Source organism: Hevea brasiliensis, chromosome 4, assembly GCF_030052815.1.
Source record: "Hevea brasiliensis isolate MT/VB/25A 57/8 chromosome 4, ASM3005281v1, whole genome shotgun sequence".
Classification (NCBI taxonomy): Eukaryota; Viridiplantae; Streptophyta; class Magnoliopsida; order Malpighiales; family Euphorbiaceae; genus Hevea; species Hevea brasiliensis.
The window spans coordinates 1-72,089 of NC_079496.1; the positions used below are offsets into that span (position 1 = coordinate 1).

The 72,089-nt window shown below is 32.3% G+C and overlaps 5 protein-coding genes across 5 annotated transcripts; 1 reads left to right on the forward strand and 4 right to left on the reverse strand.

The window, feature by feature from the left end:
- Positions 1–1,164: 1,164 nt before the first annotated feature.
- Positions 1,165–3,669, reverse strand: LOC131179088 (uncharacterized). Its single transcript, XM_058144793.1, has 6 exons — positions 3,417–3,669; positions 3,171–3,303; positions 2,352–2,455; positions 1,605–1,776; positions 1,383–1,523; positions 1,165–1,257 (listed from the first exon to the last, which is right to left on the reverse strand). The coding sequence occupies exons 1-6, from the start codon at positions 3,446–3,448 to the stop codon at positions 1,165–1,167; spliced, it is 675 nt and encodes a 224-aa protein (XP_058000776.1). The 5' UTR covers positions 3,449–3,669.
- A 6,935-nt stretch (positions 3,670–10,604) lies between these two features.
- Positions 10,605–14,307, reverse strand: LOC110633704 (probable phospholipase A2 homolog 1). Its single transcript, XM_021782427.2, has 4 exons — positions 13,327–14,307; positions 13,158–13,197; positions 12,929–13,048; positions 10,605–10,939 (listed from the first exon to the last, which is right to left on the reverse strand). Exons 1-4 carry the CDS (start codon positions 13,438–13,440, stop codon positions 10,761–10,763), a joined length of 453 nt encoding a protein of 150 aa, XP_021638119.2. The 5' UTR covers positions 13,441–14,307; the 3' UTR covers positions 10,605–10,760.
- A 315-nt stretch (positions 14,308–14,622) lies between these two features.
- On the reverse strand, positions 14,623–17,660 carry LOC131179107 (uncharacterized). The gene is made up of 2 exons (XM_058144824.1): positions 16,995–17,660; positions 14,623–15,067 (listed from the first exon to the last, which is right to left on the reverse strand). Exons 1-2 carry the CDS (start codon positions 17,174–17,176, stop codon positions 14,881–14,883), a joined length of 369 nt encoding a protein of 122 aa, XP_058000807.1. The 5' UTR covers positions 17,177–17,660; the 3' UTR covers positions 14,623–14,880.
- Positions 17,661–20,486: 2,826 nt separating this feature from the next.
- On the forward strand, positions 20,487–27,261 carry LOC131179089 (uncharacterized). Its single transcript, XM_058144794.1, has 4 exons — positions 20,487–20,756; positions 24,713–24,898; positions 25,004–25,191; positions 27,050–27,261. The coding sequence occupies exons 1-4, from the start codon at positions 20,487–20,489 to the stop codon at positions 27,066–27,068; spliced, it is 663 nt and encodes a 220-aa protein (XP_058000777.1). The 3' UTR covers positions 27,069–27,261.
- Positions 27,262–34,684: 7,423 nt separating this feature from the next.
- On the reverse strand, positions 34,685–36,531 carry LOC110672268 (1-aminocyclopropane-1-carboxylate synthase 7). The gene is made up of 4 exons (XM_021834998.2): positions 36,300–36,531; positions 36,072–36,200; positions 35,816–35,976; positions 34,685–35,702 (listed from the first exon to the last, which is right to left on the reverse strand). Exons 1-4 carry the CDS (start codon positions 36,468–36,470, stop codon positions 34,841–34,843), a joined length of 1,323 nt encoding a protein of 440 aa, XP_021690690.2. The 5' UTR covers positions 36,471–36,531; the 3' UTR covers positions 34,685–34,840.
- Positions 36,532–72,089: the final 35,558 nt, after the last annotated feature.

Here is a 72,089-nt window from a genome sequence, read left to right on the forward strand (position 1 = left end):
CTCATCAAGATTAAATTCATCATCATCTGAACCAGAATCATCAAAAACCACAGAACCATTGTCCAATGGGTTTGTTTCTTTGCTATTTCTTTGGAAGTTTCCTTCATCAAAAATAGAAGGCTCCCTTACAGCTTCCTCACTAAATTTCTGGTCACTAAAACTGGATAAGTGATCATCATTAGGAATTTGAGTGTGTGAGGAAACACTGCTAGACTGTCTTCTGATGCTTGCTTCTCCAAAATAACCAAAATTTTCAGATCTCATTCCATCATGCAATTCACTCACAAGTTCTACCTCAGAGTCACTAGACTCTCCCTTTATATTTGCTTCACCCTTAAGGTCACTCCTCTCTAATTCAGATGAATTCTTCCTAAAATGCCTATCTGCCATTTGAAAATCACTCCCCTGTGTGTAATCATCCACACAACAACTGCTGGATTTAGAGGATTCCAGCTGACTAGGTTTATTAGTGCTCTTAAGATTGTTAAACCTTTCAGCCAATCCCGCCAGGTCATCTTGTTCATTTTCAAAACTCTGTTCATGATTCATGCCAGAATTATTTCTATGAGGGGTATTAGTTACAGGATCTTTGGCAAGATATTCACCTTGCACTCTGGAGCTGCCATATGTTTGAAACCCTTCATCTCTTGATCTGGAAACTGAGGCCTTCCTTGATTCTGTTGGGTGCTGCCTGGTTATCCTTTCTTGGCTTGAAAGTTCTGCAGCAGCCCTGGCAGCCATGCTTGCCCGTTCTGCAGATTCAGCAGCTGCCTGTGCAGCTGCTGTCGCATCCTTGAATTCCATATTCCAACTCTGCATACCCACAGAAAAACCACTTTGTTCTGCAGCAAACGAATGCCTAAATTCTATCTCTTCAGATCCAGTTCCTGTTAGAACCATGAATCCAAGGATTAATTGATGAAGAACAAGACAAAGAACAAGTTTACGTAAGTGTTAAAAAGTAAATCAGTCACAATGTTCATATAAATGGTTGACATACCAATAGATCTTGGATCAAGATTGGATGTCCCTGATGGCATTGCCTGACTAGCACCCACAGCTGGAAAAGGAACATTTTGGGAATGTGGTGATGATTTTGAATTGGATGCATATGAGTTGACAGCGTTTTCATGTTTTTCATAGTAATTGGAAGGAGCTTTGAAATTAGGGTGCCTTTGTCAAAACTATTTGTCGCTCTTGGACATTAGCAGCCTCTACATGCATTTTACTGGCCTGCTCAAATGTATTTGGTCCATTCTGCTCAAACAAATGCAAACATTAAGCAAATTCAGCTCCTTTCAAATTTTATGAGCTATTCTGTGCCAGAGCCATAAAAGCAACATCAAGTGAAAAATGAATGACCATTACTCATTTGATCTTACCAGCAAGTCCTCGTGAGGCTTCATATCTTTCTCTCCAAATGATGTAGGATCCCATTTAACATTATGTTCCTCAGCGATGGCACTCAGAATTTTTATTTTGGTGGGACCATCAGGTGATTTGGCTGACAGTTTTTCCACCAGCTGCAAGAAGACAACCAAAATGATTACCAGCAACAATAAATTATAGAGTCCCACAAATTAACTAATACTGCACAAACTTACCAGGCGGCTGACACCACAATCTGGACGTAGTTCAACAGATGCAGAGACAAATTCTTTCCCATATTTTGCCGTAAAATGCTTCCGGACATCCATCAATTCAGGTATATCCGCACATCTTGGAGATGCAAAAATTACACTTGCGATTGCTTCCTTCAAGTCAATGGGACAATTTCTGAAATTTCCAAACAGATCAGTATGCAGAACCATTTATCATAAACCAACAAAATTTAAAAGGAAAAACATTTTTTATCTGGCGCAAGTATAGAATATTCACAAAATATCCTCTTCATAAGATAATTCAAGGATGGATAGATTATGTCAATAATATAGGCCAAAGCAATGTTGATCATATAAAAGCTTTCTCCTCACTCCACAAATGCGTTCCTTAGGGCAAATTTTCAGTTCTTTGGACACCTTTATGAGATACCCATACACCCAAACTAGAAATTCTTGCTGAAATAGAGCAGCCATACACTTAACTAAATTTCATGACTCAGTCCGCAAGAGCAAAGCCAGATAAATTTGATGCCAATAGATCAGGTTGTTAAACCACATGATCACTCAGAAATCCTTCATTGACAAGCACACACTAATACCAGTGAACTGAAGTGATTACTTACTGCTTGACTCATAAAAATACATGTGCACCTATGCATTGAATGACTGATTCTCTAAAATGGACACACCTTATATGGATACAACTTAAAGGATACTAAATTTGTTCAAGATCAAACAAAATTTACATACTTTTGCGACTCAATGATTGGCAAGCGCGCTACAATAAGTTCACAGTATATCTCAATAAGATCATATGCAGCCATTGTCTTCTCTTCCCGAACCACATGCTCAACCTGGAAAGCAAAAAAGAAACTTACATTAACCTAACCAGATGTCATTATCAATGTCTCCAACAGGGGCACCAGCCAATCGCAAATAGAATCATGTATCAGCAAAGAACAAACACCACACATACTTCTCTAGTAAGCAAGCATTTGATTACAAATACTGCAGCAACAAATATTAAGAAAGAGCATTAATATGAACCGTAGCACTGCAGCAACTCTCTAGATCCACTGCAGCAACACTAGACTAATTATCTAATGAGCTCCAAAAACAATATCCTAATCAAACTACTAGTCAAAATGATACAATGCTTGCATAGAATATAATAATACAAGATAAATAAATTTTCATCAAAACTAAAAGCTACGATTTTCTTGCTTGCTTCTTTTGCATCAGGACGCAGAATTGCAAAGTGTTCCGAGCATCTCATTCTACCTGTAATTACTGCCATCCCTAATACAAAATTCATTTTTGGGCCTAAATTTCATTCTAACTTTAAGCACAAAGTCTTGAAAGTAGACAAAATACTTCAAGTCTGGCCTCAAAAGAGCATAACGAACATAGCATGTAGAACAGCACAATACTGTGGAAAACCTCAATTCCTCATTACAAAACGTGGGAGGATCAAGAATCAATATCACTTGTGAACAATATCTATAAAAAAAAGGGAAAAAATAATTAAAAAAAAGCATTAATAGTACTAATACAAATCTTTCCGCGTACCCGAATTCTGGCAGTCTGGTCCTGGCCAGTCTCCAGCAATTGAGCCAATTCCCTCTTCAGCTGTTTCACCTGTGCATCTCTCTTATTCTTCAATAACTTTATGCGCGAAGCCGCTAGCTTCAAAGCCGTTTTGCTGCACGAAATAAATCAATTCAATACACTACCCAAAAACCCACGTAAAATCAAACTGAATAAAGCAGAAAAATTAAAAAAAAAATCGATTCTCTCAAATAAAGAAGAATTTACCATTTCGCCGGCTTGAAGCTCTTGTGAAGCATAGCTCTTCAATAGGCTCTGTTTTTTTCTTTTTTTTTGGACGAATGATAGATTGGAAAAGAGGGAATTTTGATTTGTATATGAGAAGAAGAGATTCTGATCTGCGTGAAATAATTATCAGAGATCTTAAATTGGAAAATAAACAGAGAATTTGAAGCGCAAGGAATCGAAATTTCGCGGAATCTCTTTTGCCATCGATTTTTCGCAATGAAAGAGTCGTCTGCTCGTCTTATTTCCGTTATTAAAGAAACCGCGTTGGTCAAAATCTGGTGTGGTAAGGAACAGCGAAATCAAATCATAGTTCTGACTTTTTACGTTGACCACTTACGGCTGCTGTGCTACCTTTTTCCCCTTTCACTTAAAAATCACCGCGGATCAAATTTTTATGAGTAGTTCATTCGATCGAATTTTAACATAATAGAATTAAATAGTATATAATTAAATTTAAAATAAATTTAAATTAAATTTAAATTTTATATTTTTATATAAATATTTAATTAAATATAAAATATATATATATATTTATAATAATATTTATAAATTTTTATATTTTTTATTTTATATAAAATAAAATTAAATATTTTATTAAATTATCAAATTTTTTAAAATATAAATTACTAATAAAAATAATTTTTTATATAACTTATTAATTAAAATATATAAAATTAAATAAATTTTAATATTTTTTAAGTAATAATGATTAGATTTAAAATAAATTTAAATAATTAAAAATAAAATTTAATTAAATTTATGATAAATTTAAATTTTAAGAGCATTAATTATATTAGAAATTGAACATGACATTTTCAGAATCACCCTGTCCGTTGCCATTTACGCTTTTGCTTTAAGGTCTGTTAAAGAGGGTTCCACTTCTTCTAGTCTGTTCATCCTGCGGCTGAAAATAATGATATCACGATTAACAATTCTATGTTGTGAAAGTATGATAGTAGAGCCCTGTAAAAAATGGACCTTGACCTTTCTTGTGAAAATTAAAAATTGACGATTTCTAGGCAGAAATGATTATTTTGGAAAATTTTAAAATAAATTTGAATTTGTTAAATAAAAGTTAAATTTAATTAACAAAAGGTGAAATTTTCATACTTTTTAATCTAAATTAATCTCGTTAAATTTAATCACTATTTACTATCTTTTTCCTTTTTTTTCACACAGTAATTTACCTGTTAATTATGATGACATTTGAACAGCATTATTGTAATCGTAAATATAAAAAAATTAAGTGCTAGCTTTATTATGGCCCTATTTAATAATAATTTTTAAAATAATATTAATATTAATTAAAATATTATCTCTTTTATTTATAATATTTAATAATATAATATTTAAATATTAAAAAATAATTTATAAAAAATTAACATATTTAATTTTTAGATATTAAAAAAATATTTTAATTAAAATTAATAAAATATCTCATTATTTTAATATTTAATATCTAATTTAATTTTTATTTTTATTAAATATTTTTACTTTAAATTATTATATATATAATTAATTTAATATTTTTATTTGATAATTATTAAAATAATTAATAATTATTAAAATCGCGAATATGTATAATCTAATAGTTAAAAGTTATTAAATGGTTAAACCTAGTTGGGCGTCAGACATAAAAGGACGTCGACCCATCAAAGCCACAGGGCAACGTCGACTTCTGAAATCAAATCATCAACGGCACTGCATTTATCACGGATTACACGCGTTCATCTGTTTCATTTTTGAATGATTTTGTGGCCAATCGTTAAACCCACTTGGGCCCACCGTTGTGCCTCTCGAAAGCAAAACCACGTCGTCTCGTGTCCATCTTCAACGTCAAGGTTTTATTATTGAAAATTAAACAGAAAAAAAAAATATATCATCGACTATTTAAGAGATTAATCCAACAAGGCAACAACCACCAACCCCTATTTGAAAATAGTTTTTAAAATGGTATTTAATATTTTATTAAAATAAAAATATTATTTTTTTATTTATATTATTTAATAATATAATATTTATATTAATATTTAAAAATTAAAAAAAAATGATTTATCAAAAATTATTCTTTCTAAATTTTAGAAATTAAAAAAATATTTTAATTATAATTAATAATATTATATTATTATTTTTTTAATAATAATTACTCATTAATAATTACTTAAAATAGCTAATATTGAAAAATAAAATTTTAATATTTAATAATTCACAATAAATAAAATAACTTTCAACTACTAAAATAGTTAACATCATTAGAGCAGTTAATACTAAATTAATTTATGTACTATACAACAAAAACAATTTAGAATAAAATTAAATTCCTCCGTTTTATAACATTAGTTTTTTTTATTCTGCCTCGTATTGAGCTAATATTAATTTAAAAATGAAATTAAATTGATTTAATTTTAAATTCAAATTAAATAAAAATTAATTAAAATCAATATTAAATCAGATCATTCAAATCTAATGCATTGTTATTATTAGTATATAGAGTTATTCAAATTTAATTCATGATACAACCAAAAACTATTTTGTAACTCACAAATTTTGGCTGCAATTCACATCTATTTATATGATTATATAAAAGCAAAGGAAAATAGTATTTTTCTCTCTTATACTTATATTTTCTATGAGTTTTAAATATATTTTTTAATTTTCACAAAAGTGTAAAAAAAAAGACAATTTTCTCACTCATATTTGACAACCTTTAATTAAGAGAAATAAATAAATTTTAATTTAAATTGACTTATTTATTATTTGATAACTCCTACTTTTTAATTAATTTTCTTTATTCTATTTGGACTTTACACTTTTTTTTTTCTTCATAATTCTTCAAATTATGTTTATGGAATTTTTTTTTTCTTTGTTAGATTATTTTTCTGTAATTTTTCTCTTAATTATATTATAAATTATTTTATGTATAATGTGAATCATTAGAGAAAAATATATTTTAAAAATTATAAATAATGCATAATACAAAACATGTACATTATATTGGAAAATTAAAAAGATAGACAACACTATAATAACCGATTTAATCTCAATTTAATTTTCCTTTCATATCTTACCTTTTTTCCATTTTTTGTTTTTCTGTTTATTTTTTAGTTTTTTATTTTCTATTTTTATATATTTTAATTATATCAATTAACATATTATTCAGATTTTAAAAGTGACAAAAATCACAATAGACGATTTGCATTGCCATTTTGGGTTATTTTATAGGATGTTGAGGTGCATGCTGCTTTATTTATGCATACGGTAACTGGACTGTCAAAAAGATTGTATTTTTCAATAATAAATGAATATCATTTCAATAGACTTAAAAAAGCTACAAGGGTTGCACTTAAACGGGGGAAACCAAAGGGGTACTTGAACGATCTATCTGCCTTTGTATGAACTTGCTAAAGATAATTGTCTAACAGATTTTTAAATAACTCTCATGCTAATAAGTATGTCAACTCTTATTTAAATTTCTGCATTATGACATCTCATTTTCTTTTTTTCTTATATTTTCTAATACTATTTAGAATTTCTTAGGATTTTAATTTTAAATGTAAAATTGATATTTGACAACAATTCTAAACTCTTAGAATTCCAATTTATGAAAATTGAAGTTTGAAATAGTTGTTGTATAAGCAATGAATATTTTAAATAGAGATAAAATTAAATTTGTCTAATAGTCTTTCAGTTAATGAAAGTTTATAGTATAAGATTTTACTTAATAAATTACAGTATATAATTTTTCAATATTTCTAATGAAAGACAATAAATTTTATTCTTAAAGTGCATAATTTATCACTGTTTTCATATATTTAAAATCAATTAAACACTTTAATGGTAAAAAAATTATTGCAATAACTTTTTATCATCAAAATTGTGGTGAACAATGTTGTATTATTATTAATGTAAATAATTTTTATATTATTTATCACTTCTATTATCAGAAAAAGTTGTTTTTTATTCATATGGAAATATTTCGGATGGCTAAGTTTTTCTTACTCATGAATTTATGAATTTTAAACCTACTTTTCTATTTTAAGTATCCTTGAGTTCTTTTTTTTTTTTTTTATGTTATGATGGATTTATTAATATATTTCTTTTAAATTTAAAAATTAATATTTATTTATAATTAATTATAACTTTGAAAATCTAATAATATTATTAAATATTAGAAATTTATTATATATTACTAATTTTCTATTTTGAATGTTTAATATTTAAAATTTTAAATATATAAAATATACTCAACAAATATACACTTAAACCAATTTATTAAATTATTTTAACAATATCTAAACTTTTAATGATCAAAATAATATTTAATGTAAATAAAAAATATCTTTATCAATATAATTACTTTTTTATATAAAAAATTAAATTAAATTATTAATAATGTCCCGTTGCGCGGACATAGTACTAGTTGAACAATCTAGAACAAGGAACAAACTAGAAACTTTTATTCAAAAAAGTATGCAAAAGCCATTACGTGCGCGCTCATTTATTGAATTTTATTTATTTCCTTCGGTATGAAGATTTCATTTGATTATCCAAGAAGAATACCTGACAGGTGCAATTACTTGTCCACAAGTAACAATAGATGCTGTTTGGAATGTGATTGTAAATAATATTATAATAGGACAAGCTAATACAGGAGAATTATTGACCTTCATGTCTGTGTTACCAGTTGCAAGGAAAAATAACAAACAGAGATCTCCACTACCAGGGAATTAGAAGACGTTCAAATACAAGAAGGGAAAACTTTCCCACACAAAGGAAATCATAGAAAACTCTTGTCATGTGCAAAAGCTAGCCTAAGATCACAGTACCCCAGCTAAAAAAAAAAAAAAATCCTATGTATATATAAATTTATCTATACACAAAGCAGACAGTTATCCTCGTGGTGCTACTATATATATATATTTTATGTTTTATTTTACTTTTTATTTATATATTTTTTTCAATTATTTAGATATTAATGTAAATACATGCTAATAATTATTTCTTTTAACATTATACATATTCATGAAAATATATTAATATTGTTTAAATACTTAAAAAATTGCGTTAACTTTTCAATTCATTAATATTTATGTCCTTTTAAGTAGTTAAATGTTAATATTAAGGAATTAAGTTAATAATTATTCTATTTAAATGTTAAAATTTATAAGAATAATATTTAACTCTTAATTTTTTAATATTCTATTAAATACACTCTAATTATAAATATAAATATTTTAATAATTTAAATAATAAAAATTAAAAACTAATAAATTAACGTGGAAAAGCACTATTTAGCTAGTCCTCTGATAAAATAGGGAAAATGACTCTTGTGAACTGGATAAAGTGTGCCCATCAAAGAACTATGAGGATAAAAATTAAACACAGATCCTTAACGTGAAAAGAAATGCAGCAGGACAAGCTTGGTGTATCGTTGTCAAAACAATTCCCTATGGTAAAGTTTTCTTACACTAACCAAGGGGAGTAAGTTCACATCCTTGCATAGAATCATCATTCCAGATTTCAATATGAGAGATTTATAATTTACCTCTGCATATTGTCATTCATTTTTTATAAGTCAATTCCTACATTTTGAAAAACTCATTAAAACGTTAACGTCTTTTGGCACCGTTAAACTAAAAGGTTATTCCATCCAATTTCAATCAATTTTGCCATTAAATCAGATGAGAGATAAATTCTTAAAATCCATAGCTACCCAACACCCAATTAACATTTTTGTTTTTTTTCCTTTTGTTCACTGTTTCTCTTTCTTCCATTCCAATTCACAAATATCCAATATTCATAGATACCCATTAGAGACACCATCGCAGCTCTCCTCCACTCAAGCCACAACGCTACCACAAATCCAACAAAACCCGAGACCCATCCCCACTATCCAAAATAACACTGAACGGCTGCTATCAACCCTTACTGGACTCAGAACAACAACTCATGAGATTGCAGTCACCAAAGCTATTTTGGAGTGAAATCGTTGAGTTAGAATGAGACACAATTGATTTCATGGTGGAAAACTAGTTAGTCGATGCCGCACAAGCCCATTACATGGTTAGGTTTCCAATCCCAAACTACTACTGCCATTTTCCCTTAAAAACCATAAACGCCCATTCATGCATATTTCCTCTCTACAAACTAACAATGCTTCTCTCCTTAAAGCATAAACCTAGCATCGCTTGTATTTATCTGACCTCTCAATTCCCTCAAAACCTTTTAACATGGTGAGCGAGGTGAGACTGAGTCAATGGAGTTGAAACGAGTGAGTTGGGTTTGTTGGTATGTGTGGTTGTTATATAGGAGTGTTTTGAGAGAAATGGTAAGAGAGAAGAGAATCTGTGGGTTTGTTGGCATGCATTGGTAAGCAAGGTTTGGATTGTTTGATTATGCTAAGGAGATTGTTTAGCATATGAGTACATGAAATGCTATCTCTATGAATGCATTGATGGTCATATGGGCAAGGAAGAGATGAGGAGAAGCTGCTTCATTCATAGAGGGAAGAAAATGCGGGAAGGTTTACTGATATGGGGAAAGAGATTTTAGTGATTTTAGTCTTTTTGCAGTACTTCAGCAGCAAAATAATAGAAAATGGATGGAAAGACCATTTAGTTAATGGTGGCAAAGGACAATGACGTTCTAGTGAGTTTTTCAAAATACAGAGACTGACTTGTAAGTAATGGCAATATATAGATATTAAATTATAAATCTCCCTTTCAATATTCCTTTTTGTCATCATATCCTCATAGTTTCAATATCTGCTCCAGAGCAAAAATAAAGTGCATGTGCTGATTTTATATACCATATGCATTCAACATCCCAAGGAAAAAGGCTTCACCATGTAAACAGATTATTTTCAAGTACTATTTTCAGGATCACTTAAAGCATTAAAGCTAATATAGGATTGCTATTTAAAATGGTTGTTCACTTTCCTAGTAAGACTACTTGTGTCCTTCAGCCATTGATGGCTACCCCTTTGTGATGAACCTAATAAGTGGGCTAGTTGTTGGTGATACCAAAACCAGAAGACTATACCATGAAAAATTAATGATTAAAGTTGTAAGAATTTTGAAAGATGAGAAGCTAAACGGTCAAACATGATCTAGATAATAGATTTAGGCAAGAAAAATTTAAATTTGTGATTTTGGAAATGAGAATCCATTGAAAAAAATTAGAGTATAATTTCTGTATTCAGAACTGGTAGGCTAACAAAAAATCATGGAGAAAGAAAACCAATGTCCATAATTCTTGAAAGAAGTCATTTTGCTTAGTGAAAAAATGAGTAAAATAGCACAGCTAATGCTCTTCACAGAGAAATCAGAGTTCAATCTTTGGACTACCTAACTGGCTCAGCAAAATTGCCATATCCATACCCTGTACCATAGTAGGTACAGCTGTCTCATAAGGGCAATCCCGAGAAAAACCAACCTTTCCAGATTTCTTCACTTTCTTTATGCAGCTCTTGAACTTTTCATGGCACTTGATACTCATTAAACCTGAAAAAAAGTATTACTACTCGTTAAATTAAACTAGTAAGAGAAACTACACATTTGATATAAACATTCCCAGTACAATGTTAATTATTAGCTACCTAGACAAAACAGACACAATAACATATAAAAGAACAGGCAAGTAACAGTTGTTCTGTGCTCTGACAAACTATTGGACTACATAACAGACATTATCACATTTCTACTTTCTTCATGTTACTACCAAGTTTAGATCACATAACAAGACTAAGATCATGAAACCTATGTGAGTAGATAGATATGGTACAGCATAATTGTTAAAATTATGACTTAAAATCCTAATGGGATTTGAAGAGAGATTTAAAATCCTAATGGGATTTGGAGAGAGATCTTTTCCTAATTTGAGTGAGAGAAATATTTCTCAATAGGATCTAGCAATATTTCCTATAATGAGTAAAACTCTTATTTTAGTGTTATTTCTAAATTGAGTAGGACTCCTAATCAGATAAGATTGAGGGAATTAACACTATAAATAGGAGAATGATAGAAAAAGTTATTTGGCTTTTGCCCATTGAAGAGAGTGGTTTTTGCTCATTAAAGAAAATGGTTTTCAGCTCATGAAGTGAAGCTGTCGCCCATTGTAGAGAGGGGCCTTGCCAATTGCTGCGGTTTTAACTCTGCCCATTGATGAGGGGCTTTTGCTCATTGCAGTGAAGAGAGCTTTCACCTTAAGGTGGAGTAAGTACATAGAATTACAGAGGAAGGGATTCTTGTCCATTGATGAGAGGGCTCTTGCCCATATAATCGAAGACACCCTTTGTGGTGTAGTATTATAATAGTAAATATATTAGGTTATGTATAGAGGAAACTAAGAGAGACTAACTCATATATTTACTATAAGCAGTTTAATGTTGTATGGGTTCTCTTGGGTTTAATTGGGCTTCTGAGTAGTATAATTTTAAACTTATAATAATGATTTATTTATTGATGATAGTGAAAGATGGCATGCCCGTGGATGTAGCCCTATGTTAAGAGGTTAAACCACGTAAATATTAGTGTTTTGTGTGTTTGCTTTGTTTTTTTGCAATTTACACGTTTCTGCAGTGCACAACAATAATCATATGGAGTTAGAATTCATTTTCTTATTACTTAGAATAAATCAGAAGCAAACAATATTGATAATTTTGGTGAAGTTCAAAAAGGTGCCAGGTAAATGTAAAGGGTTCATTTGGACAGAAGCAAACAGTATTATTATTATATTTGAAATTATAATTTTTACAATTGAAATGAAAAAATCCTTCCATATTCATTTCAAATGCACACCCATCCAAATGGACCCTAAAAAATTGACAACAGCAAATTGAAAGATAAATTTAAGTGAACCAGAAACGTAGAATTCATTTCTAGTGGATTATTGTATTTAGTATGATACAACTTAAAATGTGAAATTTAATTAAATTTCATATAATTTATGTTTAGAATAATTTTATAGTTGAAATTCATTTATCTTTAATATAATTTATTATAACCAAAAAAAAAAAAAATCCCCACTTCCTAAAGCCTATCCTTATTATATAATTTAGAATTGTTATTTTTATTATTAAAATACCCTCAACATTTTTTTTTGTAATGAATAAGTTTATTTAAATATGTTCAAATTAAGTTTAGTATTTAATTTCAAAATATTTATTTCAAATATTGTGTGTGTGAGAAAGAAAGTGTACGAGAAAGACATAATATGATATGATATGATTGTGTTAATCCTACGGAATTCATTTGAAATTCTACCTATTTTAATAAAATTTATGTTCAATTTTATAGAATTAAATTGAGGAATTGAAATCAATACTTTTCTTTTCAAATCAAACATGTAAAACTTGTAATTCAATTAAATTTCATAAAATTTTGTGAAATTCATTTGAATTCAAACCAAACGGGAATTCATTGGAATCAAATTTTCTAGAATCCATTCAAGGGCAATATCCTCAAATATGTAACTGGCAGGATATCTCATACCTTTCTTTTCAACGCACTCGTCATGAATCTTGCAACAGGCGTCCAGGTCGTCACATGGTTTCTCCCCAGGACAGCCAGTCCACCCTACTCCACAGTACTTTCCGTATCTAATCCCGATCGCTAAATTTCCAGCATTGGCCAACAAATAAAAGAAAATATCAATTACATGAATAGGCACAAAGAGAGATGAATTTTTACACTGAATGAGATAACAATTTCCAAGGCTTACAATTACAGTTCTCCGCAACGCAAGTTCTACTGCATTTCACCTGTAATTAATAGAAAATCGTGAGATCCAAGCAACAAATATTATTATTATTATTATTATTTTAGATTTCATGCATTCACCAGGTAAGGAAACGGATATTGAGGATAGGAAGTTAGGAACGAGAACTGACCTGAGAATCGTTTTTAGCGGAGTCGGCGAAAAAGGAGAGAAAGATGAAAACGATGGCGAATGTTACTACTGCCGCGGCGCGAGTTCTAACAGGAACAAACGAATCGAGCAGCATTCTTTTCCACTGCTGTATCGATTTTGGCTCCTGAAAGTTGCTTCTTCTTGTCCGCGTGTAGGTTTCTTACTCGATCGAAATTCGTTGATCAGCAATGGGATGACGCTCTTTCGTCGAATCAGCAAATGCCTTGTCAGCACATGCGGGTGTACAGTGCAGCCAATGCCAAATCGCCCTGCGGACCTGGACCTTGAGCAGTTATTGGCCGCGCTCAGAGAAAAACCCGAAATCATTGGACTAAAGGCCCAGAGAGTTGAAGCTCAAAAGGCCATTTATATTATCTCAGAGAACGACGCATTAGGATTAATCGATTTATATCAGCTCAGTCAATTGAAGCTCAAAAGCCAACATAGGCATCGGTAGTCCTATATAATCCAGGGAAATTTTTGAGATCCACGGTTATCATGAATGCAATTCCTAGATGTTGTCAAATTCATTCTAATTTCAGCGCCATGGCTCATTATCATGCCATGAGAACACAATCTCAGCAGATCCACGCACCGAATAAGATTTGAGCATCTACCAGTCCTTGACAACCAGCAAGCTTACTTCTAAAGTTGCAATTCAGTACCAAGCTAAATTATGCAGGGAGAATTGGCTAAAACTGCATTCACTTCTATGGATGTTTTAGTACCAGTAGCAAAGCCGATGAAAGACTAACTGTCAGGTTGATTGTTTATTAAAGATGTCAGCATCAGATAAATTTCAACACTGAAAAAATAAAGAAAAAACAACAAAAGCAACTTGATTCACAAACACATCATACATAATAACATATGCTCAGCTAGTCTACACAAAATATATAGCCAATTAGCATTTCTCCACCTCGTAAGTTAGAACCCTGCTTGAGGGGATTCAATACCAAATAGGCATTCCCAATTAAGCTAGTTCACCTCATTAATAGATAATTCATCTCACCCAGTATAATAATTCATCGCCATGATTGACAGTAAAGGAAATAATGCATTAAAGCCATTTCCATTATAGAATGGAGGTTACACTTGGCGAAAGTGGAAGTTTGACTACAGTAAAAAAGCATCAATGCAGCCAACCGCAGCACTGCTACTGCAATAACATGATTGAATGGTTACAATCCACTGTTCCTATTACTTGGCCTTTTTTTTGACAGGACCATCATGTAAATGTTTAAACATTGAGCATGATCAAGTAGAAGGCAAGCCATAGAAAAACTTGTAGCATTATCATCATTCATGAGTAACGATGAACTTTAACAAAGTTAATCGATCGTCAGTAACATCCTAAGCAGCTTCAAATGTAAAATTATTGAGGCAATCACAGTAACCCACTGATTTCTCAGCTTCAAAAATTTTGCAGAAAAACAAAAATTTGCAAGTAAAGTGCTTGCGATTCAATCGCTCAAAGGACAACAGAAGCTCACATATTCAATCCCGCGAAACACATTATATGAAGCTCTTCTTCTCAAGGATAGTAACCAGTGAAAGTAAATCCCCTTCCCACAATCTCACCAGCACAATACCAAGCAAAGCACTCCAGCCCAAACAAAGCAGCAATGCCAGCATCTTCGACTTTCAGCGCCTGTCTATTCTTCCATAAATTCTTCACATAGTCAAGTTCCTTCCAAAATGATTCACAACGATTGGGAATACTGTACCAAAGAAAAATAAAAGAAATGTCAAGAAAGAAATTAATATAAAAATTTTAAGTCGTCCACTTTGATATTTTCCACTAGCACATTAGTAAATAAATAAATGCGAGTGACACTCAGCGCTCAGGCTTAATCACCAATCATTTCAATAAAAGGCAACTGATGAGTCTTTATAAAAGGCAAAACTTAACTCAATTAGCAATGGAAATGCAACTTGAAAAGGGTACAGTTGGTAAAAACACATCAATATCAACAGAAATGCTCTAAGGTTGAAAAAAAAAATAATATTAATCTCCTTGGATAATTCTCAAAAAATGCAAGAAACAATCATTCTATTTGATCCTAACACAAATTTTCAAAAGTTGATTACCAAGGCAGCAGAGTTTGACTCTATTCACTATTTTTCTTTTCCCATATAAATCAAAATCCAGCCTTCTCCAAGACATCAGCATCATCCAATATGAATCACTGTGGCTATAAGGTCTTAGAGCCAAGTATGAAATGCCATCAAAACTGAACTTCTTTCTCCTTTTCTGAACAGCAGTAAAAGGAACTCCACTAGATCAGAAGCCACTTAAACAATGAGATGCTAACCTAGTCCAACACACACTAAGGGACATTTATATAATGCTGAACTTCAAAAATTATGAAAATGCAATCCATGGAAAACTTGATTTAACATGTGATGAAAAATAATAACCAAATTATCAATTATAAATACAATTGCACTACAAAATTAAACTAGGACTTCTAAGTCTTAGACACTATTCAAGTCCTACTGAGATTGTGAGAGCCTGATACTAGAAAAGAAGATAAGAGTTTCCATTTGGTTTGTAACTATTCCAACCCAAAAAAATATACAAAATCTTTCTTTGGCTTCAACACTTGTGACAATGTCAATTATGAGAATGTCAATGCAATATATGATTGTGATTGAGGTGCCAACACGGGTGGGTTCATATCTATAGGGACATTTTCAGTTGTTTGCAGATGTAACTATAGCACCGATAAGAGGCCCACCCTCGACGAAGATGGCAAATTAATGATGATGGAAACTAAAAAGAAATAATGTTATAGATAAATTTATACATCCAATTTGAAAAATACCATAACCCTACTTGATTGATAAAATTTAAAAAACAGAGAACGATTTTGTACTGCCAAATATTTTCTAAAAATACCCTCATATGAAACACTAGATGTAAAACAACTATCGGATTGATTGAAAATCTGCTCATAAAGAATCTGGATGATGTTAAGGCGATTGAGCTTGCAATGAAAAAGTCAATGCACACTCTTCATCCAAAAAGATAACAGAATGACACTTAGCAGAGAAGGCACTTTTTCTTTATGCAGTAATATCTTTCAACCAAACTTTTCAATAACTAGTTTTCTACAACTCAAATACAGAAATACTATGAATGGCCAATGAAATCTGATCAAACCCAACCATAAATTCATAACCGAAAAGAATTCCATGTGCTCAGGAATTTCATTTTCACCAAACAGCTTAAATCACAAACCATATGCTTCACTCTTTGTTTATCAATGAGCTTCTGGCTAAAGACATAGAAAACATTTCAAAATTTACAGAACAATAGTTGCATATATTAATCTAACAAAAAAATGATACATCTATTCTTCAGCAAGAAGTGTCATACTTGGCTGGCACATCCAGCCAACGATAATGCAAATCTTCACTTTAAGGTGGGAAAAAACATAAAATCCATACATCAAGTCCTCCAATGCGAGTAACTCTCCATTCATATCACAGTTAAATTTTTTTAAGGAGTAAGAAGAGAAAACCATTCATCAGCAATATTGAATTCCATGATAACAAGGGTACAAGAAGTAAAAACCAAGCAAGACGAAACCATTCATCAGCAACATTGAATTCCAAGATAACAAGGGTACAAGAAGTAAAAACCTAGCAAGTCGAGTGTAGAACAACCGCTTTGACAACAAGTTGCACTTCTCAACAGTGGGAGGTTCCTGAATATATTGCTTATTCTGCTCCAACAACTGCTTGTAGTAGGCAGTTCCATGCTTAGACACAAACTTAGAAGCTTCACATGCCTTGGACTGCAACTGCTGCAACTTGGACGCCATCAATTCCAAAAACTAAGCCCAAAACCGTTCAAAAAAAAATCCAATTCAGTAACCATAAATTCAGATTAAATAAAAAAACTACTCAAAACCAAAAACCCGTAAGTAACCCATAAAACAGGAATTCTAGAAAATTCAACTAAGCATATGATAATGCAACACAAGCAGTAACGGGATTCCTCCATCAGAAAACAGCCAATTAGGCAGACCCAATTAACTAATCACAAGAAAATGACGCATCCATATAACTTCGCAAACTATTTGCATCAAAAGAAGCTCCAAATCAAACTTAAACCTTAATTGCAATCATTACCGAGGATAAGCAACAAGCACGGGATAAAAGCACAAACGCCAACAGATCAAAACCCTAGCTACAATATACAAGACCATGCATATAAGCATCTAACACAATAGAAACAAGTAAATAGAGCAACCAAACAAAATCTGATGGGGAAAAAAAGGCTGATTTTGAGTACAACCGAGTAATCTCAGAAATCGAAGCAAAGAAAGTGAATAGAAAAAGGATTTACCTAAGAAGGAAAACGAAGAAAGCGTCAATGAAGGCGGCAAAGAGACTTAACAGCACGGCCTTTGCTTCCCTCGCCGCTTACCTTTACTGCGGAATGCGAGGGAGAGAGAGTGAGACAGACGGACGTGTTGGATTCAGTTGTTTTACCTTTCTTGGGTACCGTCACGGTCCAATTTCAAATCTGATTTCTGATTTTAGTCCGATTAATTCCCTATAATTTTGATTTGGTAAAAATGTCAAAGAAGCCCCTATAGTTTCAATCGAGCGCGGAATAAGTCCAAAATCAAGTATTTAATCATATAAGGACAGAATTTTTTAATTAAAGCCAAAAAAACCAATTGTTTGAAAGAAAAAATAAAATACTATTTTCTCAAATTTTTTAATAATAAAATGTTAAAAATAATAATTTTAATATTAAATGGTTTTTGTTGATACATTTTTTAATTTTATTTTCATTAAAAATAATAAATAATTTTAATATTTAAAATTAAGAAATAATACTTTATTATTAAAAAGATTATTCGGTAATCATTTATTTAGCCTTAATTAGAAAGTATAATGATTTATTTACTCAAAAATTTAATTTTAAACTTATTTGATCATCGACTAAAAACATATGAGCTTAATTTTTTTCATTTAATTTTGATGACAGTAGTTTTAGTTTGAGTTATACATACATATATCTATTGGCAAAAGTAAAAGAAAAGCATCAAATTTTGAGTGATTCGATGCCGGAGACGACCAAATCGATGCTCAAAGTTCACAAGTTGCAAGTCGGCTTGCTGTTGAGTTTCTCAAAGAAAAATAGCTTGTTGTCATCATTCACAGGGTTTACAGTGATCGCAAGTTTTGATACAAACATGAATTGAAGAAGTTCGAGATGCTGGGTGTGAGATTAATTAGTAAAAAGCAGAGCAGTGATAGCAATAATAAGACAATGTCATATCATTAAGTAAAAGAAATAGCGAGAGAAGGATTGCATGAAGGATGGGAGCTGTTGGAACGGAATGCATGAGCTGTCATTCTGTTGTGGGTTTGTTGCATTGTTGTAACTGTTCTTGGGTCTTGTTAAATAGGCTTATGTAATTGTAGAGAAGTCATGTATGAGTATTCATGAAGTTATTCTTTCTGTCTGTTTATTCTTTCTGTCTGTAATCTTTCTTGATTTCTTCTTCTTCCTTATGTACTTCTCTTTCTAGTTCAATAAAACCTCAGTTTGCATCATTTGATATTAGAGCTCACAATTCTCAGCTATGGCAGAAGGGACTCGATCACAAGAATGGCATAGAGAAATGGCAGCAATGATTACAGAATCTGGGCAGAGACAGGAGGCGACGTTATGGGCTAATATGGAAACTATGCTTAGAACTAACATGGAGGAATTGAAGACTCTGGGAGGCAATGAATCTCTAAAACTAGGAGATGGCGGTGCGCGGAGTTACGAAAACAGCAAGTTTGAGTTCGTGGGGAGAATTTCCCCATTTCAATGGTGAAAGGTTGGATGGTTGGTTATTGTAAGCAAAGTATTTCTTTGGTTGGTAATGTGGCGGTCAAAAATAGAGTAAAAGTAGCAGCTCTTCACTTGGAAGGGAAAGCTATTCAGTGGCATCAGGCTTTCATTAAGTCTCATGGTTTGGAAGCCTATCAAGATTGGAATGCTTATGTGTGCGCCTTGAATGCTAGTTTTGGAAGTCATGCTTAGGATGATCCTTTATCTGAATTGCGGAATCTCAAACAAACGGGGACATTACAAGATTATTTTGATGAGTTCGATGAATTGTATCTAAAGGTGGATGTAGCAAAGGAACAGGCATTGAGTTTCTTTCTCTCCAGATTGGTAGATGAGCTTCAAATGCCAGTGCGTATGTTTAAGCCAGGCACATTAGCAAAGGTTTACTCATTGACCCATTTACAGGAGATAACAGTGGCTCTCTCAAAAGCAAACCTAAGCCTCAAATTTGACCTCTTGATATATGGAAATCAGGTACTTCTTCTGTTAAAAATACTGCAATTGTTTCTACTTTTCCAAAGCCTATTACACCTAAGGAAGATGGAAAAATTTTACTTGCCCCTTCCACTCCAAGATTGCCAACACCTATTCCACGTAATAATAATCTTTGATAAGCAATGAGTTAGAAGAGAAAAGAGCGAAAGGGCTTCATTTTTTGGTGTGATAAGAGGTAAAGTCCAGGGCATAGATGCAAAAAGAAATAGGTTTTTACTATGGATTTGAGAGTTAAAGTCGGCAGAGAAGAGTTAGAGGAAGGAGGAGAGACATTTTAGGAGATAGTTAGGGAAGAAATGCAGTTATCTCTCAATGCTATAGGGAGAACAAAGGGTTTGCAGACTATGAGATTAAGTGGGAATTGTGGTAGGAGAATTGTACGAGTTCTTATAGACACAGGCAATAGTCACAATTTCATTAGCTCGCAATTGGCCAAGAAATTAGGATGTGAATCAAAAGAAGTTATGGGGGCTATGGTGGAAGTAGCTAATGGGCAGAGTTTGCCATGTCTAGCAGTGTGTAAAGCATTTTCATGGAAAATGCAAGGACATGTATTTATGGCTGAGATCTTTGTACTTCCATTGGAAATCTATGACCTCATTCTTGGGGCACAATGGCTTGCAATGTTAGGGGGAATACGCTGGAATTTTAAGACTTTAAAGATGGAAATTAAATGGGGTGGTGCAACTTGTATTTTACATAGCGATGATAGTAGTCATTTAGAAATGGTTGGGGCTAGGAAAATGGAGAAGATTTTGTAAAAATGACCTCAGTTAGTAATGCAGTTAATTGTTCCTAATAATCCGAGGGCTATGGAATATTATACTCTAGATGGTTTAGATGTGCAAAAATGGCTTGAATTAGAATCATTGTTGCTGCAATATGATAATATTTTCTTGGATCCTGTAAGGCTGCCTCTAAGAAGTAGCCATGATCATAAAATAATTTTGCAAGAGGTGGCACAACCAGTTAACGTCAGACCGTATAAATATGCTTCATTTGAAAATGATGTTATTGAGAAGTTGATTAAAGAAATGTTAGAGGCTAGGGTTATTCAAAATAGCACTAGTTCTTATTGTAGCCCTGTGATTTTAGTTATATATATATATAAAAAAAAAAAAAGATAATTCTTGGTGGATGTGTATTGATTATCAAGCATTGAATAATCTTGCAGTTAAGGACAAGTTTCCGATACTAGTAATTGAGGAGTTGTTGGATGAATTGTACCATGCTACTATATTTTCAAAGTTAGATTTCAAGTCTGGTTATTAACAAATATGCATGCACCCTCTGGATGTACCTAAAATGGCTTTTAACACCCATGAAGGCCATTACGAATTTCTTATAATGCCTTTCGGCTTAATAAACCACCTGCAACATTTCAGAGTCTCATGAACTCTATTTTCAAGCTATACTTGCACCACTTTGTATCTTTTTTTTTTTATGATATTCTTGTGTACAGTGACAATAGGGAGTAGCATGTGCAGCATTTGCAGCTAGTGCTTCAACTTTTACGGGATAATAAGCTAGTAGCCAAGTGTTCTAAGTGCTCATTTGGATGCACTCATATTGAATATCTTGGGTACATTATTTTGGCAGAGGGAGTGAGCACCGATCTTGCTAAAATTGCTGCAGTCCGTGATTGGCCAATTCTAGCTAATGTTAAGATATTACCGTAGACTTCCTCATGGCTATGGTAAGATCGTGAAACCATTTATGGAGTTACTTATAAAGGATAATTTTGTTGTGTGAATTAGTTGAAATGGCATTCGAAAGATTGAAAGAAGCAATGGTTACTGCCTCGGTGCTTGCATTACCTAATCTAGAAAAATTATTTGAAGTGGAGACTGACGTGTCTGGGGTTGGGATAGGCACTGTGTTGATGTAATGCGGTCAACCAATTGCGTATCTAAGTAAGGCATTATCTCCATGAAATCTGGCTTTTTCTATTTACGAAAAGGAAATGCTGGCTATTTTGTTAGCAATCAAGAAATGGGAACATTATCTTCTGCCCGAACACTTTGTGATCAAAACTGATCATCAAAGTTTGAAGTATTTGTTAGAGCAGAAGTTAACAACGCCAGCACAGCAAGCTTGGATGACAAAATTATTTTAGTTTGACTATGAGATTTGTTATCGCAAGGGCAAGGAAAAATACGTTGCTGATGGTCTTTCTCGAATACCTTCTCTAAGTTCTTATGCCATTACAATTTCTATTTTAACATTTGAGTTGTTATCTCAAGTTCAGTCATCATGAGATTCAGATCCTGTACTTCAAGCTATTATAGCTGATAAGCAAAATGATCCTGCTTCGCATTCCAAATATACTTGGCATTTGAATCAGATGAGAAGGAATGGCAAGTGAGTTGTAAGCAGTGATGTTAATTTATGGAATGCTTTGATTAAGGAATTTCATGAGTCTTCGATGGGTGGTCATTTAGGTGCTATAGTCATAGCCAAACGACATTCAGTGGTGGAATTTTGGTTTGGGCAATGGAAGGATGTTCAGAATTATATACGCTGTTGTGTGACTTGTCAGCATTATAAACCAGAGAATATAGCTCCACCGGGCTTGTTATATCCCTTACCAATTCCAGAAGTTGATTTTCAGAACATTTCTATAGACTTATTTCTATAGACTTATTGAGGCTCCACTAAAATCTCAATCTAAGACAGTTATCTTGGTTATTATGGATTGCTTGACTAAATATGCCCATTTTGTGGTATTATCTCATCCATGTACTTCAAAAGAGGTGTCACAAGTGTTCCTTGATACTATTCACAAGCTTCATAACATGCCTCACTCAATAACAAGTGATAGAGACCCTATCTTTATGAGCAACTTCTGGAAAGAATTCTTTTTACTGCAAGGAGTGAACCTTAATGTGTTTACAGCCAATCATTCGCAGACAGATGGCCAAATGGAAGTTGTTAATCGATGCTTGGAAAGTTACTTGCGTTGCATGGCAGGAGATATGCCACATTTATGGATAAATAGCTCTCTTTAGCAGAGTACTGGTATAATACATCCTACCATTCCATCATTCACACTACACCATTCAAGGATTTGTACGGGCAGCCACTTCTAATTAATTCGCCATGCTTCCCTCATGACTCAAGGGTAGCAGCAGTAGATGCTTGCTTGCAGGATAGAGAGGCTGCTATTTCAATTTTAAAAGACTATTTGCAAAAAGCTCAAAATCGTATGAAGTTATTGGCTAATAAGCATCATACAGATCGAGAGTTTAGGGTAGGTGACTAGGTTTGGGTGAAATTACAAGATTATAAACAAATCTCTACTACAGTTATAAGGTCTAAGTTGTGTCCTAAGTACTATGGACTTTTCCATGTTATTGACTGAATTAGTTCTATGGCTTATCGTCTTGATTTACCAGCTGAGGTTTTGATTCACAATGTATTCCATGTATCTTTACTTTGCCCTGCTCAAAATGCTAACCCAACTCAGCTAATTTTACCAACATTGGTCCCTACTCCTTTGGTGGTTTCATAATCTATTACAGACCGTCAAATGGTTCTTTGTCATAATCAAGTTGCCACACAACTTCTGATTCATTAGAAAGAACTTTCACCAGCTGAAGCAACTTGGGAGTATGCCTTTTATATGCGTCTGCTTTTTCCAGAGTTTCTTGGGGACAAGGAACCTTTCAACCTAGGGGTATTGATACAAATGTGAATCGAAGAACTTAGAGATGAGGGGTGTGAGATTAATTAGTAAAATGCAGTGCAGTGGTAGCAATAATAAGATGATGTAATATCAATAAGTAAAAGAAATAGCGGGAGAAGGATTGGCGTGAAGGATGGGAGCTATTGTAATGGAATGCATGAGCTGTCATTTTGTTATATTATAACTAAATGCATGAGCTGTCATTCTGCTGTGGGTTTGTTGCGTCGTTTTAACTATTGTTGGGTCTTGTTAAATAGGCTTATGTAATTGTAGAGAAGTCATGTATGAGTATTCATGAACTTGTTCTTTCTTTTTGTAATCTTTCTTGATTTCTTCTTCTTCCTTACGTACTTCTCTTTCTAGTTCAAACTAAATTTATCAGTTGGTATTGCCAATTGTAGGTGTTGTGGGTATTCGCTTAAGGGGTGAATGGGGTTATGGGGATTAATAATATTATAATATAATAAATTTTATATTATAATATTATATAACAAATAATATTCAAATATAATATATAAAAATAAATATAACTAAAATATATAAAATATATTTATTTTAAATTCAATACTTTAATAAAATATTTAATTTTAATAACATTAAATTATATTATTGTATTTAAAATGTTTATTATAAAATATATTAAATATTTAAATATAAAATTTCAATTATAAAACTATTTTATTAATAAAATAAAATTTTAAATACTAACTTTTCAATACTTAACAGAAAATTTACTTGTGTAAAAAATTAAATAAAAAAATTTACCGCGTTATAATTAGGATCTATTGAAATATAATTCATAAAATAATTTATATATATATATAATTAAATATAATTCATAAATTCTTCATAAAAATAAATTAATTTAAAAATTAGTTCAATTCAATTTGATTCAATTTAAATATATAAAATTACTATTTAATTCGATTCGGTTTGATTTAATCGATTTTTTTTCTCTTTAAAGCTGAACTGAATCAAAATAACTAAAATTTTTATAATATAAAACTAAACTGATTAAATTTTAAAATCAAATTGATTGAATTGTATTAATTTAATTCGATTCAATTTTTCAATTTGAACCAAAATCTGCTCACTTCTAATTTTGATGACTTGAAACTCCTAGTTAAGTTATCCAATCAAACAAGACTTTAGTGTGCTTTTTTTTTTTTTTCGAACTCAGGCCGTCCAATGGGCCTAAAATCTAAACCCAAGCCCTAACTGAAATGTGCCCACCCACAATACAAAACGGCAGTGTTCAAAGAAGCATTAGAAGATTACAGAAATAGAACACAGACAACATAGAGATCACCACTGCTCCAGCGAACCTTTGCACTCGTAACTTGCAAGGGGAAGCAGCGGCAGCAGTATAGCAACAGTTGCCCCGCAGCAATTACCCAAAAATTGCCACTTATTGATTCTCTTTTCTCTCTTTCTGAGGTGCTCTTTAATCAGAGTCTTTTATCTGCATTTTATTCTTTAGCTATCAAAATCATTCCATCGCTTTTGGTCTGTTTCCTCTGACTCGCTTTCTTCTGTTTCTATTTCAATTTTAGTTTATATTTGTTTAGGAATTAATACTCTTGTACTGGTTTTTTACTTTGATAATTTTAGGCGAAGATTGGGTTTGCGCCACTTTTGAGCTCGAAGAAGAGATTTGAAGTTGGGTTTCCAAGGAAAATGGCTTGGATTCAGGAAAAATGTGAGGCAGAAGTTGGGAACAAGTTGGAGGTGGTTCGGCCTGGCGGCTTGAGACTGAAGTTTAATCTTAAGATTCTTTTGAAGCTCTCAGAACTGAGCAGGTTTTATAGTGCCCGCAACCGCAAATAGGCTCTTTCTTTACTTGTAATGCTTGCTATTTGTGTTTTCTTGTTTCTTAGATGTTGGTGGAGATAACCTCTATTTGCTTTCAGCTACAATTGCGAATATTTAATGTTGTTTTCTTTTGAGGGGGGAAGAAATTGAATCTGGTAAAGGTTTTGTGAAAAATGAAGAGATGATTGGATAAAGCAAAAAGTAATATGTGTTTTATAGAATATGAACATGGATTGGTTGACGGGTATATAGTCAATTGTTAATGACAGTTGTTGTCATTGAACCTGTTTAGCTTGCTTCACTCTACGCTGCATGATGATCCTCAATATCTTGCTTTGGTTGTTGAATTAGTAATAGCAATTGTGTGATTGTTCGAAAGATGTTAAATGAATTCACAAATCCTGACAATTTAATTTGTGTAATTCTTCCTTAATCCTTATCTTATTCTGTTGATTTACTGATATTTTCATGATTAAATGTTCCAATGTCTGCATGAACTGCCTCTTCACTACTAAGATAAATTTACTATTGGAGTTGCTCTGCATAAAAGCATGGTCATGACTGAACTCTTAGTGTTTGTTGACATGCTTCAATCAAACTCATTGCCTCTTTTTTTTTTTTTTCTTTTTTTTTTTTAATAGAGAATGATATATTCCTTCACATTGCACAATTCTGGAATATTTTGGCAGGCCTAAGCAGTCTTCATATTTCGATATCACTATTTTGTATTTTTCCTTATTTCAGCTATTTGGAAGCTGTTAATTGTACTTATAAGATTAAAGGAAATTATTACCCAAACCCTTGTGCAATCTCTGTTTGTGATGTATGGCTTACTTGATTCTCTACTCCTGGAACCTGTTACCGTTGTATTAAGGTGAAGTTGTATCCATGGTTGTTAGAACTGGCCTGGCCTAACCGGGAACCAAACAAGCGGCCAGTCTGGTTTAGGTAAAAAAATCTTTTTTTTGAAAACTAGGTTTAACATTTATGAACTAGCTGGCTAACCAGTGAACTGCTCAATCTGGCCAGGTTAAAAACAGAAGGATAATCTTAATAAAAAAATTTTAAAGCTTGCTAGCAAAGGGACTAGCGCCGGGGGCCCCCCCCCCCCCCCCCCTCCCCTGTGTCTCTCTCTCTCTCTCTCTCTCTCTCTCTCTCTCTCTCTCTCTATATATATATATATATATATATATATATCAAATTACATCTATTAATTTACTACATAAAATATATTAAATTTTTTTTTCTATTAACTTAAATTATATTGTATTAATATAAAGTAATTAATAACTATTAAGTGTTACAATTGGAAAGAAAGATGAAGGTTTATCCATTTCACAACATTTGACTTGAATAACTAATGGTATCAATCATTTATTTTATTAGTATGTTGACTAAAGTTATTGAATTATTTTTCTATTTTATAATCTTTATTTTAATAATTATATATAAAATATATCAAACAACTAATTTTAATAATGCACTATTATTATTTTGAAGAGATTGTTAATTCTATGGTATATAATTAATATTTATTTAATAGTTTATCCTTAAACCCCGATTGAACCTTATACTATTATTCTTCTATCTTCACCAGATCAACAACCGTACTGGGTTTGAAAAGTTTGATTGTATCTCTTGTCTTTGTCCTGGCAGAAAATGAAAGAAATTGTACCATTTGCACATAGTTTTTGTTTAATAAACTAAATGAGGTTGAAAATTGATGATTTTCTCACCCTAAGTTTTCACTTCATTATGTAATAGTATAATATGTTTGTTTGTACTTCAATTTCTTGAATCCTTATGTGGTTTAATAGTAGATTTTCTCATTTTAGGATTTTTTAGGGGAGTTGAGTGCATGTAAGAGGTTCATGAATCCAGGATTGGACAGTGTAGGGAGTTGGAGTGGCTTTCATGAGTATGAAATTTAACAGGCAATGAAGTAGTGGCTGCATCAAGGATTTTGAGATTCCCTGGGAACACTTTGCGTATGTTATGAAGGCTGCTTCCATCTGACTGCAGAATCAACAGTTGTGGAACATACCAGGCAAGGAAAGTGCAGGATTCTTAGACACGGGTGATAAACTTTCAATTGAGAAGCTATCTAATATGTAAATGTCTCAGTAAAAGAAGATTATTTGTTTTGGTAGTTAGAGTTTGTCATTTGCAAGTTGAGAAATTATCAGCCAGTTCTCAATTGCTATTTAAACTATTTTAAATGTTATTAATGACCATTTTAGTTCAAAGATTAAAATCATACAAACTTTAGAAATTACTTAAATAACAGTAATCTTGTTATATTAGTTTGCCGTTGGATGGAGATGGTGTTTTATGGGAGCATTCGGATCTGCTACAAATATTGCTCCAATTTATAATATTTATAACACCAGGCACATATTTCTTTCGCCACCACATGGATGACCCATTTATGGAAAAAGAAGGAAAAAAAAATCATTTATCTGCTTTGTGATTGCATTTCAAACCTTCACTTGATTATAGACCATCTTCTGTATTGCATTTTAGATTTTGCTTTACGAAGAATATTGCTGTATTTAAAATATATTGTTGCTCATAAAAGATTTTGTTACATAGCTTTTGAGTGTCTAAATTAGTAGTTACTCAAAGCTAAACCAGAAAAACTTTTATTTGATTTGATTTATCTGTTAATGGTCTTTGTAATGCCTCTATTTGCAACCCTTTGCTGTGCAGATCTATGTGCATGTGCATGTGTGTTTTACTTTTTTTTCCCCTTTACTTTTGTTAATTCCTCTAATATTCACACAATAATGTTTTGCTTTGTATCTTCTGTGCAGGGAAGAAAAATGACAATTCATTAAAAGCACTGTCCAGTCTAAGTGTGGAAACAACGCTATTTGAAGATGTTGCAATGAGGTGATATAGTTTTATACTCATTTGTTGCAATAGGTGAGAATGGATTTGCTTATGCATGAGGAAAATTGTCACTGTGCATCAGTTATATTTTATTTAACTTGGATATGAGCTTAAGTTCTCGAATTTTGGAGGAGCTTGTCTTGGATATGCTTTCTTAGTCGATAGTTGATGGACTAGACATTTGGTGGAAATGAAATTAATTAGTTAATAATCATGAGAGATATTTATCATTTGGGTGAGTTTATCTAAATTTCCTTGACAGCTTTGAGGCAGGATTATTTTTTCAAGATAAAATAAAATGCGAAGAGATTCATTAATTGAACAATCAATCCCGGTTTTCTTGAATGCAGAAGACGAATTAAGTTTATGATCGGAAAATTCCATTAACATTTGTCTGTCTTGAACATTTCGTATTGCAATTTCATACGAAAATTCCATTAAGCGCCTGACTTCAGAGTTTGGAGACACTGCCACTGAACCTACACTTCGTAGAGCTTACTCTTACTAAAAAGACTGCAGAAGAAGGGAAGGATCTCAGTGACCGACTCCATTGTGTAAGAATGATGATGACTAATTAAGCTAATCATTTCACATGTGCATGGCTGTGGGGTTTGTTGCTGGATTTAGGGAGCTTGTAGCATCCTTTTCTTCATGAATATCCAGTCCAGAGGTTTGTTGTATTTGTTGTTTATAGATGACAAGAAAGACCTGCTAAAAACCTCAATATAAAGGGCTTTATAGCACAAAGTTAATGGGCTTCAACATCAATAAGCTGCAGGTATTTCTTCAAGCACAAAATCTCATGCATTCTAAGGTTCATGGTGCGTAATTGTTCACATGTAGATTATTTTAATATCAGACATCAGTGTCTAAGGAATAAATTAGCATATAAGTTTGTGTCAGTTCTCACAGTACCAATAAATGTATGGCATCTCCTTGGGCAGTTCAAGTGCAGTAGTTGCTTGTTCTTAGTTTCTTTGTCATCTTTCCAAGACTACCATCGATATCATTATCTATTCTTGCAGTCTTTTCATCCGGAGGCTTTCAATTGAATCTCTTATCACTTGCATCATGATGTATGTATTAGATCATTAAATTATCCAACTTTGATGGCATCCCATGTGATGTTTATGTATATTTAGATATTTTTAGCATATATTATTTCCAAAATATGGTGTGAAGACATTTGAATATTGAAACATTCAATCCTCATGTTTCAATCATTGGAAGATGACATTGATTAGACACTCAAATAAAGGCGATTTCGCATCGTCCCTTAAGAAGATCATGATCATTTATAAACTGAAAATGTGGAACGCCACAAGAACTTCTGATTTGTGATCTAACGGGGACTGATTCATTTTTCCGCACATGATGTGATCAGATTGTGATCAAATGTGGACCCCTTATCCCATTTGCTGCATTGGCAGCGTAGATCACGCAGTTGAAAAAAAAATGCTAAACTTTCTCAATAAACACTTATTGAAGCTATTCACCAACTTCGTTAGCTTAGTTGCATGTGTTCATATGGTGGATAGAATTATGTGGCCGCTCGTGTGCCATATGGGGTCACGTGGACGGCTGTGATCTATCTGTTTGGTGTCAATTTTGACTAGAAAAAACATAAGCCTAAATGGTGGTTGGTGTGGCCATTCTTACAACTATTTTCTATATTATTGTCTGGACCATATAAGGAAATGTTAATTTGCTTTCACACGCACGAGCAAGGTCCTTTGCTTTTTGTTCCTCCAAGAATATTACCCTTTTTCTTATATATTTTTTTTATTAAAGTATTCTAGTTGATAAACTATGCTTATCTATTCAAGTGAGAATTATTATTTATTTTTTATTTTGGAGGTGTAATTTGGTTTGTAGAAATGCAAGTTTTTTTCCAATGCAATTGAAATTTAATATTTATAATTTTAAATACGAATTTATTCTAGTATAACTAAGGCATCTAGCCTAACTTGTTACAGTAGTTAAATACATATTATTCACTTGATAGGTATTAAGTTTAAATTCTTACTCTTCCAATCTCTTATAATGATTTCAATTATACTTTCAATTTACTGAATAAATAGCAAAGCTTACATAATAATTGGATTTCTCCTTATTTAAACACAAAGAAATAAAAGTCATTGGTATCTTATAATTAATAATTTTCAGAATTTTCACTTACAAATTAGAGGAATGTAAAAGGAATAAATTTAGGTTTTATCCAAGCACCTAGTGCTAAATTAATATAATTTATTTTTATTTATTATATTTAAGTTTTGTATAATTATTAAAAAATAATTAAATAATTTTATTTTTATATAAATATATTAATAATTGATTAAATATTTTTTATTTCAATGAATTAATATTTATTATATTTAATGGAGATAAAAAGTAAAATTGAAAAAAAAATATATTTTTTAATTTTTTAAAAATAGTAAATAATTTTAAATGCAAGAGATAAAAATTATTTAAAAAAAATTAAGAAAGTCAAATATATAATTCCCTTAATTTCATATAATCTAGAGTCAGCATTTCCAAAAGCCAGCTGTTGCTGCTAAACTGGTTGTCTTTCCAAATCAGCAACTTAGAATGGGTCATCTCCTTCGAAGTCAAAAGGCTTTTCTCTAAACACTAGAAAGTATAAATGCTAAAGAAATTCATCGACGTAAACTAAATTTAATATTATAATAATATGTTTTTAATTTTCTTAAAGCAGAAACAGACAAAAATTAATTAAACAAATCCCTTGAATTAGTCAAACACGTGAATTTAAGCGTCGACGCGGTCTAATCTCGGATCATAATTAAAATTATATCAATGATTTTGGTCTTAAAGATAATTTTTTAAAAGTTCAAAAAAGAAATCAGTTTTTTACTTGAAACTTAATTAAATTATCAAAATCAATTCAACCCAATTTTAATCTCATTCAAAATAATTTTAATTAAATTTTATTTTAATTAGTTTTGATATAGTTTTGCCCAAGATTTAACTTTAGTACTAGGTCGGAGTAATTAGATTTAGATCCAAACAACATGAATCTAGTTATCAAATCAAATAATCGCCTCCAATTTTAAGGAAATTGAATCGGTTGAATCCAGAGAGAAATTTCATTCTCAATATTAGTAATTAAGAGACAAATTAAAAGATCAGTCTGAAATATAAACTCTACGGATATAAGCTTGGAGTGACATGGTTATTGAATAAAGGTTGTTAAGTTTGTTAAGCATGATTCACTCCAAGAACCACGCTGGTATAGTACAAATCTGGCATGTAAGGCATACAAATAACTCGAATTTATTAGAGGAATCTCAAATGTCATATAAATTGATAGCTAGTACCTACTGAAATACATTTTTCTCAATTTTTGACATTATTATTATTTTATCACCATCTCAATACCTTGACTGACTTGAGTATCAGAGTAGCCATAGGATAGCCATCAATCTCATTTTGCTTTTTGTTTCAGGCATCCAGTGAACCTTTATCAATCATCGAACAATCAATAAATTCACGATAACATCAAATTTAATTAATTAAATAAGTTTATTTTTTGTCCTTTCTTCTATTGTCAAAGGAAAAAAGAAAAATAGCAAGATATATTATGTTATATGGTAGAAAAATCAAATTACGACTCTTCCCTCTACAAGATATGATAGTAAAGTAGCCAAAACAAAGCGAACGATCTCCTGAATATTCAAATTTCTTGATCCTCAAACACATTTGCAAGATCATATATACCTTGTTCCAGCTTAATTATATGTAACTATAAAATAATTATCACATGGCAATTACTTAATTATAATTAGAAGTTGGTTTTTTTAAAGAATCATATACATTAAATAAATTTTATAGTTAATTAATTAGTTTCCACACCATTAGTGTATAGCAACCATTCTAATCATCAATGGCAGCTTCTTTATATGAACCAGAATTCGTTTGGTAATGAGCAAGGATCACACGCAAAACCTTACAGAAATTAAAGCACAGCAAATCTTTAATTATCTAAATAATTACATCTTAATGATAAGCAACCCATGAGCATATTTTATATGTAATTATTAGTATTATTATTATTATTATTATTATTATTACATCTTAACTAATCAAGCCACTGCTAATTCAGCATGATGATCTGACCATGACAGGATCAATTAGTGAAGAGAAAACTATATTTTTTTATAGATATCTGTAGCAAATCTCAAAGGTCATCAAGTCCAACTTTATTTTCCAACCTAGCCATGCGGTTTTGGCTTTGGAGTTTGGTCCCCAGTGGCTGCTTAATGATCGTAATCTTTCAAACCCACATTTGTTAATTACTAATTGAGTCAAAAGAATGTTAATTAGAGTGCAATCATTATAATTTATATCTAATAATTCCTGATGGGAACTCACTATAATAGAGAGTAGCTTGTGCTATATGCAGCAGGATCTACACTAATTGCGTATTAGTTTATTCTTAATTTGAATCATATATATATATTTTACTGATTGAGCAACGCAGTTCTCTTTCTTCTCACAAACTCCTTAATTCCAACCAAAATGAGGTTTTTCTAAATGAATTCTCAAACTTTTAGCACTACAAGAAAAACAAAATACTTGTGATGGATTTTTTGTGATAGAACTATTCCGTCACAAATTACAGACAGATTTTTGACAGAATATATCATTTGACGGATTTGTAACGGAATATCCATTACAAATTATTTATTTATTTTTTTAATATTTTAATTATTGACCAATGAAATATTCCGTCTCTAATTCGTCACAAATTTGTGACGGATGGATTCATTTGTCACTAATTTGTGACGAAAAAAAATTGTCGTAAAAAACTGTGACAGACGGAATATATTTCCGTCACAAATTTTTGACAGAAAACATAATTCTGTCAAAATTTTGTGACGAATAATTATCTTCCGTCGTAAATTTGTGATGGAAATATATTTCCGTCACAAAGTTTTTGACGACAATGTTTTTCCGTTACATAATTCCGTCAAAAGTTTGTGACGAATAATTATTTTTCGTTACAAATTTGTGACGGAAATATATTCTGTCACAAAGTTTTTGACAGCAACATTTTTCCATCACAAATTAGTGACAGATGAATCCATCTGTCACAAATTTTTTACGAATTAGAGACGAAATATTTTGTCTGTCAATAATTAAAATATTAAAAAAATAACAAAAAAATGTGTGAAGGATATTCCATCACAAATCCATTCAATGATATGTTCTGTCAAAAATCGTTCTCTAATTTGTGACGGAATATTTCAGTTACAAAAAATCCGTCACAATATTTTATTTTTATTGTACTGTAGCTTTGGCATGTGATGGTATTGTAAGTCCATTTTGACTCTGATCGTGATTCAAGTTTGTAACATAAGAAAAAAATAAAGTCGTTTGTCTATTGGTCAGCTACTTTGATGCTAAAGTTATAAATATGATTTAGAAAGCTTGAGAAAGTAATGAATGTTGATTTTGATACTAGTTTTTACAGAATAATCATGCCTGATTTATAGGTTATTCTGATATTTATAAACTAAAGAATAGATTACAGTTAGAGCAATTCCAAGAATACCAAAATACTCGGTTACTATTATGAGATTCTCGCTTGTAACTCTATCTATTCTGTTGTCTCGTTCTTCTAGCAATGCTCGATCGATGGTTGCTCAAGCCTCTTGCACGAATAGCTTCATGTGTTCAGTTGAGTCAATTCGAACCATCTAAGGCTCAGATTGGCCTTTCCTAAGACTTTCTTGACTATGTTAACTCTTTGACCGAGTCTCTGACTCTTTAATATATCACTGCATTAACTTTTTGACTGAGTTTTTTTACTATTTAACTTAGTTTTGGATTGGCTTTTGGACTGGCTATATCATGATATCCTCTTATAAATTTACATATTAATTAATAACTGATATTTGAATTCAACACTGATTAATAGTCATAGTACGATTTTAGTATTACTAAGTTAAAACTCATTAATTATTGATTAATAATTAATGAAAATTAGATATTCATACATATAAAGACTTGGTTTGCATCCTGAAATGGAATAAACATTTAGAGCTGCCTCCACCAGCCCTACAGATAATTAAAGAAGTTAAAAATTATGTACAAGGAAAGGGTATTATTAAAAATACTTAGAAACAACTTAATTAATTTGGATAGACATATGGACAGCAATTGAAAGCCTTCTGGGATGACAAGTACCTTCAGCCATTGACATAGTTATTTTTATACTTCTAAAAGTCATCATGTTGGTTGGAGTAAGCAGAGAACATAAAATCAAACCCATTTCTTGCTTGAATCAAACACTGACTAAGAAAAAGACATATAACATAAAGAAATTAATTAAGATAGATTAATTAACTTCATCATTTCTTTGGCTGTTGAACAATAGGTTTTGATTCAATCCCATCAGAATCGTTAAAAAAGAAAAAACCCTTAAACGGTAACAAAGTCAAAATTATATAAACATATGATGATAAAAAGACATTATATATATATATATATATATATATATATATATATATATATATATATATATATATATATATGAAACTTCTTTCAGAGAAGTATTACAATTTAATGAGACAAATGGAATTTCCAGGAAACTTGCTTTGCAAAGCAAGAAAACAAGAATGTATAAAACAGTATATATCATGAGTTTTGGGTTTTGTCATCTAATTAAAGAATCAAAATGGCTGGAGCCATTAAAAAATGCATATTACTGTAAAAAGAGATTTAATTGGTTTCTGTTTTCCTTTGATCCATGAAGTTATGTATCCTCTTCAGTGCAACTTCTAGCGTTTGCTCGCTCATGTTGGCAAAACACACTCTAAACCAGCCTGGTTCAGAGCAATGACAAGAAGAGCCAGGAGATATATTCAGCTTCAAGTCACGGATAATAGACTTCCATAGAGTCAATTCGCCTTCCCTGGTTTGTGTCTTCAACAAAGGACTTAAATTCATCCAGCAAAACAACCCCGCATTACCTTTTAAACACTCTATCCCAGCATTTCTCAACCCTTCAATGATCATTTCATACCTCTTCCTCAGTCTCTCTCTATTTATCTTAATATAATTCTTGGTGAATTCCTGGTCAGACAACATGGAAGCTAAGAGATGTTGTGTTTGCGAGGAAATTAAGGTGAAGCTAGACATCCTTCTTGCAGTTGTAACAACCTTATCATTGTAGGAGTATATGGTTCCAACTCGAAAACCTGGAAGACCAAGATCTTTTGAAAGACTGTAAACAATGTGAACTCTTTCTGAATCTTTATATCCGCGAGCTTCGAGAATTTCTGCAATGCTTACGAATTCAGATGATGAGAAGGCGGATCCTGAATAGATTTCATCAGAAACAAGATGGATGTTTTTCCGTGTGACGAAATCAAGAATCTCTTCCAGGACTGAGCGTTGGATTGTGGCACCTAATGGGTTGGAAGGATTGGTTATAAGCACTCCTCTCACTTTGATGTTCATGACTTCTGCATCTTTAAATGCAGCTTCCAAGGCTTGAGGAGTGACCTGGAAATTGTTTGAGCTGTCGCAATGAATTGGTACAATTTTCACACCAGTCCTCCACCTCAAATCTCTGTCAAATCTGGAAATTAAAACCAGAAAAAAATTAGAGTTCAGCAATAGTACGTATGGGAATGGAAATAATACTACAAATGAAATGAAGGAGAACAAGTTTCAATGGTTCTTAGTCCTTACCCAGGATAGTATGGAGTTGGAACGAGCAAAGCATCCCCAGGGTCAGCAAGAATGAAGGTCAGCAACTCGTTAGCTGCAGTTGCGCCTGCAGTTAGCACTACTCTATCGGGGTCAAATTTTGCTCTTCCCCCTCTAATCTGTTCCATGAAACTTGCTATTGCCTGTGTACAAATTAATACATATAACCTGTCAGAATTTTTCTTTATGCAATCACATAGATAACGCAAGTTAAATAAATATGGGTAGAAGGAAGTACCTGTCTGAAAGATTTTAGCCCGTGATAATCTTGAAACAAGGCATGCTCTCTGAATCCAGGTGCCCCTTTTCCCCAGGTAGATGCTTCCGAATGCTTTTCCAAGTACTCTTCTAGCAAGTCAAATGAAACCTGTTGTAGAAATTAACAAAAGAAGAAGGATTATTATCAATCAAGCAGTTGCTGAAGGTCAAAATGAAGGTATAAGCTTGTGCTGAGACTGAAACTTACTTGATTTTCTGCGAGTCCCATCTGTATGACTCCTGAAGGATTTTCCGATTCATCGTAAGGATCTTCATCGTATGCTTTCCAGCCTGCAAAGTATGGAGAGTCCTCTCCGTGAGTTTCAGAAACTGCAACTTTTGATAGCCCAACAGTAGGTTGCTCAATCTCTATGGCCATAATAAGACTATAGCTAGAGCTAAGCTTTTCTTGGAAATGATAATAAGGCCTTGCTATTAAAGAAAGCTAGCTAGCTAGCTAGCTAGCTATCTACCTTATGTGTATATGGAAGGAGAGAGGGAGAGGATATGCTTCTTGAGAATTGCTGAATGAAGCCTACATCAATAGCCCTCTTATATATAGCACAAGGTCTCATAGCTTTGAGTCTTGGACATTAAAAAAAGGGACCCACAACTTGCCTGGTATTGGGAAATATATATATATATATATATATATATATAATTGATTCTCTGTAATATGTAAGCAGTATCAAAAATCCCACTCACCATTTACGGATGAAATTTTTATCTCCATGTGCCAACTGTGCGTGTCTGTCATCTTCCCAAAGCTTTCTTTATCTCAATCTTCATAAGATCTACAAAGAATATGGTGGTTGGTAGGGGCCGGGGTGGGTGTTAATTTTTTTTTTAATTACTTAAATTTTCACTTCTTCGTGTCTAATCCTTTTCATTGCTTCCTAATAATTACTTTTTGTTTAATTTAGTTAATTTTTTTTAATAAATAACTCAGATTAAACTCGAATTTAAGACCTCACAATATTAGAGATGATTTAGATATCATTAATTAATATCCATTAAATTTTTTTTTTCAAAGGTGGATGTGTTTTCTTTTCAAGTCCCCACTTCCTAAAATCTATGACTAATCAAATCCTTTTTCCTGAACAAAGAAGCCATATATAAAATTTTTTCCTTACTGAAACCAAAATCATGCATGAGATCAGAATAAGGAATACTCAGAAAGTGGTGCAGCATGCAAAATATTTCAAGAGATCTAGGAGTAGTTAAGCTCTGATGATCTGACAAAGATACCAATTTAAACAAGATTAAGATTCTGATTTGGGAACATAATTAAGACAAAATAGAAGCTTTGAGAAGATTTTATGGCCCCACTCTTAAACTCCAAGCAACAGAATTTATAACATCATTACTCCTTAAACATCCTAGTTAATGATCGAGCTTCTCCTTATGACTGAAAAGCATTTCTGTACGTCTGAACACATAATACATAAGATGTTAGCTAGCGGTGCACTTGAAGTCAAATCCCCACACTTGCCTTGCTTGATAAACCTGGTTAATGAAGATTATTGAGCTAATCCGTCAAGTGATTAAGCTTGATCACTTGAGGGATTAGCTCTTAAGTACACAAAACAAAATGCAGGCATAATGTAGATAAAAGATGCATATCTACAATGTGCCATAGTTTTGGTTGACAATTTGCATGCCTATACGTAAGAGTTAAGATACTTGTCGAGATTGTGTTGTTTTGTGTAGGACTTCAACTAACAAACCTAGAGAATAAACAACATCCAAGAGGAATCAGAACCAAAGAAAAATAAAAATAAATCAATAAGAAATTAAATTAAAACAGTCGATGAGGAGAATATATGCTTGTTTATAAGTATATAAATCATCGACGTGGGGATATAAATCATCGACGCGGGGCGCTCGAGATATATATATATATATATATATATTATATATATATATATATATATATATATATATATATATATATCATCAAGAATCAACAGAAAGCCCTTTAAAGGGCTCAGATTTTGCAATATTAATAGATATATTAGCTAGATTAGATTGCATTTTATTGCAGAATTGAGAATGTGAAAACAAGAAATCAATGACGATTGTTCCTCGGCTTTGGTCTGCAACAGACAGACAAATATCAACCAATGTTATTCCCCCAGATCTGGAGATTTTATGAATTATTTTAAAGTGTACTGTGTAATTTAATATTTTACTTTTTCAGCAATAAAAATTTAATTTTTCAATCATACTCTTTTTTATTACAAGAAATTTTTACCTAAATTCGATCCACCATAAATCTAAGACATAAATATATGAAATTTATATATTCAATTAATAATTAAATTCCATCATACTCTTATATTTTGGATTCATGATACACCAGGTTTAGACAAGAAAAATCATTCGTTATATGATCCCTTAAAGCTATTAATGGTTTGTTAACGTGACAAACTTCATTCATTTTCATGCAATTTGAATAATATTATCATGTAAGTATATTTATTAATTATAATTTAAATGATAAGGAAAAAATTTAAATAATATGATTTATTATACATCTAAGATGTAAATATGTGAATCCCATCCATTTTATGTATGAGTCTCATATATATGCATGTCAGTATCTTAAGTTAATGATAAATTAGACAAGAGTAAATGATAGAATTAATAGAGTAAAATTTGAAAAAAGAAAAAAGAAAAAAATGAAAATAAGAAAAAGATAATGATGAAAACCAATATAATGAAAGAAAAGAAAAAAAGAGTGAAATGAAAAAATGAAAAAAAAATATTAATAAAAATAAAAAAATGAAAAAAATATATATTAATAAAATGGAAAAGGATAGCTAAAAATGAAAGGATCAATAAAATAAGAGAAAGTAGGAAAATAAATTAATGAAATAAAAAAAATTAAAAAAAAGCGAATAGGATTCTGCCAAATTTATATCACAATTTATCAATGGATCAACAATGGATTTTAAAATTTATTGCTAATTTAAAAAGGAAAACACTGGTTAACATTTTTTTCCTCTAAAATTTATCAATGAATTTAAATTTAACAATAAATTTTAAAATTTGTTGCTAATTGAAATAAAAAGGTGATCTTTTAAAAAAGAAAAGCAGAAATTTTTCTCTTCATAAATTAATTAGCAATGGATTCAGAATCCATTAGTAATTTTTATTTTTATTTTTTGATTTTAAATAATGTATAAATGATTTTAAATTCATTAATGAATTTACTATTGAATTTAAAATTTATTGATAAATTATATATCCACATTTTAATGTGATATAATTAATTTATCAACAAATTTTAAATTTTGTTTCTTATAATGTATGGATAATGTAACAGTAAAATTTCAAGATACCGATCTGATCATAAGTGAAATTTTTATCTTTTAAATGATAAACTCTAAATAGGTTATTTGTTAATTTCTTTTTTTTAAGACTTTTCTTGTTAAGTATATTTACAAAGTATAGATTACTAAGGGATAAATTTGACAACTGTCCTTAAACTTATTTAATTGTAATATTACAGTCCCTCAACTTAAAAATATAACATAAAACTCTATCAACTTTCAAATTTTGCACAGTAAAATCCCTCTAACCTTAAATTACCAGTTTTCCAGTTAAACGCTGACCTAAACAGTTTCAGTATATAGCTTAATCAGTATTTCTCTTTTTTCTCTCAAGCCATGTGTAAATTGAATCATTTTTCTCTCTATAGACATAATAATTTTTTATGCATAAAGAGAATAATTTTATACTTTGCATTAGAGATGAGAGAGAAATATTGACTAAATACTATGCAGGAGTTATTCACATCAGTTTCTAACTGAAAAATCAATAATTTAAAGTCAAAGGGATTTTACAGTGTAAAATTTAAATGTTTAGGAAGTTTTATGTTATATTTTAAAATTAAAGGACTATAGCGTTATAATTATATAAGTTCAGAGACAATTGTTAAAATTTATCCTATTATTAAGTGATTTGTGTGTTAATGAGAAATTAAGATGGTATAATATATATTTAATTAAGTCAGTGTTTTTAGTGTATTAGGTACCCAACCTAGCAATAGCAAAAGTGTCATAATGAAGCAAGTAAAAGCTGCTAGGATATAAAATTCCCAAGTGGCTTCCAACTGAACCAATTAGAGTAGTTTAATTTATTCCTATTTGGTATTAATACTAAATGAGGGAAGCCATTTAAAGTTTGAATTTTGGTTTCTTTCTTTTCTAAACTCGATTCATTATGAACTCAAGATATAAAATATATAGTGGGTTCATCTATTAAATATATAAATCAATTATATCTTAAATCCATGATGGAATAGGTTTAGACAAGAATTGACCCTTTGAATTTTATTATTCTAAAAAAATAGATTATTTTTATTTAGATCACTTAAATTTTATTTTAAAAAAAAATCATTTAACTTTAATTTGAGTATTATTAAAGTCATTATAACCAGGTATTATAGGTTTTCAAATTAATTTAGACTAATTTTTACTTATAATTGCTGAATTTTAGGTCTTTTTTCAATACCGTTGTTCACATATTACAAGAATTTAAGTTTATTCGTATTGAACTTAAGAGATTTTTTAGTTTATTAAAAAAATTGATGGTAATGAAAAATTACTTAAAATTGAGGGACTATGAGTGAAAATTAATTCAAATTTGACTGTTAGTGAAAATTAGTTTAACTTAACCTAAAAATCTATAATACCCAGTCATACATAATGACTTTAATAATATTCAAATTAAAGTTGAATGACTTTATTAAAATAATTCATAAAATTTGGTGACTTTGATTGAAAATGACCCAAAAAATAATTGAGTAATTTATGTTTTAATCCCTTATTAAAGTTAATCCACAAATGATCCTATAAAAGCAAATAAAGAAATTTTTTCAAAGAAGAGGTGGATTCCAACTATGTAGCAGCACATCTCAGGAAGCACCCTAGAAGGGAAGCAAGGGAAAAGGACAGGTCAAAAAAGAAGAACTTAATTACAGCTGGACTGTTTGAACAAAGCTTCTTAATTTTCTTTTCTTGCATAATCAAATGATCATTATATTTTAAAAGTGATTAGTTTTGGATTATACATAGTTCTAAGATGAGTTTTCTCTTTTTTTATAATTAGTAACTGCTTAATGCGTCACAGAAGCAGTGTGTGTCACTTTCATGCTGTGCTTTTGGACTACAAGCTACTGTCTCTGCTCTTGCCATTGCCTGCAACCCTTTGAAGATCCTCAGTCTTTTAAGGTAAAAACCGACACGCCATTAACATAATCACCTTGCCTTGCCCTACACTTATCGACATGTTCATAAACTTTTTTACTTCAGTAATTTTTTTTTTATTAATTACATGGTATTTCACAATTAGGTTGGAAGTGATTTTCACATAAGTCCTTCTAACAAAAATTAGTGATATTTACGAGAATTTAATTCAATCGAATCCTAATAATATGATTCCCCTGAAAATTAGCTTCACAAATTAAATAAAAAGAACAATAATAAGATTAATAAAAACGATTTTGAAGGTAATCATTAAATTAAATACATACATTATAGTTTCATGTGTATTTGAACTACCCATTCAAGGTAAATATTTAGATTTTAGCATGCTTGAGTATGAATCTTCTTGGAAGATACAATGCCAATGGCAACCTGCCACGTTGGAATTAACCAGACATTAAGAGACCACGTCCAAAGAAAGACAACAATAGAATATTGAGTAGGTCAGATTTTAATTCTTTAATCCTAACATGGTAATTAATGAAAATTTAAATCATAAAATTGATGATTATGGTGGATCCTATACAATATAGTTATATATATTAATTTTATTAAAATTTGTAAGCAATAGCTTTTAATTTTATGTTTAATTTCTTTTTATTTTAAATAATATATATTTTTTATATTTTATAAGTATTCTCAATCTAATAAATTAAAATTAATTCTATTCGCATCGAATTAATCTATTAAGAGATAAAGCGCTTTTGATGGATATTTTCTCCATGCACTAAAATTAATTTTCTTCTTTTGTTTTTATTTATTTACGAATTTTTTTTCTTTTGAAATTATAATTATATGTAATGATTTATGGAAAGAACACGTTTTGTGAACCCCATAGGGATCTATGACGTAATTAATTAATTAATTAATTAATATAGTACTAATTATAGTCTACTAATGTTTGTTAATTATATATATTAATTAACAAAGATTCATAAAAAATTGTCTTGTATTGGAAATTCCTTGAATGTTCATCGATAAATAATTATGTTTAGTACACGTACAATTTGTAATTTGTTCTTGAATCTTAAATCTCTTAGTTGTATAGCATGAAATATATATCCCCCACATATTGCTTTGGCTACAATTAACAAATCAATTGTCATTCATCATTGTTCTTTTTTATCAAAATTTTCCCCCACCGCCATTTTTCATATTTAATAATTAATATGACACAAATTAATTCTTATATATTTCAATTAATATATACAAAAAAAAATAAATCTAAACCATGCATGTCGATGCATATGAAAATAAAATTATTATATTGATGAGAAAAGGAAATGATTACGTTCTATTATTTATTCATTAGACCTTATTGAGTCTAAAAATAAAATTATTATATTGGGTTGTGTCATGCAAAATAACACCACACCTTAACCTAAAATTATTGATTGATTAATCTCCTCAAAACCAAAATATTGATGAATTAATCACTAACACCACATCTTAACCTATAATTATTGATGGATTAATCTCCTCAAAACTAAAATATTGATGAATTAATCACTCATATATAGTTTTGCATGTGTGCCAAAAACTTACTTTTGAAAATTTTCCATCTATCATCCATGCATGTGCTTCTCATTCTCTTTATTCTCTTAATAATTAGACAGAATATATGTATGGTCTTTACTATGATTGAAATGGGCCCAAATCAAATTCTAATCATTTTAATTAACAATTTAATAAATATGAATTTTTCTTGTTTATGTAAGAATTTCCCCATATACAGTCATTAATCAAATGATCCTATTTCACCTTCTTTTACTTGTTCTAGAAATTATAAATATGCACCGCAAAAATTGTCCTCTGTTGGAAATTTCCTGAAGGTTTAGAAATACTGTTTTTTTTTTTTTTTTTTCTTATTCTTAATGATGATGATTTAGTTGGTAAACATCAAACATCAAAAGTTGCCCAACTGTTTTGACCACAAATAATTAATGAATCCCAAAATAATAATTCAACATCCTATTAGTAAATTATTATTTTCATATACATTGTTACAAGAGTTTTGCAGTTGCCAGACAATTTTCACTGAAATGAAAAGTGAAGAGCCATCACTTTAATTTTGAAAAAAATTAAAGAAAATATTTTATTATTTTTTTTAATTTAGAAAAGAATATTTTCTACTTCTAATCTAGAAATTCAGGGTTCGGGGTTCATATACATGTGGAAAAGATATTAGGTACTCCACATCATCCCTCAATGAGGATAGGTAGATTTAAGAGTATGCTCTCTATAATTTAAAGCCGATAATTTTATTAAAGTTTAAATTATGATATTGATTCCTTGTATTTACTATATAAAAGATGGAATGCATAAACATAGGAACGATCAATATCTCACTATTAGAGTAAACCAAATACAAAAGAAAGTGAGATGATCCTAAAAGTGAATTTTAACTCCATTTACTTAAATTCCTCCCTCTTCAAAACTAAGACTCTAGTCTTGAAAAGGTATCATTTAGTCCCTAGAGATTTATAATAAGTAATGAAGATTCTCAGTTTACCTATCATTAATCTCATCGTCAGGGCCTAAACAATTAAGGGTGTTATGTGAAAAAAATGGATAAGATTGAATTAAGATGTGTTTTGATTTTCACTCCCTTCGATTGAGACTTCAATGCAAAAGGGAATGTGTGGATTAAAACCTCGAGAATTTAATTCATTAATGAGGACTCTCAATCAATGAATCAAAGTCCCATCATTGGTATAATCGATTATTATTCTTCGCCCATATTGATTCAATTTGATAAATTATTAACACTTTTAATATATTTATTACTTACAGATGCATCGAAATCCAGTGGAATTTGTTTCTAACACTGGATATTTTCCACAACCTGCAAAGAGACATTATCCTAGCCTACACATCTATACATGCGTTTTCAAAGAATGTTGTACTGACTAATTCTTGAATTCTAAATTTAGTCTTGTAGACAATTTTATGCCCTACTATTTATCGTCCTATTTGAATATTTAATTGCTTTAGAGAGAACTTTTAGGTGGTATTAAAAATCAAAACTTATATATTTTAAAAAATTCTGAAAAAGATGATGGATATTGATTGAACAAAATGACAAAAGGAATATTTTAAATTAAAATTTTTAGAAAAGATCCAAAGAAGGACTCTCCCTCGAGCCAAAAATAAGATAGTGTTGTATTGAATAAAATTATTGGTATAGGTTCAAAGTAAACTTTCCCTTGAACCCAAGAACAGGAAAAGGGTTATATACTTTACAAAGGCATATTTAGGGAGGGTTCAAGAAAGAACTCTCCCTCGAACCTAGGAACATAAAAGAGTATGTTTGTATAAAAAAAGACCGTAAGAGTTTAGGGGAGGGGCTCTCCCATGACCCAAAAGCAGGAAGAGCACATAAAATCAATTTGAAAGTTCAAGGGAGGACTCTCCCATGACCCAAAAGTAGAAGAATGTTGCGCTTAATAAAAATACTTAGCGTAGGTTCGAGGAAAGTGTAACGCCCTCACTTTAGGTAGTCCGTATATTCTACTGTTCCAATGACTAACATCTGTTCGGACAGCCAGGATGTCTGAAACTACACTTGAACTAGAGTGAGGAAACATAAATTGACTGAAAAAAGACCAAGTAAAATTAAAGAAAAGTAAAAGAAGGGAAGTACAACTCGGTTAAATGAGCCGAAGGTCATGGCAATGGATAACCCTAATAGGAAGCGACTAAATACATTTGCCAACCCCAGACTCGTGAGGAATCCTATGAAATAATTATTTAGAAATTATTTGAAGGATTTATGAGGTTTAAATGACAATGAAAATGTCAAAGAAAATCCAAAAAAATTAAGTCAATCGGTAAAGACAAATATAACTCGATGAACACAACGAAGGGCATTTTGGTCATTTCACATAAAGAGTTGATCTTTGATCAAGATGTCAATTAAATTAAGTGGAAATTTATGTAATAAATTATGATGGAATTTTAATAAAAATTTAAATAGAAAAATGTAAGTGGAGAAGAAGAAAATAGAAGAAAAGAAATCAAATTTCAAATTATGACCTAAGCATGAGGTATGAGTGACATAATTAAAAATTTAAAAAGCCAATTAAATTGAGACATATATATAAGTATAAGACAAACCAAATTAATTCATTCTTCTAAAAAATAAGTCCATCTTCTTCCATTTTGAAGCTTGGCTGAGACCCATGGTTCTTCCCCTTCCACCATTTTCATCCTCTTTAAGCTCCATTTCCCTTTAATTCCCACCCCAAAACCCCTAAGTGCTGTAACATCCTCACTTTAGCTAGTCCGTACAGTCTACTGTTCAGGTGACCAATGTCAGTCTGGGCAGCTAGAATGTTTGAAATTATAAATAGACTAGAGTGATGAGTTATAAATAAACCAAATAATGCTCATAAAAATCAAGAAAAATTTTTAGAAACCAAATACACTAAGATTAAACAAGCCGAAACCCTAGGGATGAGTAATCCAAAGGGAAAGTGACGGTGAAAGCCATTAGCAACCTTAGACCCGGGGAAAACTTCATGAAATAATTTTTGGGACCTCAGGGAAGGATTATTGGGATTCCAATGACAATAAAATGTTAAGAAAACACAAGGAAAATTTATTCAATCGGTACACATAATTTTGGCCTGTTAAGCCAAACGGAGGGCATTTTGGTCATTTCATCTTCAGAGATGATTTTTGACTAACTTGTCCATTTATGTAAATAAATTATATGATATAAAATGTGAATAAATATTGTTAAAAATTTAATTGAAATCAAATAGACAAGAAAATGATGGAAAAATGAAAGAAATTGGAATTATGACATCATAATGATGTCATTAAAATTCTTCCACCCAATCCAATGTTGACACATGACATTAAATTAGTTAAAAAGACTTAATGGATAGAAAAAGAAAGGAAAAAAAATCAGAACCTTCCTCTTCCTTCCTTGGCCGAAAACCTCTCCCAACTCCACACCTCCATGAAAGCTTAAATAAAGCTTGATATAACCCACCAACTTACCTTGAAACTCATCCTTGTCTTCACAAAAAGTTATTCATACACCTTGGAGAAGCTAAAGATAGCAAAAAGAAGAAGAAAGGTGGAGCTCTTACAAGGTTGAAAATTCACTCCATTAAAGGTTAGTGTCTAAACTTGATTTTTCTCTTTTCATTCATGATGGAGGAGTGAAAATGAGTATAAATTTGTAAAAAAACTTGGTAAATATCTTGTGTATGCCCATCCCAAAATTTTGGCAGCCTTGAACTTAGTAGAGTTTTGAAGATTTTTTACAGTTAAATTGAAATTTGGCTGCCTTTAACATTAATACATTGCTTAGGACAATGGAAGGTATGTAAATGCATGACTTGAGATATTAGGGTTAGGGTTTGAGCATGAATTTGAGACCTTGATCATTTAATGGTGAAAGTAAGTTTCAATGGTCAATTACTGACCATTTGGCTGTGTGTAAATCAGAAATGAAGTGGTTTGTGTAGTGAAAATTGAAGTTAGTGTGGCTGCCCTTAGTGACTTACAGGATTGGGCATGAGTCGAGCAGGTTTGGGCAGTAATAACTGGAGTTGTAGAGGTTCAATTGGTGCAAAGCCAATTGTACATGAAACTAGACACATAATGGCACAACTTTGGTGAAGAAATTATGCCCATAAAACCAAACCAAGTTGACCTAAAGATTGCCCTAATCTGGGTGACCTGTATTCTGCCTGGGCAAAATGACCAAATAAACAGTGTTTAGTCATTTGGCCATAACTCAATGTAGAAAGGTCCAATTGACCTAAAATTTTACCAGAAATAAGCTGAGATGTAGACCTACAACTTTCATGAAGAAACCTAACCCAAATTATGACCATAACATATTCAAAAAGTGACCTGCATTCACTGCTCAAAATACTATAGATTTGGTCAGTCCAAAAAATCTGGAAAATTTATAAGCTGGCTAGTTGTGGTTTTTGGGCCATAACTTAAGCTACAAAACTCCAAATGGAGTGATTCAAAAAAGGAAATGTAACTAGACAAAATAAAAAACAATTTTCATGTTGACCATTTTGCCAAATTCTCACTGCAAAAATGACTAATGGAACAGTAAACACAAAGCTTGAAATTTGAAAATTTTGAACAATTAACATTAAGCTTAGAAATGGTATTGGCAATCAATACCAACAATTTTAAAATGCAAAATATGGTATGTTGGGAGTATTAAAACCAATGTACTTATTGTCCATATAAAAGTCAATATTTTTGTTGACTAATGAATTGAATAGTAACACCTAAACTTGAATTTCAATAATTGTATAAATTAAGAGTGTAACATGCCCTAGTACACCTAGCAAGATTAGTTTGGATAGGTTAGCATGCCAATAGGGTTCTGTTAGCAGTACTGTATATGGCTTCATGCCATTCTGTGTTTTATGGCCTCACGTGCCATTCTGTGACATAATAGCCTTTGGCTATGTTGATTGAGTTGTTATATTTGGGTTTTATCCCTGATAATTATTACAGCTTATTAGCTGTTCTGTTGCACACTAGGAGACACAATGTGACCGATGATGTGATGGTTCGAGGTACTTAGTACACAGTGCCAGTTTACCCGTTTATCCAGTCCAGTCGACTAGTATAGGTTACTCGGGCAATGATAATAAATCTTACCAAATTTTAATCGAATAATACTATAATAAATATTAGAAATTAAGTCTACCAAAGATGTAAACATACATTCTTCATATTTACTTTATTTTAGTTATTCTATTTTATATTGTCACCACTAAGTAGAATTGCTTAGCGCGTCGCTTTTGCCATGTTCAGGTACTGGAGATATAGCTGGGGAGTCCAGCAGACCTCATACTGGGTGAGCTTTCAAATCTACACACGGAGTCCAGAGTCACCTCACATTTGCAATGCATTTGGTAGGACATTAGGCCACTTTTGGTATTTTGTATTTTGTAAAGTTCTGTAATAAATATTATAAACTCATGTAATTATGCTTTTGATGTAATTATCTATGAATTATGTTCAGTAATAAATGTGAGCATTTCTCATTGAATTGAGTGTGATATGGAATGAATTGAATTTTGAGATACTGAAGTGATTTGAGAAATTGTTGAAAATATGTTGGTGGTTGACTGAGATTGAAATTTTGATTATATTGGAAGTATTTTTAACAGATTCAGAAGAACTGTTTTTCCAATTTACAGCCGGCACTCTGCCAGATTTTCTATAAAATTTGCGAAAAATTCAGATTAATCAAAAAAATTGTAAATAAATAAGTAAAAAGGGTAAGTTGAATTGAAATATGATTTGGTGCTCCAATACACTATGTGGCATATCTTGCTTAGCTACACTGTAGACGGGTAAGGGGTGTCACAAGTGCCTTCACTAAAAATTGTCCCTACACCTTGAGGAAGCTTTAGGCAGCAAAAATTTAAAGAAAAATTGAAGTTTTAACAAGTCCAAGTTGATCCTAATTGAGGTTAGTGCACTATAAAACCATCCTTTCTTCTTTAATTAATGTAAGCATGCTAAACTAAGTTAGAATGACATGAAATTGAAAGAAAATGATGAGTATTTGAAGGACAAAATTTTGGCAACCATGAGAGTATTTAGGGTTTGATGATTTTTGATGAAATTAATCTGTTTATTGGTGTTGTTGATGAGCATATATGATAGATAAGTTGATTGGTATGAGTTAGTTTGAGTTTGCATGAAAGATGATTATGGGAGTTAGGGTTTTGCATGAAATTTAGGAATTTTGTGTTGTGACTTGAAATTAATGATGTTGAGACCAATTGTTGACTATTTGAAGTGCCATGAATATGAATTGAAGTTTGGAAGTTGGGTGGAATTGAAAATTGAGAGTGTTGTTTTCATGCAGGATTGCTGGACCTATGAGTCCAATAAGGTTAGACAGTGATAAGTAGAGTTGTGTTGCTCGAATTGGTATGAGGCCAATTGGAGATGAAACCTAGGACAATTTGCCATATTTTTCATGAAGAGACCATGCCCAAAAACTATCCCTACCATGACCTAAAATCTACTTGAATCCGGGTAACCGTAATATGGAACCAGAAAAATGACCAAATGAACAGTAAAGGATTAAATGGCCATAACTCACTCTAGGAAGGTCAGAATGACCTAATTTTTAAACCATTGGAAAGGTTAGACATAGGAACACATTTTTTATTAAGATCACAGAACCCAGCTCTGACTTTAACCAAATCAAATTGCTAACCAAAGTTAGCTTGTCAAAACTGACACAACCAAAACTGCCCAGAAATTCTGGACTTGAACCTATTCGACTAGTTTTGGAAAAAATGCCATAACTTGGTCTACAAAATTGAAAACACAGTGAAACTAAAACCAAAATCTCTATAAGACTTAAATCTACAACTTTGGTGTTTTGACCAAAACCCATAACCTAAGGGAACCTGGTCAATTTGCCAGGACAATTCAGCATGTCAAAACCTGAAATAGAACCAAATAGTCACTTGACCCCAGAACAGTTTTTATATCATATCTCCCACTAGGAAACTCCAAATGGGATGAGCCAAACTATTCTGGAAATCTAAGAGACAGGATTCCAGCTTTTATTTAGGAACCTTCTTCAAATTTTATGTGTAAGAATCCTAAAATGGGAGATAAACCCACTGACCTGAACCTGGAATCCTAATGGCATAGGGTACATGGGTCCAGGCCAGTTAATTGACTATAACTTATTCTACATAACTTGAAAAATTATAATTCTTAAATCTGAGTGATCCTAAGACATAGGGTAATAATTCATGTGAAGAACATTAGGCCTAAAAATGGTTGTAACATGCCCAAATAATTAGACAAAGTTGGACTCTGGAATCTGCCTGATTCTGGAATCAGAAGGAGATAATGAACCAGTTTTGGTTATTTGACCATAACTTGATCTCTAAAACTTCAAATGATATGATTCAAAAAGGAAAACAAAGATAAGACATATAAAAACAACTTCCATGAAGGAAGTGTAGCCAAATAGTAGCCACATCTTGGCCAATTTGATAAATAAAGTTAAGGCACCAGTTCTAAACCTAAAGAAAGGTTCATGAAATCATTTGATACATAAAATGTAAATTACCTAAATGGTTTGCTAAACACATAAGTCATATGAAAATACACTTGGAACCTATGTTTTCATCATATATAAAATAACAATACTATAAATATGTATAGTATATGACATAAAACAATGAGAGTGATAAATATATAAGTTATATGAATATATACTTGGGACTCATGTTCCCATTATAAATGACATGAATATGTACTTGGGACCTATGTTCCCATTATAATGACATGAAAATGGTATAAAGCATAGATAGTACATGAAGTGAAATAATAACATGTTATGAACCCTTAATAGTACATAGCATGAAATAATAAAACTATAAGTGCTTAATAATACTAATTTGCCCAAAGTATACCTAGACTTGTGTGCATAGCTTGGATCGATTGGTATATCAATTAGGGACTATAGATTACAGTATTGTCTACATGAATGATAATTGACAGACAACATATGTCTGAGATACTTGTTCTACTGGCTTTATGCCTGCCCGTAGGCCACAGTGCCTATTATCACTACTGGCTTTATACCTGCCCGCTTGCCTAGTGCCTGACATGATTGTGGTATACTTGATAGACATATAGATATCTAACTAGTATACTCTCGTGTATTTAGTCTTTATAGTCTGTCATAGGTTACTTGGGCATAGATATGTGTAATACACTTTAAATTTAAATAAGTACATAAAGAGAGTACTAATATGGGTATAATAAGATTGAATATGTAATATATGAATAAAAAGATCCCGATAAATTGTTTACTCCCAAAGTTTCATAAATATGTAATTACTTCAAAAATTTAGTAAAATTTTATATGGAATAATTATTTCAATTATTAGTTATTTTTTTTCAATTATTGCACCACTAAACCGAAATGCTTAGCATGATGGATTGTTTCCTCACGTAGGTACAGGAGATCACCAGCAGCAGTAATAGTAGTAGAGGGCAGATAGAGAGTGATTAGATCTGCTAGAGTATTGGTCACCTCATCAGTCATTTTAGTAGGGCTTATGTATATATATATGTTAGATGTTGCATTTTGATTATTGAACATAAGTAAATATTGTAAATTGTTTTGGGACATGAAATTAAAATTTTGGATTGTATTTAATTTTTACATTATTGTATGTAAATATTATATCAATGAAGTGAAATTTATTTCTTGAAATTTGATGTAAGCAATGAGAAATGATGTGATGAATGGATATATGAAATGTATATAAATTATTTTTACTAAGTAAATAAGGAAACCCGCCATGCACTAATAAAACAGAGGAGACTCTGTCTGGGTCTCCATAAAAATGAAATGGGATAAAAAAAAATTTACACGTAAGATAATATAATTAAATAGATATTAAATTAATATTGTACACGACAAGACAGGATAGGGTGCTCCGACACCGAATGTAGCACACCTTGCTCGACTACATTGTAGACAAGTGAGGAGTGTTATAGAAAGACTTTCCCTTGAACCTAAGGACATGAGAAAAAGTTGCACATTTTTAGGAAGGACTCTCCATTGAAACCCATATCATAAAGAGGTTGTGTTTCAAGGATATTATTTTTATTATCATAAGGTCGTGTTAAGGAATGAAGGAGATGATTATACAAACCTCAAGGAAATGAAAGCATGACCATTTATTATTTTCCAAATATAACAAGAATTACTAAAACAAGTTAGAACAACAAAATAACAATACTACCAAGTGACACTATTTTTATAAAACTCAATAAACCATGAAATGCCATGAATATTGTCCTTGAATTTTCAAAAGGAGATAATGAGATACTTACGATGTAAGATCAAAATGTTATATTATCAATGAGATGTAGAAAGAAAGAGAAATGGAATAGATTCTAAACTTAACACTCGCTCATAACAGTATGACTAGACTATATTTTTTTTTCCAAGGAGAACATGGTAAATAACCTCAAAGTGAAATTTTAGCTTTAATGAAATCTGAGAAATGACATGATGATTGATTCTCCTTGATCTTTTGTGCTTACAAGGAATCAAAACTATGGGAAAAAGCCTTATCGAATAAGCCTTTTGAGAAGATGAGTTATAGTGCGACCCTTTTGGAGAATGTTGAGATCATCAAGAAATGCGGGGGCTCTTAGGAGAGCTGTCATTTTGAGAGTGAGGAGATTCTTTAGTAAACTGACACCTTAAATACAAACTCTCTCTATTCACCTCCTTTCTACCTTTTTTCCAAACTCCAAAAGGCCCCTTACCTAATAGTAAAACTTTAGGTATTTATAGGGAGCCAAAATCCTAAAATGGAGGGTCAAGATTTATTTAAGATGAAAAAGAAAGGTTGAGATTTAAAAGGACAAATCTAAGGGTCAAGAATTAAATAGGTTAGTAATCAAGGGTACAGCTTGAATCAGGACTCTTAATTTATCCTTATTTCTTTGATCCAAAGGTTAGGAATTATGCCTTACAATTTAGATCAAAGGTTGGGATTTAAAAGCATAAAACTTATCCTTATTACTTTTTAATCCAAGGTTCACAGATTCATCCTTACAAGTAGCATCAATAGTAAAGATTGAAAAGGCATCAGAATACTTTAACTAACTCAATCTGATGGTGAAAATTTAATCTCTAAAACCTAGGGCTATGATTTAATGGTATACTTTTATCCTATGGCCAAGTGATGCTGTTGTGGAACTCCTAGATGTTAAGACCGATCATATTGAGGGGTTCCTGTTTCTGAAGTTCTACCTTACCTTTATAGTGGGTGGGATGAAATTCAAGTGGGTATGATCTCTGGCATACTGCTCGCTTTAACCTAATATCTTATCTGATATCTTGTCCGATCTCTTTATCCAATCTATTCGTGGTTGGTTAAAATGTTCTAGAAATTGACCAAGGGGAAGGCCTTCCATTAGTTGAGATCGAAAGCGCAAATCCCATTTGGGTCTAAACTCAATTAGGCGAGCTCTATCTTGGTTGGTCTCACTAGCCTTTTATCATTGGTTCCCTACCAAGTTTGAGTTCTTAAGTTCGGGAAATAAAAATCTTTAAAACTTGCCCTGATGTGTGTCTCGTAAGCTGAGAAAAGGCATTAAATATTATCTTCATCTGAGGCGTCGCTTTGAACTTCTCGACTATTAATATACTAGGCTATATATATAAGCAAGCTATCCCCATCATCAGACACTTTTGTTTCCTTTATTTTCCTCTGAATTCCTCTAGCTGACTACTCTCCATTATAAGTTTTTTTTGTGATGCGACTCCATCTCAGCTGAAGGTATTATCCTCTTTTCCATTCTCTGTTTATTTCTTTTTTTTTTCTTGCTTCATCGAAATGAGTGGCATTGATAGTTAAAGGATGACAAGTTCCCCTTCCATTCAGTTTTCATGGAGTTCCGATGAGTAGGGGTGAGCAGATTTCGATTCAAACCAAAAAACCGAACCGAACAGAATCAATTTGGTTCAATTGGTTTGGTTTTAAATTTTAATCAATTCGGTTCGGTTTTACATTATAAAAAATTCGGTTATTTTAGTTTGATTCGGTTTTGAAGAAAAAAAAATCGATTAAACTGAACTGAACCAAATAGTAATTTTATATATTCAAATCGAACCAAATCGATTTTTGAATTGATTTATTTTTATAAGGAATTTATGAATTATATTTAATTATATATATATATATATATATATATATATATATTGTTTAATTTCATTGATTAATGGTTATTAGATTCAAACCAAAGTCAAAATTAGATCAAATAACTTAAAAATCAAGTCTAAATTAAAAAAAAAAATCAAAAATTAAAACCGATTAGTTTGAACTGAATCAAACCGAATCGAAATAGAGCGGTTCGGTTTGATTCAATTTTTTCATCAATTTTGATTCGGTTCGGTTTCTAAAATATGTAATTCAGTTTTTATAATTTAATTTGGTTCGATTCGATTTGAACCGAATGCTCACCCCTACCGATGAGGATGAGGGGACTAGTGGTCTGAATGTTATCGAAATACCAATCGAGCCAGTTTTAAATGAACTTGCTGATCCGAGCAAAGAACAAGCCTCGAAGTCTAGAAAAGATTTTCTCTTAGTCAACGAAGTTACCTCAGTTCTGAGACCTTTTGAGCTAACTCAAATAAGCCAGGAGTTCAACCTCTCAAAGGATACTTATGAGCTAATCAGATGCTATAGAGATTTTTGAGTTGATCATAATTTTGAAGAGGGAGATCAGATCATCATGTACGAGGAGTAATTAAAAGCAGGGCTACGATTCCCTTTGGATCAGTTCTACAAAGACGTGTTGAGCTATCACTGTGTTTGCATAACTCAACTACACCCAAACTCCTGGCGAACTCTGATAGCTTTCTGAGGTTTGTGCTAGGCTAAGGGCTTAGTGTTGACTGTGAAGGTCTTTATCGAGCTACATCACCTCAAAAGACATAAAAAAAAATAATTACTAGTTTTTCCAAGCGAAGCCGAATTGTGGGCTTTTCTCCAAGCTTCCCTCCTCCTTAAAGAACTAGAAGGATTGGTTTTTTTGTTTTTTGAAGCTGGGATCCTCGTGGTTTTGAGGGCATTCCACAAAGCTAGAACCACTTAGCTAAAAGGCCTCAGGATAATATTGTTTTGAATCGGGACGAGGAGGCAGTTGTCACAAAACTGAAGAGCTAGGTGAACACTCGTCTATTCCTGTGTGCCAATGTCATTGGGGCTGAACTAAAATGGTAATTAATGAATGTGGTGGCCAAGGAGAACATTCCTCTGTAACTTTCCGACCTTAGGCCCGGAAAGGGCAAATTCCTTGATCTTATTTCTCCTTGACTAGTATGAACTCATTAACTTCCTGTTGTGTACAGAAATGACAGGAATCGAAGCTAAGAAAGAAGCCAAGAAAAGAAAAAGGGAACTCGCCAAGAGAGTTCTAGAGAAGAAGGAAACTGCTGCTGCTGCTACTGCTACTATTGCCAGGGCTGAAGAACTGGATGCACAAAAAAGGGCCCGAGTCAAAGAGACAAGCTCCCCAGCTCGAACTTAAAATGAGTCCTCTGGTGTTAGATTGCCTCCCCTTTAAGATCAGCCTTCGCATCAATCACCGATCCCCACTACTTCTGAGGGCGATTCATCTAGGAAACCTGTCTTCAGGAGTGCTCAAGTGCTAGCAAGGTCTCTGCAGAGGATCCAGACTGTTAAGGGCAATATCGACCTAGCCAGAGTCACTGCCATGACCATCTGCTTCCCTGAAGACCGAGCTCAGATGGGCTTGAAAAGCATCAATGATCTCCTTAACCAGTCTATGAGCCTGAGCTTGGAGGCAGTTGCCACCCAATACATGGTGAAGGAGAAGGTGAACTTCCTCAAGTGGGAGATGTCGAAGGCGGTCAACGAGGTTGTAACCTACAAGAGCCATCTAACCACTACCAATACCTAGGTTTAGAAACTTGAGCAACAAATGAGATCTTTTGAAGAGGTTGTGGCTTGGCTACAAAAGGAGCTTGAAGATGCCAAGGCAAGCCAGGCTGTTGACTTGGCCAAGTTCTCCTTAGAGCTTAAGGCAAAGGAGAACGAGGCCATTAAAAAAGAAGCCAGTGCGTATGTGCAAGCCCACAATGACCTACTGGCCGAGCTGCTGAAGCGATACCCCAATTAAGACTTTTCCTGGCTTGGGTGCTGGAGCTCTGAGTGAGAGCAAGGGGGAGGGTGATAGTGTAAAAAATATTCGGGCAAGTGGAGATCCGCCCGCTGAATAGTTGTACTTAAATCGAATTAATAAAGTTAGTCTTTTTTGCCAAGTAACAATTTTACTTTTTTAAATTTTCTAGAATGAAATTAAATCTTTATTAAAATCTGATGGTTAGTTAAAAATAAAAATAAAATTTCATTAAAAATTAAACGAGCATAAAAATTAAAAATATGAAATTGAAATTTAATTAAAACTTAAATGAACATAAAAAAATGAAATTGAAATTTAATTAAAAAATGAAATTGAAAATAAAATTTAAAAAACAACAACCGGATTGTCCTATCAATACTTTCATATAGGGTGAGGCAAAGTATAATGTTAAAAATTTGTTGACCTGGATAAAATATGGGGTCAACATATATATATATATATATATTACTTGAATTTCTGTTTCTCCACCGGTACTTATTTTTTCCCCTTTTATTTCCTTATGAATCCAATAATATTTGTTATTGTCTAAGTATAGAATAAGGTATAAACTCATTGGAAGTCAATCTCTTTCTTTATTTTTCTAGCTTTTCTGATTAGGTTTCTCTCATACATTTTGTCAAGTTTTATGTTCTTTGAGGGCCTTTCTTTCCCTTTCACGGCAAGAGGGTTCTCTCTTTGACTTGAAATGTGGATAGTTCCTCTCCACCTTTAAATTAAGGTGTTCATACCTATTTTAACTTGTGATACGAATTCTTGTTTTGCTGGTGAGGATTTTATTAAGAGTTATATGATTTATTATATTTTTAGAGATTGGCAATGGCCATATCAAAGACGTGGAGACCCATGCTATCTCCGAGGAAATCATTCAACCAGGGGTTAAGCATGTTAAAGGTGGTAGGTCACAGTGTCGTCCAACGCCTTCATTTAGAAATTAACAATGTTTTCCTCTTTGGTTGTTGGCCTGTATAAGATGGCAACATTAGATGCTCGGTCTAAAGATGTGCTCATCCTCTTTTTAGGCAGCAAAGGAGGTGATGACTGGACTACGAGAGTATTTCTCTCTGGCTATTCTGAATATCTACAGTGTTACTCTGTGTTTTGACTATTGTTGAAGTTATGGTGGTTTTATTCCTTATTTCTGCCATGTTGTGTTATCATTGGATGTGGTTTGTGCTTTGAGTGCTTCCTTTGTCTGCTAATAGTGCTCTGCTGCGAGACTCAAGTGGAGAGCTCTGGAATCTTCTTCCAAAGAAGGCTTCTAGAGAAATCCTTCTAACATGTCGGACTTAGTTTGTTTGGACTCTCGATTTGGTATTTTTCATTGTATGGACTTAGATCTCATCATACTCTAACTTGTAACTTGGATCTCATCATACTCTACCTTGTATTATTTTTCAAATCAATGAAATTTAACTTCATTGAAAAAAGAAAGGCCCAAATTCGTATTAGACCACCTCTTTTTATAAAAAGAAAAAAATAAATTTTTTTTTGTAAGATTTAATAGATGTCCAATTGATCGAATAATAATTGATGAGCTACATAAAAAAAGATAGTCATATCATTTCTCACTATATACATAGTTTAAGAGACTCGAAATCAAAATCTCTTTACTTTTTATGCCTTGAAAATGAAGTAAGACCAACCAAATTATCCTTAGTCTCTCTCTCTCTCTCTCTCTCTCTCTCTCTCTCTCTCTCTCTCTCTCTCTCTCTCTCTATATATATATATATAAAACAGAGTGACATTTTCAAGAAAATGACACGTGACACTTTCTTTGAAAAGTTTGTCATGTGTCACATGGTCACATTCCATAAATATTTTCTTTTATACTAATTATTATTTTATTTTTTATTTCTCTTTTAATTATCATTATTATTTATAATATTATCTTCATATTTATAATTTAAATTATTATTTTTTTAAAATTAATTTTTTAAAAAATTAAGACCTTCTGTAACTTTTTAAAAAATTAAGACCTTTTGTAACTAACTACAATATTTAAAAATTATTTATATTATTTTATAAATATTAATTATTATTAAATTTTTTATTTCTCTTTTAATTATCATTATTATTTATAATACTACCTTAATATTTATGATTTAAATTATTATTTTCTTTAAAATTTATTTGTTAAGTTTTACACCTTTTATGATTAAATGTAATATTTAAAAATTATTTATATTATTTTTTTATAAATTCATTTATATAAAAATATTATTTGTTACATGTTATCCTTCATAATAATAATAATGGTAATAATAACAATAATAATAATAATAAAAGGTTATTGATGGCCATTAATTTAAAAAAAAATTGACCATTAATTTGTGATCTTACAATCAATCATAAGTATTTTCCTTTATACTAATTATTATTTAATTTTTTATTTCTCTTTTAATTATCATTGTTATTTACAATATTACCTTAACATTTATGATTTAAATTATTATTTTTTAAAAAAATTTAATTTTTAAAAATTAAGACATTTTGTAATTAAATGTAATATTTAAAAATATTTATATTATTTTATAAATACTAACTATTATTTACTTTTTTATTTCTCTTTTAATTATCATTATTATTTATAATATTATTGTCACACCTTACCCCCCTGTAAGGCATAACATGATCCCGTAGAATACCTAATGAACTACCGAACTTCACCTACCGATAACTCATTAAGTACCCTACAAGGGATTTTAAAACAATTTTCTTATCTTTGACAAGTGGTGAGCATTTCTAATAAGAATTTAAAACATTTAGTTGAAATTAAAACTAATTAATATTTTTGGCCATTTTAGTTTTCCGCAAATTTTATAAAAATTTTGACAGAGTTTCCTCTGTATTTTGAGAAAATAGTTCTTCGAATACACTGTAAAAGCACTTCTAAAAGTTTTCTCAACCACTACTTGGTTTCACAATCAAACTCAATCAATTTCTCAAAATTCACAAGTTCAATAATTCTCAAAATACTGTCAATCAATATCATTCATATTTCATTAAAAACAAAATAATTTATACACAACCTTACAAATTTATATCAAAAGAAACACAAACTAAACTTTATTACAAACTTCATACAAATTTGTGTACAAGCTGCTCAAGACCCATTTTTACATGTCCATACATTTATGTGCAATATATACATCAAAAGAAGTATTTACAGTTAGGGTATAAATTATACCCAAAGGCTTTAAGCTGATGACTTCACACACCTCAGCAGCTCAGTCTGCTGCTCCTCTATTCTTTGTATCTGCGACAGCAATAAAAGCTATCGCTGAGTACTAGGACTCAGTGGTGCACAATATACTAAAATAATCTTTATGCAAAACTTAAAGCACATTCATTCAAAAATTTGGCTAAACATGAAAATTAAATACAATCATGCATTGTGAGATTTTACATGTAAACCAAGTTCATTTCAAAGTATCAAAACACATTTCATAAAACCCATAGTTAGATCATGCCATTCGAAACAAATAGAATCTCAATAGCCAGAGGCTAAAGAGAAATCACATGAATCTCAATAGCCAGAGGCTAAAGAGAAATCATATCACAAGGCTAGCTAGCTCAAATATATGGATATCCATTCACATCCTCTTCTACTGGCACACCTCAACACTTCTCCAGAGAAGGAATCAAAATTCGAAACTAATTACCCCCACTAGTCATGCTAGTGAGGTGTTCAAATATATGGTCATGATACTGTGGTTTTAAAACTTATCTTAACAATTTGCTAAACATTATCTTTTCAAATATACATAATAACTTTCAACAATTTAGATCAAACATCATAAGAATGCCATAATCCAATATTTCATATTATTCAAAACGATATGCAAAAGATGATTATAAAAGTATATGTTGTGCACAAACCTCAAACGAGTCGCCTGTTGGCCTTGACTCGACTCCTCGGGTTCTGTCCCGGTATTCTTTTCCACTGAAACACGAAATTTTCCAATGTTTCAGTACTAAAACTTAAAATAAATCCAAAATAAACTTAACTTCACATTTACCTAGCTCTAACGTGTTAAATTCGACGTTCTCGAAATTTTGTGTTTCGGGTACTATTCACTGCACTATTCAAGTCAAATTATTGACTTTCTAAGGCTTAATAGGTATGGGAACTCCAACTTCACCCACATACCACATTTTGGTCACCAAACTTATTGGTTTTGGTCATTTGTTTAGAGCTTAGGTCATTTTGGCGAAATTGCCAATTTTCGGTTTTGGTTCTCCGAAGTTGCACTATTCCATTGGTTGATCTACTGTTAGAATTTAACAAAACTTCCTTCATAGAAAATGTTCCTTATTGTCTTAAGTGTATTCTCATTTTTGGATCACCTCAATCAGATTTTTGTAGCTCAAGTTATAGTCAAAATAAGTTTACTGTTCACGTGCACTGTTCATGCTGCAATTTTGGGTTCTGGCAGATTTTGGTCCAACTTTGGTCAATAATTTGATCAAGTTAAGTTCATAATTTGGTCTCACTGAGACTTTCTTCATATGAAATGTTCTAATATGTCTCAGGTTTCCATCGGTTCAAGAATCGCCTAAATCCGAGTTTTCTAGAGGGAGTTATAGCCATCCAAACATTGCTGCTCAATGAAAATTCTGCAGAGTTACAGGTTTGGTAACCTAACTTTGCTCAATAATCTTAATGGGTTAATGGCATAATTTGGGGTGATGTTCTTCATGAAAGTTTTAGATCTATATCTCCTCTAACCCCTGGCCAAATTTCAGGTCAATTTGACCTGTCTAACTCGAGTTATGACCAAATGAACAGTTACTATTCATTTGGTCAGTTTAGTGCAGTGGCAGCTTGCTCTCATTCCACTTTGGTCAATTGTTTCACCAAGTTTTGGTCAGTTTTTGGCCATGGTTCCTAAATGAAAATTGTGCTATTTTATGTCTATTTTCATCCCCAATTGGTGGCATATCAATTAGACTTGTAAAATTTGAGTTTTGGTCCTTCAAAGTAGGTTTGGTCATGCTGTCAGCAGCATGACCATTTACCTCCGAATTTAACTTACTTTCCTATCATTCACACAACTTATTTGGTCATAATTGACCATTATTTCATTTCACAATAGGTTAAACATGCCATTTATGCATTTCTCCAAATTTGGTTCACAAACCCTAGCATACAAAACCCTAATCTCACTTAATTGTTACAATTACTTACATTTATGCCTTTTCATCTTACTACCATACTCATGCAAGTTTATTAACACCTTTAATTCATTTAAAATACATCCACACTCATACATCCATGGCTGGCTGAAAATTCCCTCTCTTCCTAATCATGCAATATTTTTCAATTTCTTCATATAATCTCATTCATTTCTACCCTAAATCCATCATATAAACTAAAAAGAAAAGTTGGATTAGTTTACCTTAAGTGAGCAGAATTTGTCTATCTAATTCTTCAATTTTCCTCTACTTTTCTTCTTTCTTTTGTGATCAAACTTCTTCTCAAGTAACTAAATCAGGTTCTAATAAGTCAAGTTGGGGTCAAAATAGGCTTAAATGGTTGAAAGAAAGCTTGGATTCAAGCTTCTCTAGTGTAACAATGGTGGTTTATGGGAGAGGGAAGAGAGAGTCACGTTTTTCTTTTTGAAGAAGATGACTTTAATTTTTTTTTTCTTTTGTTTTCTTTTATTTATTTTGCTATGGAAGACCATAAAAAATCTAATTTAATAAATATTTAATAAATTCTTTTATGACATCATCTTTGACTTTTCTAACTTCTTTCTTTTCTTTTTCTTTTTTTTTTCTATTTATTTTTTTCTATTAGTTCTTTAATTTAATTCTTGATTCCGAAATTTTCTTTTCTCCATTTTTATTTGTGATTAGGTCGAGTCACTCTCGTGGTCAATTGACCAAATTGCCCCTTCTTGCTCATCCCGGTTTGCAAATAATCCAATATTTCTTCCGGCTCCCTGACCTAATTATTTGACTGACTTAACAGTTCTTTTTCGTGATTTTCTCTTTTCCACTGTGTTCATAAGGGTCCTAAGGACCGCAGCGTCACTTTTTACGGTTCGAAATTTGAGTTTAAAACGACTTGCGATGCGTTCAGGAGGTCACTCATCACTGTGACTCTCGGCTCGTTTAACCTCTTATGTTCTGTTTTTCTTATTTATAGTTAACTAATTAAACATTACTAATTTTTTGTGTTTATGGCTTCTCAAATTGTCTTAAGTGTGGCCCTAATCCCATTAATTGTCCTGACTGACACCGGTCAAGACGATGAAATATACTGTGCTATACAACGGGGTGTTACAATTCTCCCCCCCTTACAATAAATTTCATCTCGAAATTTTACTTGGTATCAGTCTCTGAACAGCTATGGGTGCTGTCTCCTCATGTTCTCCTGTCGTTCCCAAGTAGCTTATTGCCCTGAATGATGGTTCCACAGCACTTTAACCAACGGTATCTACTTGTTCCGTAGCTGCTTCACCTCATAAGCCAGAATCTTTATGGGTTCTTCTTCATATGTGAGGTCTGGATTCACTTCTATTTCTTCTACTGGTAGTACATGAGATGGGTCTGATCGATACCTCCTCAACATAGACACATGGAAGACATTGTGTATCTTCTCCAACTCTGGAGGTAGTGCCAAACGATATGCCAAAGGACCCACTCTTTCCAATACCTCATATGGCTCGATAAAACGAGGACTTAGTTTCCCCTTTCGGCCGAATCTCATAATCCTCTTCTAAGGAGAAACCTTGAGGAAAACTTTCTCACCCACTGCATACTCAATATTCCTTCTTTTCAAATCAACATAAGACTTTTGACGGTCTGATGCAGTTTTAAGTCGACCCTTGATCACCCTGATTTTCTCTTCAGTCTGTTGAACAATTTCGGGTCCAATCATTTTTCTTTCACCCACGTCATCCCACATAACGGGGTTCTACATTTTCTGCATATGGAGGCATCCCAATGCTTGATTGATAGCTGTTATTATAAGCAAACTCAATCAATGGCAAGTGTGTATCCCAATTACCCTCAAACTCAATCACACAAGCCCGTAGCATGTCCTCCAAGATCTGAATTACCCTCTCGGTCGCCATCCGTGCGTGGGTGGAATGCGATCGAAGTTCAATCTAGTTCCTAGGGCTCTCAAGACTACCCTAATCTAGAAGTGAACCTAGGATCTCTGCGACACGATGGATACCGGCACTCCATGCGTCTCACAATCTCATCGATGTATAACTTGGCCAATCTTTCTAAAGCGTAGTCCATCGGATGGCGAAAATGAGCAGATTTAGTCAGTCTGTCAACAATGACCCAAACTGCATCATGACTCTTCTGTGTCCTCGGAAGTCCCATCACAAAATCCATTGTTATTCTCTCCCATTTCCACTCTAGTACTGGTAGTGAATGTAACAACCCAGCGGGTACTTGATGCTCTGCCTTCACTTGCTGACAAGTTAGGCATTTGGATACAAACTCTGCCACATCTCTCTTCATACCCATCCACCAGTAATGCTCCTTTAGCCCTCTATACATTTTTGTACCACCAGGGTGCATGGCAAAAGGAGACTCATGTGCTTCCTTTAAAATGATTCTCCTCAATTCAACATCATTAGGAACACACATTCTGCCCTGGTGTAGCAATAGACCATCATCTCTGATTGAGAATTCTGGTTTCTTGTCCTGTCGGACTTCTTCCATCAACTTCTGATACTTTTGATCATTCTGAGCAGCCATTCTAATCTGATCAATCAACACTGGCTGTACATGCCATGCAACTGCTGTCTGCCCATCATCATTAATCTCTAAGCTGGCATGCAATGATCTCAACTCATGTACCAAAGACAAAGAAGTAACCTGTAGACTTGCCATAGTCTTGCGACTTAAGGCGTCAGCCACAACATTAGCTTTCCCTGGCTGATAGTCTATCAGACAATCATAGTCTTTTATCAACTCTAACCATCTCCTCTGTCTCAAATTCAGCTCTTTTTGGGTGCCCAAATACTTTAAACTCTTATGATCTGTGTAGATGTAGCATTTCTCCCCATACAAATAATGTCTCCAGATCTTAAGAGCAAACACAATAGCTGCAAGCTCCAAGTCATGTGTCGGATAGTTTCTCTCATGTGGTTTTAGCTGGCGTGATGCATAGGCAATGACATTTCGATCTTGCATCAACACACAGCCTAACCCATTGTGAGAAGCATCACTGTAAACTGTATATTCTTTACCCGGAGTAGGTAAAGTAAGGACTGGAGCTTCAGTCAAACATTTCTTCAATTCATCAAAACTCTGCTGGCATTTATCCATCAACTGAAATTTTACATCTTTTCTAAGTAGCTTGGTCAATGGAGATGCCAACATGGAGAATCCCTTCACAAATCTACGGTAGTATCCAGCTAAACCCAGAAAACTGCGAATCTCTGTGACATTTCTGGGTGGCCTCCAATTAAGGACAGCTTCAATCTTACTTGGATCTACCTTAATGCCCTCTTCTGATACTACATGCCCCAAGAAAGATATTTCCTTCAGCCAAAATTCACACTTCGACAATTTGGCATATAGCTGTTTCTCCCTCAAAGTCTGCAGTACAATCCGCAGATGTCTATCATGCTCTTCTGCATTCCTCGAATAGACCAATATATCATCTATGAATACCACAACAAACTGGTCGAGGTATGGTCTGAAGATAGTGTTCATCAGATCCATAAAAGCAGCCGGAGCATTAGTTAACCCGAATGGCATGACCAAGAACTCATAATGGCCATAGCGGGTTCTGAAGGCAGTTTTAGAAATACTCTGCTCTTGTACTTTCAGCTGATAATAACCTGATCTCAGGTCAATTTTGGAGAACACAGCTGCACCCCTCAACTGATCAAACAAGTCATCAATGCGGGGCAATGGATATCTATTCTTTATTGTCACCTTATTCAACTGCCGATAATCAATACACAAGCGGAGAGTGCCATCTTTCTTCTTTACAAACAACACTGGCGCTCCCCAAGGTGACACACTAGGGCGGATAAAGCCCTTGTCAAGCAATTCTTGCAACTGCACTTTCAATTCTTTCAATTCTGCAGGTGCCATTCTATATGGCGTTATGGAGATTGGGTCCATGTTAGTAGTATGCCCTAGAGCATATCATTTAGTATGTATCTTGTACATATTTTTATTAATAAAAGGCATTTTCACTTTTCCATTTACATAATATATTTATGTGTAATAGAAAATGTCCATTGATATTTTGTTAGAAATATTATTCTTAAGTTGTTAAGAATATGAGTGACAATATTTCTAGCATGAAGTATCATAAATAGGTTCACAATCGAGGATACTTCATAATAAGGACATGACTTATCCAGAAAGATTGTATTCATGTTTGTTCCCAAGTTATTTATATGAGATATAAATAAGATGGAATGGTGAGTCTCATGCCATATAACAAACATGATAGGCACTTATAAATGATAAGTAGGTCGAACCCGGTGACACTTATGACAAGCACATGGAGTTTATTCTTGTCAATGTTTTGTCATAAATCATATCGATTGCATATAATCTTTAGACTGAGATAACAGATTATCTTGTATATAGGTAGTTTGAGTTTGATCTGCTTTCATACTTGTATGCGTGTATGGGTATATGGGCATGTGTTGGCTCCTACTAGTTATATATGGAGGTAGGTGTTGATCAAGATGGAATCTGTTCCTCTAAGTAAATAGAGATAAAATCCTATGTTCATTTAATTGTTCTTGATGTTTCAAGTTCTGGCCGGGACAGATAGATTTATTCGAAAAGAGTTTCGATGAGAAAATCTTTTAATCAAGAACTGGAATTAAAAGAGAACATAATATTCATAGCAAATGGAGTTTGACATAAACCATGACTCCAGCTTGAGGTGGGATTTTGTAACAGAGAGATTCTAGTGCATGGTAACATATGATTATAGGTTCATTTAAGGTAAACCTTATTACTAATTGGGTGGCTATGGCATGCTATGCTAGGTGTTAACCATGGTCTATGAGGTTCATAAAATGATTTAGAGAAATCATTTATGGTAAGAAAGAGTTCTGATGATATTAAGAGTTGATATCATGTCTCATTGCCAATTAGTGATGAGCCTAGTAAGTCACACACATACACAAGTTATCACCTAATTAAATATGATTTAATTAATTAATTAAAAAGTTTAAATTGATTAATTAAATAGGTTTGATTTGCAATTAGATTGCAAAGTCCCTAGCATTACTTGAAACCAAATCTAGATTATTGGATGTATAATATAAGTTAAATTTATATTTAAAGTGTTTAAATATGAATTTAATTAATGAGAAATTAATTAATAGAGATTAATTAATTAATTTATATTTGATATAAATTGATTAGAAGAAGAAAATAATTATTTTGGGTTAAGAACTCAAAATTAAGACACAGGGGCATTTTGGTCATTTTGCAGTGTGACACGTGGCACCATGAGATGGTGACACATGGCATAACACATAAGCTTGCCAAATGTTTTTTAATCATGTAAGATGATTAAAATCAAGATTAAATATAGGTTTGACACTTGGCACAATGTGATTGGGTCACTTAAACCTAGAGCTAATCAAAGGGTGACATGTGGCAAGGGTTTAATGTGTTAACCTAGCTATTTAAGTGTTGTTATGAGAAAATAAAAGATAACCAGCAGCCACACTCCTTGGTCACGCCATTTTGCAGCCCTCCCTCTATTCTTCTTCATCTCTCATCAATTCAAAGAGATTAGCCATCAATCTCTTGAATTAAGAACACTAGAAATTGTTTCTAGTGTCATGTTTACATCTTTAATCTCTTAAAAGGCAGAACTTGATTTTCTAATTAATAGAAAAAGCTTTAGAAGCTCTTCAAGGGCTGCCATAGGTGTTCTTGGTGTGGACAAGCTAGAGGGACAACATCTGGTGTCCTGAAGACGAATCTCAAAGCGCGACATTTGCGGCTGCATCAAGAGGTTAGTGTAATCGTTCTTGATTTATTCTAGGGTTCTAAAATTAATCTGATTAATTTTAAAATCTTAAATGGCAAATACAGATCCAAAAACATATTAAAAGAGTTTTAATATGTTGTTTATCATTGAAATCAAATAGATAAAAATAAATCTTGCATGATGCATGTGACCCTAGGTGAAAATTTTTGAATTCAATGGTATAAACTTGTGTTTTTCACGCTTTCGTTCCTTCAATTAGTATCAGAGCCACTATATTTGCCATTTAGATTGTTGATTATATGATTTAATTGTGTGTTTGATCATGAGATCAAATGTTCATTGCTGGTTGCAAAGCAAGTTGGCGGCATACTTGAAAAAACACCATCAATGGTGCGCATGGTTTGGCTTCCATGGGTGGTTTAAGGTTTGGCTTTTAATTCTGCAATTGTTGTATGATCTAAGGCCTATTCTTTGACTAATTAAAGTGTTTAATTAGTAGTTTTTATCACACAATTAAATTATGATTCAAATCAGAATTTTAAAAATTGTTTGAATGTGATTCAAATCTGAATTTTAAAAGTTATTTGAATGTGATTCAAATCTGAATTTTTAAAGTTGTTTGAATCATATTTAAATCTGATTTTTTAAAATTGATTGAATAAAATTCAGATCTGATTTTTTTTAAAAATGTTTGAATGTGATTCAAATCTGATTTTTTAAAAATGTTTGAATGTGATTCAAATCTGAATTTTTGAAGTTGTTTGAATGTGATTCAAATCTGAATTTTTAAATTTGTTTGAATGAGATTCAAATCTGAATTTTTAAATTTATTTGAATCATATTCAAATCTGGATTTTTAAGTTGAATATGAGATATTCAATTTAATTTAAGTATGTATGTTTTATTTAATTGTTAAATAGTGATATGCATGATGGATGATCATGGACTATAAATGACCAATGTGATTGGATTTATTTCTTTTATGTTTCTTTGGGATTGTAAATTAATTAATTTATTTTAATTTATTTTGGGCATGTATTATTAAGTTTGTAATAATTTTTGGGTTGTAATTTCATTTATTTAAGTTCTTGTAAATTCGCCTTGGTATGCCAAGGATTACTATGTAATATAGGATTGCAAGAAGTTCAAGGAGGTCAAGAGTATTGGTGGGACCAGTGGGAGGAATTCAAGATCAAGTGTTGATTATGTACTGCTTCAGCAACTCTTGTAAAATGAATGAATGAAATGCACCTAGGAATGCCCTGATTCAATTCTTGGTGGCTCAATTGAATCCTTTAGAAAGTCCATGATCATACCATATTTCTCGCTTATCCATGAATGCATGAGATGTATGGGAATGTATGCAATTATATGATATATGCATGCTAAATGGATAATGTGCAAAGTGAGACCTTAATAGTAAATAGAATGACCATAAAATCTTCCAAACAAATGATTAAGTTGGAAATGCTATAATTAAAGTAATTATAACATAGGCCCTCCATTGGGGCAATTATTTTAAGAAATTTTAAATAGTTGCATAAGATGCAATTTATTTAAGAGATTTTCTTAAGAATAATTGTTAAGCATGAGATGTTGTAAATATGTAAATGGTTTAGTGGCCAATATTGGATGTACCTGAGGACATTAAAATTATTTGCATAATTACTGGCTCAATGGGATCAACTTAACTAATGCAAGATAAGTCAATAATGGATGTACCTGAGATTTTGAGCATTGGTGGCTAGGTAAAGGATTGAACCTCACATGAGATGTGATGGGCAAAGAGTTGCTCACTTATAGTTTATTATAATTCCAATAATGGATGTACCTGAGGATGATCAATAGAAATTATAAGAATTCAATCACCCACTAGAAATCCATCCAACTAGGATTTCCGTTTTCTACTTTGGAAGTGTAGGATTCGCTAAGTTAGTGGGAGGACCAATTTGATTAAAAGTCCATAATCATTTTGGTTAATTACATGATACATTTACTAATTAATCTGGTTATTTTCTGCGATTAATTTTACGATAAAAATGAGCACAAAACAACCACCACCATCCAATATCCTTGCAAGCATACTTGATCACAATAGGTTGTGACAGGACCTAATGTCATGCGATTGGCTAAGAAATTTGAAACTTGTCCTGAACCTTGAACATATAGGATATGTTCTAGATTCAAATGTTCCTGGTCCCTTACCTCCAGAGGCCACACAAGAGGAACATGAAACTTTGGACAAGTGGAAGGAGCATGATATGAGAGCTAAGTGTTACATGCTTGCTTCCATGAGTAATGAGTTCTGAAGCAACATGAGAACATGCAGTGCAGTGAGATCCTCCTTCACCTATAAGAGTTGTATGGTGAGCACAAAGGGAATGCTAGGTATGAGATATCTAGACAGCTATTAGTATGAGGATGTCCGAGGGATGTAATGTTGGGGATCATGGCCACAAGATGATTCGGATGATTGAGCGGTTGGAACATCTTGACTTTAACATGGATTTCCAACTACAGGATTTGATCCTTGATCCCTTCACGAGTCTTTTGGGAATTTTGTGACAAATTTCCATGTGACTAAACAGAATGCACCTTAGCTGGTTTACTCAACATCTTGGTTATTGCCCAAAAGAATATGCCAGGCAATAAAGGAAAAGAGGTAGCTTTGGTTGCATCTTCCTCTACTGGAAAGTCTAACAAGAAGAAGGGCAATAAGAAAAAGAAACCTCAGATTCCTGGTCCTTCCAAGAAAATAGCTAAGCAGAAAAGGAAGACTAAAGGCGATGGTGGCAAAGGAAAGTGTTTCCACTTGCCAAAGGATGGGCACTTTGGAAAAGGAACCGCCTGCAGTATCTTGCTTCTCTGAAGGACAAGAAGGATACACCTTCGGAAGGTATGTCCATATCTTGTTATTTAGATTCGATGATACTCATAGTTCATCTACTGACTTGGGTTTTAGATCGGTGCCGATTCTCACATTTCTAATGATATGCGGGAACTAGCAAATAGTAGCGACTTGCGTTCTCAAGATGTTAGAGTCGGATTGGCAATGGCTCAACTGTTGAAGCTTTAGCCATAGGATCTAAATCTTTTACATGTTTGGACATGTTTTGTGTTTGGATAATATTTTATATGTACGATGCTTTTAAGAACATCATTTCTATATCTAGTTTGACTAGAAATGGCTATGAATTTGATTCATCGATGATGTTTGCAATATTTATTTTGGAAATAAATATATTGGTTGGGTTATATGAATGATGGTCTTTATTATTTGGATAATAATGACAAACACAAATTGAATGCAAGTGATCTAAAAGAATGCAATGCCATGGTGAAAACCAACTCAAGTTCAAAATATATTTGGCACTTGAGGTTATGTCATGTTGCAGAAGAGAGGATAGCAAAAATGCAGAAAATCGTGCTTCTATCCTCATTCGGCTCTGAGCCTACTCCAACTTGTGAATCTTGCCTTGAGGCAAAATGACTAGATCACCCTTTGTTGGACAGGCTAAGAGTGAAAATATTTTGGAGCTAATACATAGTGATGTATGTGGTCCATTTAAAGAAATGGCTAGAGGGTTTTCATTATTTTATTACCTTTCTTGATGATAAATCAAGGTTTGGGTATTTGTATTTGATGAAATACAAACATGAATCTTTTGAAAAGTTCAAAGAATTTAAATCAAGTAGAAAATCAAGCAGAAAGAATATTAAAGCTCTTGATCAGTTGTGGAGGTGAATATTTGAGTCGAATTTGATGAATACTTGAGAGAGCATGGCATTGTTTCTCGGTGACTCCTCCGAGAGCATACAAGTGAATGGTGTATCTGATTGGAGAAATCGTAGGCTATTGGATATTGGACGTAGTATGTTGAGCTATACTGTTATGCCAATCTCCTTTTTGGTTTTTGCATTAGAATCAGCTTTGTATATTCGAATAGGATTCCATCAAAATCACTTTCTTCCACACCTTATGAGATATGGCATGGAAGAAAACCAAGTCTTAAGCATGTTAAGATTTGGGGTTGTCGACTTATATCAAAAAGTGAACAACGATAAATTGGAGACCGGATCGAGAAAAGGTCGATTTGTTGGATATCCAAAAGATAGTTTTGGATATTATTTTTATTTGCCTACTTCACAAAAGGTTGTGATAAGTAGAGATGCCACATTTCTTGAACAACAGTTTGTTCAAGAAGGAGGCAAAGGAAGGCAAATAGAGTTAGAATTGGAGAATTCGACCAACCAGCGAATCGGATGGATATAGATCCATCTAGTCAACCAATACCGTTGATGAAACATCTACACTGTTCCTAGTAGAACAACCAGGTATCTCACCCACCGATGAGATATGGTTTTCTTCATGAAGAAGAACAAGAGTTGTCTACTCATGAAGAAGTAGATCATGGAGATGATCCACTTACCTATGAAGAAGCTATATCAGATATAGACTCTTCAAAATGGATTGATGCTATGAAATCCGAGATTGATTCCATGTATAAGAATCAAGTTTGGGATCTTGTTGACCCACCTGAAAGTATTATACCTATAAGGAACAAATGGGTTTTCAAGAAGAAAATTGGTTCTGATGGAAAGGTAGAGACCTATAAGGCAAGGCTAGTAGCGAAAGGGTTTCGCCAAAGGCAAGGAATCGACTATGAGGAGACTTTCTACTTTGTTGCCATGCTTAAATCAATTAGGATTTTATTAGCAATAGGCTGCGTACTATGATTATGAGATTTGGCGGATGGATGTCAAAGCACTTTTCTCAATGGATACATTGAAGAAAACATTTTCATGGAACAACCTAAGGGATTTGAATCCCAAGATGGTTCCAAGGTATGCAAGTTAAAGCGATCCATTTATGGGTTGAAACAAGCTTCGAGGAGTTGGAACATTCGTTTTGATGAAGCCATTAAATCCTTTGGTTTTATCAAAAATGAGGATGAGCCATGTGTATATAAGAAGGTTAGTGATAGTGCTATCACTTTCCTTGTCTTATATGTGGATGACATACTGTTGATGGGTAATGACACAGGTA

Coding starts and splice junctions, on each gene's coding strand:
- LOC131179088 (XM_058144793.1), bottom strand. CDS start 3,448: ATGCTTCACAAGAGCTTCAAGCCGGCGAAATG. Junction 3,304..3,416: donor AGCTTCAAGCCGGCGAAATG/GTAAATTCTTCT, acceptor TATTTCGTGCAG/CAAAACGGCTTTGAAGCTAG. Junction 2,456..3,170: donor ACCAGACTGCCAGAATTCGG/GTACGCGGAAAG, acceptor TTTGCTTTCCAG/GTTGAGCATGTGGTTCGGGA.
- LOC110633704 (XM_021782427.2), bottom strand. CDS start 13,440: ATGCTGCTCGATTCGTTTGTTCCTGTTAGAACTCGCGCCGCGGCAGTA. Junction 13,198..13,326: donor CCGCTAAAAACGATTCTCAG/GTCAGTTCTCGT, acceptor TATTAATTACAG/GTGAAATGCAGTAGAACTTG. Junction 10,940..12,928: donor CGAGTGCGTTGAAAAGAAAG/GTATGAGATATC, acceptor ACTTTTTTTCAG/GTTTAATGAGTATCAAGTGC.
- LOC131179107 (XM_058144824.1), bottom strand. CDS start 17,176: ATGGCGTCCAAGTTGCAGCAGTTGCAGTCCAAGGCATGTGAAGCTTCT. Junction 15,068..16,994: donor TTCTACACTCGACTTGCTAG/GTTTTTACTTCT, acceptor TCTTTGGTACAG/TATTCCCAATCGTTGTGAAT.
- LOC131179089 (XM_058144794.1), top strand. CDS start 20,487: ATGCAGTTAATTGTTCCTAATAATCCGAGGGCTATGGAATATTATACT. Junction 20,757..24,712: donor AAGAAATGTTAGAGGCTAGG/GTTATTCAAAAT, acceptor CCACTGCTCCAG/CGAACCTTTGCACTCGTAAC. Junction 24,899..25,003: donor AAATCATTCCATCGCTTTTG/GTCTGTTTCCTC, acceptor TGATAATTTTAG/GCGAAGATTGGGTTTGCGCC.
- LOC110672268 (XM_021834998.2), bottom strand. CDS start 36,470: ATGGCCATAGAGATTGAGCAACCTACTGTTGGGCTATCAAAAGTTGCA. Junction 36,201..36,299: donor TGGGACTCGCAGAAAATCAA/GTAAGTTTCAGT, acceptor TTTCTACAACAG/GTTTCATTTGACTTGCTAGA. Junction 35,977..36,071: donor GGCTAAAATCTTTCAGACAG/GTACTTCCTTCT, acceptor ATTTGTACACAG/GCAATAGCAAGTTTCATGGA.